This window comes from Coregonus clupeaformis, chromosome 10 (genome assembly GCF_020615455.1).
Source record: "Coregonus clupeaformis isolate EN_2021a chromosome 10, ASM2061545v1, whole genome shotgun sequence".
In the NCBI taxonomy this organism is placed as follows: domain Eukaryota; kingdom Metazoa; phylum Chordata; class Actinopteri; order Salmoniformes; family Salmonidae; genus Coregonus; species Coregonus clupeaformis.
Genome location: NC_059201.1, coordinates 11,879,642 through 11,951,730, shown reverse-complemented (window position 1 = coordinate 11,951,730; position 72,089 = coordinate 11,879,642). Strand labels below are relative to the sequence as shown.

At 42.7% G+C, this 72,089-nt stretch overlaps 3 protein-coding genes across 4 annotated transcripts in view; all 3 read left to right on the top strand.

The window, feature by feature from the left end:
- LOC121574842 (kazrin) overlaps positions 1-4,360 on the top strand; it is a 225,492-nt gene extending 221,132 nt beyond the window's left edge. Inside the window, exons 11-17 of the mRNA XM_041887468.2 lie at positions 1-101; positions 392-510; positions 615-846; positions 2,417-2,518; positions 2,698-2,864; positions 2,997-3,108; positions 3,267-4,360. The exon at positions 1-101 is cut by the window's left edge and continues 105 nt beyond it. Coding sequence (XP_041743402.1) covers positions 1-101; positions 392-510; positions 615-846; positions 2,417-2,518; positions 2,698-2,864; positions 2,997-3,108; positions 3,267-3,425 — 992 coding nt within the window. The 3' untranslated portion in view covers positions 3,426-4,360. The remainder of the gene's footprint in view (positions 102-391; positions 511-614; positions 847-2,416; positions 2,519-2,697; positions 2,865-2,996; positions 3,109-3,266) is intronic.
- A 1,915-nt stretch (positions 4,361-6,275) lies between these two features.
- Positions 6,276-20,598, top strand: LOC121574843 (transmembrane protein 51). 2 transcript variants are annotated; one of them, XM_041887472.1, is made up of 3 exons: positions 6,276-6,520; positions 17,208-17,680; positions 18,781-20,598. In XM_041887472.1, the coding sequence occupies exons 2-3, from the start codon at positions 17,286-17,288 to the stop codon at positions 19,202-19,204; spliced, it is 819 nt and encodes a 272-aa protein (XP_041743406.1). In that variant the 5' UTR covers positions 6,276-6,520; positions 17,208-17,285; the 3' UTR covers positions 19,205-20,598. The 2 variants fall into 2 exon arrangements, with proteins under 2 accessions (XP_041743406.1, XP_041743405.1); XM_041887471.1 differs by having other exon boundaries at positions 6,276-6,525.
- A 5,447-nt stretch (positions 20,599-26,045) lies between these two features.
- Positions 26,046-70,973, top strand: LOC121574844 (ski oncogene-like). Its single transcript, XM_041887473.2, has 7 exons — positions 26,046-27,408; positions 66,017-66,136; positions 66,620-66,723; positions 66,926-67,194; positions 67,926-68,209; positions 68,334-68,564; positions 68,709-70,973. Exons 1-7 carry the CDS (start codon positions 26,509-26,511, stop codon positions 68,901-68,903), a joined length of 2,103 nt encoding a protein of 700 aa, XP_041743407.1. The 5' UTR covers positions 26,046-26,508; the 3' UTR covers positions 68,904-70,973.
- The last annotated feature ends 1,116 nt before the right edge of the window (positions 70,974-72,089 follow it).

The following is a 72,089-nucleotide window of genomic DNA, read 5'->3' as shown; positions in this document are numbered from 1 at the left end:
TGTCACTGTGGAAGGCAGGGGCAGTACAAGCCTGGCTGGAGGTTGTCATGGCAATGCCCATGTACATCCGTGCTTGTTCGGAAAACGTCAAAAGTGGCAAGGTACGGCCTCTACGCTTCAACATGTAACAAGTGCACATCCACTTTAAGCCTGATTTCAGGACTTGTTTTTACAAAGCCTGTAATGATGGTAACATCATTACTAAGAATCCCTCGTCCTCCCAGAAAAACAGGGATTTCAGCATGCGTTCTTTCCTCATAGCATCTGCATTAAATGTAGTATTCCCTCGTCCATGCTTGCATGCGTGTGTGTGCCTTAGTGTGAGAGTGATTTTCAGTGCAGGTGTATATTGATAAGAAGAGTGCTCTGGGTGGGTGTCCCCTGGCTGCAGGTGCTGCTGGGGCTGACAGACGAGGACCTGGAGCTGGGACTGGGTATCAGTAAGCCCATGCACCGCAGGAAGCTACGCCTCGCCATCGAGGACTATAGGGAGGCAGAGGCTGGCCAGGGGTGAGCTGGAACACACACACACACACACACATACAACACACACACACATACAACACACACACACACACACACACATTACTAAGTGTGACTTTCTAATCTTTTAGGCTATCAAAGGCTGCAGAAATGGACCATCATTGGGTTGCCAAATCTTGGTTGAGTGACGTCGGGTTGCCACAGTATTCCCAAGCCTTCCAAAATCAACTGGTGGATGGTCGTGTGCTCAAATCCCTCAGCCGACGAGACCTGGAGAGACTCCTGAACATCACCACCCAGTCCCACCAAACCAGCCTGCTCCTGGCCATCCAGTTCCTGCAAATGATCAACTTCAACAAAGAGGTCAGATCTGTAGTCATATTCCCAATACTGTGACATTAGAGTGACCTCTCAGCCTCTCCTCCCTGTGTGCTTGTGTTGGTGTGGTTACAGTAATAACCATACATTAACAGTACTGTATTGTAACCGTATAGTAACAGTACTGTATTGTAACCGTATAGTAACAGTACTGTATTGTAACCGTATAGTAACAGTACAGTATTGTAACCGTATAGTAACAGTACAGTATTGTAACCGTATAGTAACATTACTGTATTGTAACCGTATAGTAACAGTACTGTATTGTAACCGTATAGTAACAGTACAGTATTGTAACCGTATAGTAACAGTACAGTATTGTAACCGTATAGTAACAGTACAGTATTGTAACCGTATAGTAACAGTACAGTATTGTAACCGTATAGTAACATTACTGTATTGTAACCGTATAGTAACAGTACTGTATTGTAACCGTATAGTAACAGTACAGTATTGTAACCGTATAGTAACAGTACAGTATTGTAACCGTATAGTAACAGTACAGTATTGTAACCGAATAGTAACAGTACAGTATTGTAACCGTATAGTAACAGTACAGTATTGTAACCGTATAGTAACAGTACAGTATTGTAACCGTATAGTAACAGTACAGTATTGTAACCGTATAGTAACAGTACAGTATTGTAACCGTATAGTAACAGTACAGTATTGTAACCGTATAGTAACAGTACAGTATTGTAACCGTATAGTAACAGTACTGTATTGTAACCGTATAGTAACAGTACTGTATTGTAACCGTATAGTAACAGTACTGTATTGTAACCATATAGTAACAGTACAGTATTGTAACCGTATAGTAACAGTACAGTATTGTAACCGTATAGTAACAGTACAGTATTGTAACCGAATAGTAACAGTACAGTATTGTAACCGTATAGTAACAGTACAGTATTGTAACCGTATAGTAACAGTACAGTATTGTAACCGTATAGTAACAGTACAGTATTGTAACCGAATAGTAACAGTACAGTATTGTAACCGTATAGTAACAGTACAGTATTGTAACCGTATAGTAACAGTACAGGATTGTAACCGAATAGTAACAGTACAGTATTGTAACCGTATAGTAACAGTACAGTATTGTAACCGAATAGTAACAGTACAGTATTGTAACCGTATAGTAACAGTACAGTATTGTAACCGTATAGTAACAGTACAGTATTGTCACCGAATAGTAACAGTACAGTATTGTAACCGTATAGTAACAGTACAGTATTGTCACCGAATAGTAACAGTACAGTATTGTAACCGTATAGTAACAGTACAGTATTGTAACCGTATAGTAACAGTACAGTATTGTCACCGAATAGTAACAGTACAGTATTGTAACCGTATAGTAACAGTACAGTATTGTAACCGAATAGTAACAGTACAGTATTGTAACCGTATAGTAACAGTACAGTATTGTAACCGTATAGTAACAGTACAGTATTGTAACCGAATAGTAACAGTACAGTATTGTAACCGTATAGTAACAGTACAGTATTGTAACCGTATAGTAACAGTACAGTATGTGTGTGTTGTTGGTGTGCAGGTGCTGCAGGCTCGCCGGGCCCAGTGTGAGCACCAGAACCAGGACCCCGTGGTTTGGACCTGCCACAGAGTCATGAAGTGGATCAGAGACATAGACCTAAAAGTGTGTCCTTCTCCTAGAACAGAAACATCAGAATAGGATTCCGTTCTGACTGTCTCCATTTTGGGCCAATAGACTGGTGTATACTCTGTTTACATCCTGATAGTGGAGAATGAGTAAAATTGAGACAAGTTGTTTGTTTGCCTCCTCTGTCTAACTAAACATTATGTCCCTATGTCCAGGAGTATGCTGACAGTCTCCATGGCAGGGGAGTCCATGGTGCTGTGCTGGCTCTGGACCCCTCCTTTGATGCAGATGCCATGGGCAGGGCCCTGGGAATCCCCAGCCACAAACACATGCTCCATCGGCACCTATATGAGGAGATGAAGGCTCTCGCCATCCCTGCCAGGTGATTAGTCTTCCTCTATCATTTATGGTTTTAAGCTCTTTAGCAATAGTAATAAGTGGAATGTTTTGTTGATGAAGTGTTTACAGCAGTGAGGTCAATTAAATATTCCGTCCTTCCTACTACTCCTTGCAGGCAAAGTAGTGTGGAGCAGGATTGTGACGCATCGGGAACACCTCCACAATCACCTTCTGCTGTTAGCCGCTATAACGAGGAGAGTGTGTCCATGAGACGAAGACCAGTTAAGGTAGGAAGAAGCTACTTTAATAACTATTTTATTCAAGAAGACTCATAAATGGCAGTTATTCTAAATTGTACTGCAGATATTCAAACTGAGGCTGTACTTTTCCACTGGGTATAAGCTCTGTTTTGCTTTGTGATTCATTCTTCCTTTCATTTTCCCAGAGTCCTCTAAAGTTCAGCCCAAAGACCGCCATTGGACGGGGCCTTGGTTACCATGGCAGCTGTGGATCTCTGCCCAGAGAGGCGCGGGTGCAGGCTGTGCCCAGGACGAAGGGCAGTCCCATGCACACATACAACAGTGTTGAGATCACCAATGTCTAAGCTATGCAGAGCCACCAAGGATTTCAATGCAGTTTCCATTTAGCCTGAGGTGGATACTGGTGGTTGGACTCAGAACCAACAGAATTGCTGTTTGTTGACAGTCTAAGTTTTCATCTTAATTTTTGGAATTGAAAATCTTTTTCAATTTTAGAGACATTTTCTTTCTTGTTCTACAGTAGATGTCAATAGATCAGTGGACTTAATGCCTTATGTTTGAATAGGCAAAACTATGAACATTTTGTAACATTCTAAATTCCACATTGCAGCACTGGTGGCATGTTTCCTTTCTAAGAATGAACATCACAACATTTCTTTATCTAGACATCTCTTGTAACATATATCAAGGAACATTACGCTAATAATGAGTTTCCGCATATCAAACAAAAAATATTGACTGTGTAAAGGACAAAGTAACTTCTGGGCATTAAATCAAACCATCCCAAGTCCATGGAGGCTGAAAGTGGTCTGTTCCTGATGTTGATGAAAATGTTGCCATGCGAGGAGGACGCATGGAGGGAGGACCTACACCTGATGTCCTGGTTCTTTGATGTCCATGCCCTGTTTCCTGTATCTCACTGCCTGGCCTGCCTCCCCCTGCAGGGGAGTGATGTTGGCCTGGCCTGCCTGGGTTTCCTGGCTCAAAAGTTGCAGGTGTCTACTAGGAACTTGGACCCTATTCATAGCAGAGCTTTCTCTTTGTTCAAATAGCTCAAATGTGGCTAAGAGGTACAGATAAAAATCAAATCAAATGTTATTTGTCACATGCTTCGTAAACAACAGGTGTAGACTAACAGTGAAATGCTGACTTACAGGTCCGTTTCCAACAATGCAGAGTTAAAGATACATTTATTTAATAAAAATACAGACTACAGTATGATATGTTTGTCATAAATATACTTGACTTTACTGAAAGCAATAAAAGCACTTCACTTCCATGTGTCACTGTAAATATGGGGAAAATACTGTATTACAATATTACTAATCAATTGATTAGAAGGTCAAGATTTAGCTATGTCTCTCTGTGTCACAGAGATTACAATATTGTAAATGTTTGTACAGTTTGCATTACAGATAATGAAGGACCTCAAACAAAGGAACAGTTCTATAATACCATGGTTTAGAATGTCTACGTAGGACAGAATGTCAAGGGAAATCGTTGTTTTATTATCAATAACTCGATTATCTTTACCACACATGATTGTAGCAAGAGTGCATGAGCTGTATGCAGTATGCAGTGTCAAACTCATTCCATAGAGGGCCAAGTGTCTGCAGGTTTTTGTTCTTCCCTTGTACTTGATTGATGAATTAAGGTCACTAATTAGTAAAGAACTCCCCTCACCTGGTTGTCTAGGTCTTAATTGAAAGGAAAAAACGAAAACTTGCAGACACTAGGCCCTCCACGGAATGATTTTGACACCCCGACTGTATACTGTACAACAGTATATTTCACCACTGCATTCCACAGCCATGTCTCTATATGCAAACAGCTGGAGGGGGACTCGAACCAGAGGAAGACAGGTCTGTCAGCTATGGGAGTCACCGACAGAAATCAACTCCAGCACCCTAGTGAACACAGTCATATGGAGAAACAAAGCAGCAACATTAGACTAGTTCAAACTAGTTAACTGTGGTTGTTGGTTGTGAGATGTGGTTTGAATATCAATGGCTTATGTGTTACAGAAAACACACACTATACTGTTGACTTTGGTATGGTATCACAATCGACTTTCACACAAGTATATCACATCCATATATAGTCAGACTACTGACAACAGAACAGAGGGGCAATTTCCATTAAATGTGAAAGAGTTTATATTGTATGTTTTCAAATAGATTAAGTAATAATGTATAATGTGCCATTGCTGATTATTATTTTATTTTTTACGGTTGTACATAAATGAACTACAATTCATTCTGGAGCACTTGTGTTTAGTGTACTCAATAATAAAGATATAAATGCTATCTAAAATTCACTTTATTGCAGTTTATTATGAGCACATAAGAAAATCGAGTAGTTATAATTGTTTTACATTTGTATTTAGTCTCCTCAGGCACTTCTCAGACAGGCCTATTTGGGGGAATAGAATTGTCGTTCGAAGTTTATTTGAGTTTTACGGGGAATTTCCAGCATAAGCGACACTCTTTATACAACCTGGACTCATGGGTAGACGTAACATAGTAAACTTAAAACCGGGACACTCCAATTGGTCTGTTATGTTACATTTCATTTGGTATGTATTAATTTGTGAATCTCCATCATTCATTTAATAAGAAATGTTATGAATTGCAATTTGTTGTTAGCTAGGTGGCTAATGTTAGCTAGGCTAGTGGTTAGGGTAAGGGGTACAGGAGGTTGGTGGCACATTAATTGGGGAGGATGGGCTCGTGGTAATGGCTGGAGAGGAATAGGTGGAATGGTAGCAAATACATCAAAAACATGGTTTCTGTGTGTTTGATCCCATTCCATTTGCTCCGTTCCAGACAATATTATGAGCCGGTTAGGAGTTAGGTTAAAGGGTTAAGGTTTAGCTAACATGCTAATAGTTGAATAGTAGCTAAACAGTTGTAAGTAGTTGCAATGTTGGTAATTAGCTAGAATGCTAAAGTTGTCCGTGATCAGATTTGAACACACAACTTTGGGTTGCTAGACATTCACATTATACACTCACCCATCCACCCTGACAACCACATACTTTATTTTTTGCCTTAACTAACCTTCTGTCTCATGTAACCAAACTAAATGTAACATTTACTAATCCCGGATTACTATGTTACGTCTCATCTATGAGACCAGGTTGCGTTATAAAAGTGCGCCTACGTGCTCTATGACCAAGGAGCAAAGAGTTTAAGCTTTACAACCGGGGGGAGTTTTCACTCTGGGTGGAATTTGGACAAAGTTCCTGTCTAACGTATTCCCTGAATTCTATAGACTATCATCGGGGGAAATACACACGTTAATACATATTTCAGATTGTGTAAATAGCAGGATTACATTCTGCATATTAGGGTGGCAATATCATAATCTTGAAAGACACCTGCGAAACATCAGGTATTCGATTGGGAGGGAAGTCATTGGGCGTTCACGGCTGGAAGGGGTAAGGTAAGGCCGTCTCAAATTGCAAATCACCTTGACAGTTTGAGCAGTGTTCAGACTAACTTTATTATAAATCTGTGAAGTATTAGGCCGTGTTATCTGATAACACAAAATCGCAGTTCTGATGGCAAGATCTAATGCCAGAGTTTGTGACATGATTTCAGTTCCTCCTTTTTAAATTCCTTCCCACTACAAACACCTTCGCTCAAATGGGTGGCAGCGAGAGATTGTATCCGGATTCGGGAGGGAGAATTGTAGTCAAATTGATACATTAAGATGGTATTAGTCTGATTAATCATGCTGTAATACACAATTTTGGTATATACAGCCTGAAACGAATGACTGTAAAGTCGTGTAAATGCTGCTTAGAAGCTAGCCCATGATCATGAGTCTGTTACATTACATTTACATAAAGTAAGAGTCATTGGATGAAGGCGGCTTCTGTAAAATTGTGTTTTGTTAGGAGGCGCGACGCTCGGTCTGGACATTAGCATGCGTTGTTTGCGGTACGGTTTTGGAAGCATAAGGACCTTATCTTTCATATCAGCGAGAAATAGTTTTCAAAAAAAAAATATTAAATTTATACACAACTTTTTATAGGGTTAGGTTCCCACAAGGCCATATTTCCATGTTACAGAGCTTGTTTAAGGAAAACGGATGGAAGATGGTGGACTACCTGTGCTAATTAGCTATCTGCGTCTCTGAACACGTGTAAACGGAAGACAGGCACCACAAACGTGTTGTCACTGAAAAATACTGTCAGCTACAACTGCGTTAAAACTGGTTTAAACAGTGAACAGTAAGTGTGTATTTAGCGTTTGTGAAATAATTTTTGATGTGAAATGAAAGTAGAGGGATTTATGTTTCTATAACTGTACCACAATTGAGAATAAATTCATGTTTAGATGGAGTATTTGGCTGTTTTGTCTTCCAGAGCCAATTCAACCTTTAAACAGAACATGCATGGCCTTGGAATAAGGAGTAACGTTATGCTTGGACTCTACAAGGTGTCGAAAGCGTTCCACAGGGATGCTGGACCATGTTGACTCCAATGCTTCCCACAGTTGTCAAGTTGGCTTGATGTCCTTTGGGTCGTGGACCATTCTTGATACACAAAGTCAACTGTTAACTGTCAAACCCAGCAGCGTTGCAGTTCTTGAGACAAACCGGTGTGCCTGGCACCTACTACCATAACCTGTTTAAAGGCACTTAAATATTTTTTCTTGCCCATTCACCCTCTGAATGGCACACATACACAATTCATGTCTCAAGGCTTAAAAATCCTTCTTTAACTTGTCTCCTCCCCTTCATCTACACTGATGGAAGTGGATTTAACAAGTGACATCAATAAGGGATCATAGTTTTCACCTGGATTCACCTGGCCAGTCAATGTTATGGAAAGAGCAGGTGTCCTTAATGTTTTGTATACTCAGTGTATACTGGAGTTGCTTACCAAGACGACATTGAATGTTCCTGAGTGGCCTTGTTACAGTTTTGACTTAAATCGGCTTGAAAATCTATGGCAAGACTTGAAAAGGTTGTCTAGCAATGATCTATCGCCCCGTAGCACTCACTTCTGTCATCATGAAGTGCTTTCAGAGACTAGTCAAGGATCATATCACCTCTACCTTACCTGCCACCCTAGACCCACTTCAATTTGCTTACTGCCACAATATTCAAATTCGACCTCCAGATGTCCCATAGTAATGAACGTGTCGGGAAGAGACAGACAGGTAGGCAGCTTTTCTCAGCCAGTCGAAATCATGAATCTGCATAATTTTCATGGATATATATAAAGAACTATCAATAGAAAATAGGTCAAACGAAATGAAGTGCAGCTAGTTTGAAGTCTTTCCAGCTTCAGTTGGAAGTGATTGTGTTAGCTGTGTTGTTGGCTAGCTCTCGAACAACAGTGTCCTGACGAGAGAGCACATTTTCTATGCCAGGTGAAATCGCGAATCATTAGCTCATTGTTATGGATGTATCCAAATAAATGTCACTGGAAATCAGCTTATGCAAATGCAGCTACTTCGTTGTTGGGGCGGCGCACAATTGGCCCAGTGTCGTCCAGGGTCTGGGAGGGAATGGCCGGCAGGGATGTAGCTCAGTTGGTAGAGCATGGCGTTTGCAACGCCAGGGTTGTGGGTTCGATTCCCACGGGGGGCCAGTATGAAAAAAAGTATAATGTATGCACTCACTACCTGTAAGTCGCTCTGAATAAGAGCGTCTGCTAAATGACTAAAATGTAAATGTAAAAATGTTGTTATTCTGGCTGCACTGTTTGATGTGACTGTAAGTTAGCCGTAGTTGGCTAGCTAGCAAGCAAGGGATAAGAACGTTGCCAGCCAGTATGGCAATGGAACGTTTAGAACTAACAACTGGGTCGCGTCCATAGATATAGAACAAAAAGACTGAAAGACTAGGTCGCGTCTCTGGCAACCGAACCGATAGAATGAACGACCAGCCGGCTTGGGTAGCAACCCTAGATTTGTGTCGGGACTATGTTACATTTCTTGTGGAAGGATGAAATACACTGCTCAAAAAAATAAAGGGAACACTAAAATAACACATCCTAGATCTGAATGAATGAAATAATCTTATTAAATACTTTTTTCTTTACATAGTTGAATGTGCTGACAACAAAATCACACAAAAATTATCAATGGAAATCAAATTTATCAACCCATGGAGGTCTGGATTTTGAGTCACACTCAAAATTAAAGTGGAAAACCACACTACAGGCTGATCCAACTTTGATGTAATGTCCTTAAAACAAGTCAAAATGAGGCTCAGTAGTGTGTGTGGCCTCCACGTGCCTGTATGACCTCCCTACAATGCCTGGGCATGCTCCTGATGAGGTGGCGGATGGTCTCCTGAGGGATCTCCTCCCAGACCTGGACTAAAGCATCCGCCAACTCCTGGGCAGTCTGTGGTGCAACGTGGCGTTGGTGGGTGGAGCGAGACATGATGTCCCAGATGTGCTCAATTGGATTCAGGTCTGGGGAACGGGCGGGCCAGTCCATAGCATCAATGCCTTCCTCTTGCAGGAACTGCTGACACACTCCAGCCACATGAGGTCTAGCATTGTCTTGCATTAGGAGGAACCCAGGGCCAACCGCACCAGCATATGGTCTCACAAGGTGTCTGAGGATCTTATCTCGGTACCTAATGGCAGTCAGGCTACCTCTGGCGAGCACATGGAGGGCTGTGCGGCCCCCCAAAGAAATGCCACCCCACACCATGACTGACCCACCCCCAAACCGGTCATGCTGGAGGATGTTGCAGGCATTAGAACGTTCTCCACGGCGTCTCCAGACTCTGTCACGTCTGTCACATGTGCTCAGTGTGAACCTGCTTTCATCTGTGAAGAGCACAGGGCGCCAGTGGTGAATTTGCCAATCTTGGTGTTCTCTGGCAAATGCCAAACGTCCTGCACAGTGTTGGGCTGTAAGCACAACCCCCACCTGTGGACGTCGGGCCCTCATACCACCCTCATGGAGTCTGTTTCTGACCGTTTGAGCAGACACATGCACATTTGTGGCCTGCTGGAGGTCATTTTGCAGGGCTCTGGCAGTGCTCCTCCTTGCACAAAGGCGGAGGTAGCGGTCCTGCTGCTGGGTTGTTGCCCTCCTACGGCTTCCTCCACGTCTCCTGATGTACTGACCTGTCTCCTGGTAGCGCCTCCATGCTCTGGACACTACGCTGACAGACACAGCAAACCTTCTTGCCACAGCTCGCATTGATGTGCCATCCTGGATGAGCTGCACTACCTGAGCCACTTGTGTGGGCTGTAGACTCCGTCTCATGCTACCACTAGAGTGAAAGCACCGCCAGCATTCAAAAGTGACCAAAACATCAGCCAGGAAGCATAGGAACTGAGAAGTGGTCTGTGGTCACCACCTGCAGAACCACTCCTTTATTGGGGGTGTCTTGCTAATTGCCTATAATTTCCACCTGTTGTCTATTCCATTTGCACAACAGCATGTGAAATGTATTGTCAATCAGTGTTGCTTCCTAAGTGGACAGTTTGATTTCACAGAAGTGTGATTGACTTGGAGTTACATTGTGTTGTTTAAGTGTTCCCTTAATTTTTTTGAGCAGTGTAGTTTGAATAAATTAATCAAAGTAAAGTTTTTAATGAAAATATGTCAATCATTATTTGAATATGTTGGTAACCCGTTGTATAAAAGTGATAATGTCCTCGACGCCGGTGTTTGGAGGATACTATTGGCATGGTTTTCCGGCCCTCGTCTCTGGCATAACAACACCCAGTTGAAGTCGGAAGTTTACATACACTTAGGTTGGTTTTTCAACCCCTCCACAAATGTCTTGTTAACAAACTATAGTTTTGGCAAGTCGGTTAGGACATCTACTTTGTGCATGACACAAGTCATTTTTCCAACAATTGTTTACACACAGATTATTTAACTAATACATTCACTGTATCACAATTCCAGTGGGTCAGAAGTTTACACACTAAGTTGACTGTGCCTTTAAACAGCATGGAAAATTCCAGAAAATGTCATGGCTTTAGAAGCTTCTGATAGGCTAATTTACATCATTTTAGTCAATTGGATGTGTACCTGTGGATGTATTTCAATACCTACCTTCAAACTCGGTGCCTCTTTGCTTGACATCATGGGAAAATCAAAAGAAATCAGGCAAGACCTCAGAAAAATTATTGTATACCTCCACAAGTCTGGTTCATCCTTGGGAGCCATTTCCAAACGCCTGAAGATACCACGTTCATCTGTACAAACAATAGTACGCAAGTATAAACACCATGGGACCATGCAGCCGTCATACCGCTCAGGAAGGAGACGCGTTCTGTCTCCTAGAGATTAACGTACTTTGGTGCGAAAAGTGCAAATCAATCCCAGAACAACAGCAAAGGACCTTGTGAAGATGCTGGAAGAAATAGGTACAAAAGTATCTATATCCACAGTAAAACGAGTCTTATATCGACAACCTGAAAGGCCGCTCAGCAAGGAAGAAGCCATTGCTCCAAAACCGCCATAAAAAAGCCAGACTACGGTTTGCAACTGCACATGGGAACAAAGATCGCACTTTTTGGAGAAATGTCCTCTGGTCTGATGAAACAAAAATGATGATGATATAATGACCATCGTTATGTTTGGAGGAAAAAGGGGGTGGCTTGCAAGCCGAACAACACCATCCCAACCGTGAAGCACGGGGTGGCAGCATCATGCTGTGGGGTGCTTTGCTGCAGGAGGGACTGGTGCACTTCACAAAATAGATGGTGTCAAGAGGAAGGAAAATTATGTGGATATATTGAAGCAACATCTCAAGACAGCAGTCAGGAAGTTAAAGCTTGGTCGCAAATGGGTCTTCCAAATGGACAATGACCCCAAGCATACTTCCAAAGTTGTGGCAAAATGGCTTAAGGACAACAAAGTCAAGGTATTGGAGTGGCCATCACAAAGCCCTGACCTCAATCCTATAGAAAATGTGTGGGCAGAACTGAAAAAGCGTGTGCAAGCAAGGAGGCCTACAAACCTGACTCAGTTACACCAGCTCTGTCAGGAGGAATGGGCCAAAATTCACCCAACTTATTGTGGGAAGCTTGTGGAAGGCTACTCGAAACGTTTGACCCAAGTTAAACAATTTAAAGGCAATGCTACCAAATACTAATTGAGTATATGTAAACTTCTGACCCACTGGGAATGTGATGAAAGAAATAAAAGCTGAAATAAATAATTCTCTCTACTATTATTCTGACATTTCACATTCTTAAAATAAAGTGGTGATACTAACTGACCTAAGACAGGGAACTTTTACTAGGAGTTTAAATGTATTTGGCTAAGGTGTATGTAAACTTCCGACTTCAACTGTATCCTCCAAACACCGGCTTCTTGGGCATTATCACTTAATTGTGACATTACATTCAGTGTTGTGATATCTTATTATAGTCAGTGTTGTGACATTACATTTGTATCAAGGTAGAGGGAGGTTGTGCTCTAAGCATGGGTGTACACTGAGTATACTAAACATATTTTCCCCTCAGAACAGCCTCAATATGTCGGGGCATGGACTCTACAAGGTGTCGAAAGCGTTCCAAAGGGATGCTGGCCCATGTTGACTCCAATGCTTCCCACAGTTGTCAAGTTGGCTGGATATAATCTGTGTGGTGGACTGTTCTTGATACACACAGGAAACTGTTGAGCATGAAAAACCCAGCAGTGTTGCAGTTCTTGACACAACCCGGTTCACCTGGCTAGGGCTGTTACGGTGACCGTATTACTGCCACACCGGCAGTCACGAGTCAAATTCCACGTAACAGTTTAGTCACAGTAATTAGGCTTCTCCAAGCTCTGATGCTGCTGATGGTCATTAGCAGCCTACCAAACTTGCTAACTGCCTGGTACTCGGCACTCTATTTTCCCTCTTATAATTTACATTTAAGCCATTTAGACGCTCTTATTTAAGCCATTTAGACGCTCTTTAAGCCATGCAGACGCTCTTATCCAGAGTGACTTACAAATTCACTCTGATATCAATGCAAATGTAATCAAAAGTCTAATCAAACACTTCATGAGCTCATGTTGCGCAACATTTCTACAGGCTATGCAATTGCGTGAGAAAACAGAGTGATGGCCTCTTAAAAGAGGATCCCATCAGCTTTCAATAGGGTAGGCCTACTATATTTATTTCTCAACTTTCATAATATTAAACACATTGTTTCTCTTTACAACCGGAGTATAGCCTACCTAGCTGGCATGAAAATGAACCACAGGAAAAGTGTCCTCCATTCACTATTTAAGTGCATAGATTACGTATTTTTGTCCGCTGCCCCTGTTTCGAGACCGGTGCATGATTATTTTTCATTTACATTTTAGTCATTTAGCAGACGCTCTTTTCCAGAGCGACTTACAGTTAGTGAATGCATATGTTTTTTTTTTTTTTTTTTTTTCATACTGGCCCCCCGTGGGAAACGAACCCACATCCCTGCCGGCCAAACCCTCCCCTACCTTGGACGACGCTGGACCAATTGTGCGCCACCCATGGGTCTCCCGGTTGCGGCCGGCTGCGACAGAGCCTGGACTCTAACCAGGATCTCTAGTGGCACAGCTAGCACTGCGATGCAGTGCCTTAGACCACTGCGCCACTCGGGAGTCAATTATCCATTCTCAATCAAAATAAGTTTCACACATATTTAGTATATGTAAAGACAAGATTAAATCAAGAATAGTGTGATGGGTGACAATATTAGCCTATCACGTGTGAATGATGCCCAGCTTAAGGCAAGAAACGGTGCATACGTTGTTTTGCGCCTTTTTCAAATCATAGTCGCACACCTCATGTAGCTTAGCCCATAGGCCTATATGTTTTGATAAGGTTTGTATCACAACTAAAGTGGCCAAATAACTTCTTAAAATGAAGCACATTAATCCACTTTACAATGGGTGTAGAGCCTAACTGGCATACGTGCGTGAGTTTCAAGTTTAGGGAAAATAATTTTCACCATAAAAATGCACCTTTATGATAAAAGCATTACATGCATAATCGCATTTGTGGTCACTTTTGAGAATGGTGTTTTCCTGCTAATGGAACATTTGCGCTTATAGCCTACTGCCGTGTGCGCATTGCTGAGCTTAAAATGTGAAGAAATAGCCTAATAGTTTATCAACATTTTAAGCTAAACGTTCTCATCTGTTGCGTCAGGATCATTGCTTAAAACAGGTTTTTTTATGCTAATGGTTGTATTAATTTGGGATCTATCGCATCCCACAACTGTCCCAGACTATGTTTAGAATATTTATTGTTATTATTATCTCGCATAGAATAGGTCAACTTTTGTACTATGGGGGATAGTAGATTGACATACTGTAGGCTAGTGTTTTTGCTGTTCGTTAGGCCTACTCATCTTGTTGGCTGATGAAAAGTAAATGTGGACAGTTCTTCCAATATCTTCCATATGCGCCTCGGAATTGGCTAAGGCGCACAGTTGCGTCCCCGACGTCCGTCTTCACTTGTAGCCTGTGAGAAAGACCCTATCACATGACTGAGAGCTATGTGAGTGAGAGGTGCTTCGGCACGCAGCAGGGAGATGGGAATTATAATTATTATATTCAGCCCAAGGGCACAACGGCCACTGGCTGCGAAAGGTATGGATATTTTTAGGGGGCATTACGGCCACACAAAGGGGATGCAGCCGGGAAATTTGAGGCATTATCAAGTGCTTGTCAAATTGTGAATGAGAGACTGATGAAGTGGTGTACAGCCTGTACAAAAAACAAAGCAGAGCTCATGCCTTTCATGAGACTTTTTTCAAATCATCATTAGTCACATGCAGCCTTAGAATGTATTAAAATCAAAACATATAGCCCAGCATTTCTATCACAACTAAAGTTACATAAATAACTCTAAATTAAGCATATACTGTAGGAGTACCTGTTTCTTTGTTACCGCTCAACACAGAATAGCCGCATGTGCGTACTCCTTCAGTTTGGAGAAAATAGCCTTTCTATTTTATTCAGCTATGTTCAATTGTATTCTTCTATAAAATAATGCCACGGAATTCTAAGCAAATCTTGTCTGATAAATGAACTAGTGTAGCTCACAGCCATATGGCATAGCCAGATCAGGACCTAACATAAGGACAACTCAGAGTATGCTATTCTGTTCTTCTGAAATGGACTACATTTTCTTCATATCATGTTTCTTTAGACCTGTCTAAAATAAATAATGGATTTATTGTGATGGTGTAGGCTATATTACATGGATTTATTAGACTTTTTAAAATGTAGAAGTTCCAAAGGTCTACATCAGTGGCTTGTAGGCTATGCGTAGAAGCCAGGAGATGCTAAATGTATTTGTTAATTAACAGTCAATTACCGTGAGACTGGAAGTTATTTAGTTGACAATCACCGGCTGACAATTTCATGACCGCCACAGCCATACACCTGGCACCTACTACCATACCCCGTTCAAAGGTACTTAAATATTTTGTCTTGCCCATTCACCCTCTGAATGGCACACATACACAATCCATGTCTCAATTGTCTCGAGGCTTAAAAATCCTTATTTAACCTGTCTTCTCCCCTTCATCTACACTGATTTTGAAGTGGATTTAACAAGTGACATCAATAAGGGATCATAGCTTTCACCTGGTCAGTCTGTCATGGAAAGAACATTGTGTACATATCAGTTGTATTACTATGCATACTACCTTCCTGTAATTACTTTTTATTTGTTTTAATTTTGACTTGATTATTATTGACATTGTACTGCAATGTTGAGGGAGCTAGCACGTAAGCATTTCACTGCACCTTTTATACCTGTTGTAAACTGTACGTGAAATTTAATTTGATTTGCAGGACATGCCAACTTACTGTTTAAGTGCCTTGAACCAGGGGTTTCTGGCTTTGTATAATAGAAGATTGTCATTGAGTCTGTTGTACAGAATCTTGCACTACGACTGCTCTTTTTGCAACGTCTGTATTTGTTGTAGAACACCTGACTTGAGTAATGTGTTTGCTTGTCAACTTGAAAGCACACCAAGGCCTAACCGTTGTTGCTATAGGAGGCTTTTTCATGCATTCATGCTTCTGATATTGTCACTGTACCATAACGTTCACGTCAATAATGTATAGGGTATATATTATAATGTTGAATACACTGTTATCACAAAACATTCCATATCAGGAATATGTTTCATACGAAAGTCATGCACACTCTTCATAGGCTGTAGGCTACACTCTTAGGCCAAAGTGGTATTACATTCAGACTCCCTAAACAAGTTGTTTTCATGGTATGGTTGGCCTTTTAGAGATTCATCAGTGTCAGATTTCTGTGTTGTTGTTTAGGGGCCCTTTGCTGCACTAGGAGCTAAAAGGAGTAAGTACTGTCAGTGTTTGCTGAATCCACGTTAAGTGACTCATAGCATAATATGGAGGTATCATTATGAGACAGTCATTTTGCCCATATCCTCCATTTACATTGTGAAATGCTCTTCCTGTAAATTACACTGTGAAATGTTCTAGTTGTAAACTGAAAAGAAACAAGTGGAAGTGCCAGCAGTTTACAATCGTCTGTTGGTTATACTATAGTAATACAACCTGAACACAGCCTGAGCAACGTGTAGTGTTGGTTTAGCATGTTTTAGGAGGGCTAGACCCACAAAAGGGACGTACAGGACATTTTTGGGGTAATATATTGTCACTGGAAATACCAACACATTCACAAAGTGAAGTATTTAAAGACTGTGATACATTACCATGGTATATATTATGTTGCCATGCACACTACCTCCAACAATACATTTTAACGGATTTCAAACCACAGGGCTAGCCTTTAATTTGGACTTTATAGTCTTGAGGAAGATTTCCTAGAACTTCACTACAATAGTATAGACCTACATTATTTCCTGGTGCTTTTTGGTCAATGAATGGCTCATTCACATGATTAATTCAGCTCTCTTTGATTGGAACTATTCCAGCTGCACTTTATCATGTAAAATATGTTCGTGAAGAACTAAAACACAGCTTAATGTAACCCTCCATGAACTTCTCTGGCTTTGGCCCCCTTCCCAGCCACATTGTGTCTATTCCAGGAAGTTGTTCATTGTCATCTGATTTCAGCTAGTCTGGGCCTTTGCCAGTTTTTATTTTGTTGTTACATTCCTGCTCCTTAATGTGAAAACAACTTTACTCTCTCACACATTGCAGGTTAGGTCTACGGTTCTTCCCTTGAGTCTCCTCTCCCCAGTCTGGTGGTGTGGCACTTCTGGTGGGTCCAGGTGGAGGATGTGTTCCAGTGGTGGTCCAGACAGCTCTGGCCATGGGGGCAGCCGGTCAGGCTCCTCGTATGCCCTGTGTGCCCTGGGGGTGGGGCTCATAGCCCTGGGCATCGTCATGATCGTGTGGACTGTGGTGCCCGGCGATGCTTCCCAGACAACCAAGGCTCTGGGCAACTTCAGTGTCACTGTGCCAGTGGACCATGCTGGGTATGACGAGAAGGACAGGGAAACAGCGAAGACCTCATCAATAGCCTATGTGCTGGTGGGGGCGGGGCTGGCCATGCTGCTGCTGTCCATCTACCTGGCGGTGAGGAACAAGCGGAGGGGGTGCCAGAGAGGACAGGAGACACGGGCCGTAGGTGTCCCCTTTGTGGACCATGTGGCTGGGGAGGCAGGAGAGACGTGAGTGCTTCAATCGATTAGATAATCACTGTCTCCCGAGTGGCGCAGTGGTCTAAGGCACTGCATCGCAGTGCTAGCTGTGCCACTAGAGATCCTGGTTCGAATCCTGTCGTAGCCGGCTGCGACCAGGAGACCCATGGGGCGGCGCACAATTGGCCCAGCGTCGTCCAGGGTAGGGGAGGGAATGGCCGGCAGGGATGTAGCTCAGTTGGTAGAGCCAGGGTTGTGGGTTCGATTCCCACGGGGGGGCAGTATGAAAAAATAAAAAATAATGTATGCACTAACTAACTGTAAGTCGCTCTGGATAAGAGCGTCTTCTAAATGACTAAAATGTAAATGTAAATGTAACAGTGACTGATTTTAATCATCCAAGAAGGTGTTCAAAGAGGCTTCGTTTTCACTATTAACCCATATGACTTAGTTTCTAGGATGATGCCTGGAACATTGATTGACAGTTGTTAAAGCACCAGTTAATCTACACTGAGTGTACAAAACATTAAGAACACCTTAATATTGAGTTGTCTTGCCCACTCACCCTCCAAATGGCACACATACACAATCCATGTCTCAATTGTCTCAAGGCTTTAAAATCCTTCTTTAACCTGTCTCCTCACCTTCATCTACACTGATTTGAAGTGGATTTAACAAGTGACATCAATAAGGGATCATAGCTTTCACCTGGTCAGTCTGTCATGGAAAGAGCAGGTGTCCTTAATGTTTTGTACACAAAACTAGCACCAAATGTCAATACCAGTAGTAATTAAGGAATAAAAATCCATGAGAGAAAAAATAGATATATTACGCTGTGCAACACTGCAAAGCTTTTTACCACTATTGGCTGGTGTGGCCAGTTGTGTGTACAACTTCCTGCATTACAAGTGGCTCTCCTTTGTGAGGTTGACAACAATGGCAGAAACATATAATTACAAAAGCTCTTATTGTCCTGGCAATGGATGTTTTGGGGATTATGATCAGTTAAGAAGCAGTACTTAGCTATTTTAGGCGTTTCTAGTATCCTTAAAAAAACCATGAAGAAATATAAATGATAGCTGAAATGTTGCTCTTTTTTTTTACCGCCGTCCCTGTACATTGTTTTGCAGTGCAGAGGAGCCAGCACCAGCCTACGACGTGCCCAGCTATGAGGAGGTGGTCACCAGTGGCCAGTACCCCATACGTCAGAGCAACTTACGCCATAGCACCTCTCAGCTGCCTTCGTACGAAGACCTCATCAGTGCTGTGGAAAAAGAGGGGGAGGGCCCAAGAGCAGTCATTTCAGAGGATGTTCTTCCCACCACTCCGGCCCTGGCGCCCCAGCCCGCCCCCGCCGCTTCAGCCAACCCCCCCACACGCAGCAGCAGTCGGACCAGCCGGCTACTACGGCCACTAAGGGTACGCAGAATCAAGTCAGAGAAACTCCATCTGAAGGACTTCCGTTTTAAAGTCTGCAACCCTACTGATGTGAAGGTGACCATTGAACCCATCACGCCGCCACCACAGTATGATGATAAGATGCCTGAGTTCTGACAGCGCCCTCGGGCCTAGCAGGACTACAAGCATTGTTTTTCAATGTTGAGTAAAACAACACTATTGCTGGATCAGATGGACTAACAATAATAGTATTTCTGGAGAGCAGTGCCTTTATAACATATGCTTTGTGGATATAGGCCCTGAACTCACACATACCATCTCAGAGTGGGAGTGCTGATCTAGGATCTGTCCATACAATCTCATTAATTATGAACTGAAAGGCAAAACTGATCCTACATCAGCACTCCCACTGAGACGCTTCGTGGATACGGGCCCTGAGTCCAGAGGCCTGGCTGGGAGTCTTCTTCCTTCACACTGAGACAGACCGAGACACTTACATTGTTGCTTTGAATTAAGGTGTTTCTCTGCTCCATCTTGACTCGTTTATTGAAATCTGCTTAATTACCTATTTATTCCAGGGCTTATTTTTTATATGTGCACTATGCTGTCTGTTTAGAACACTGTGGCTGTTTTTTTTTAAAGATGATTAGCTATCTTATTCTTATCTTGTGTACAAATACCTCTTCACATCCAGAAAATGTCCTTAATCTTTTAGATGGAATGCATATAATGGTATCATAATAGTGCCTTGGTAATTGTATTGTATCAGCAGAAACAATCCATGCCATCAGTTTGTCCCACACTGTGATTGCTCATGGACCACTGTAAACAAATGCCCTGTGAAAATTGTAGTTTCATGTCAGTTTATACAAAGAATGGCACAACTTTTTAAAATGTGTTTTATAGTACTACTATGTAGAGGACATGCTGAAGCCAAGGGATCATTAGAATACCTATATGTTGATTGGCCTCTGTGTTGAAGTTTGGTGTTTGGAGAGTATTGAATGTGAATCATGAAAATGGCCACTTTCTATAACTGCAGCAACAATGAAAGGGAATAAGAGTTGTCTCAACAACTTTACCTTCAACGGAATAGCAATTAGAATACCCTCAAGTCCAAATAAACTGTAAGAGCTTTATCTCTGATAATTGATCTAATAATTAACTATGCACATTTTTACAGCGTTAGAGTGTTTTGGTAAGATTGCTTCAAGGATTCTTTGCTTATGTGGACCTTGAATGAATGTAACTTTATAGTGCTGACCCATTTCACCTGAATAGAGCCATGTTTGGGAGGATCATTGGAGAAGCATAATGTTCTTAGAATTTAACAGCAGTTATATTTATTCAAGATTTTTGGTCATCTGACACTGTAGGAGAAAATATTGAACAATTGTTCTCATGAGGGGGCGGTGTACTGTATATGTACCTAGCGTAGTTAACCAAACTAAATCGATAGTACTGTATGAATGACCTCTGGTCTGTAGGATTGGTTTGCGTGTATGTGCTGGTTTCTCTATTGACACATTTAAATAATAAGTAATGAAAGGTATTGGGGTAATTGTGTCTGTTTTTAAAAAGGTTAAATATCAATGTATTTGTTAAAAACATGTACAAAGCAAATTATTTTGGGATTTATGAGAAAATAAAACTGAATGACTAAATTGTGTTGTATGGATTACAATCTTACACTGAACATTCAATATTTAAAGCTTTACCATCTCACATTAATTCATGTTACATGTGTAAACAAACAATATGTTGCCCAGAATGTTCTTTGGCCTACGGTTATATAATAAGATTGTAATTTTTTATATTGCCATAAAATTCCTATGGCTTCCTATTTTTCCAGCTCTTATTAACTGATATTTTAGCACCCTCTAGTGGTACAAAACTGTCTCAATGAAGCCATGTAAAGTGAAGGACTGGGTGGGAGTTTATTCCTGACCATGCGATCAGACAGGGGAAAACTGGGCCCATGGGTGGATTCATTACGTCTTGCAATGGAAACCGTTTAAGAACCAAACGGAAGCAAACGGAACGAAATGGGGCAGGAACTACCTGAATTTGTCCAGTAGAAACGCTCGTGTTCGATGCAAAACGTTTTCTGTTTGGAGTAAACGTTTTCTGTTGCAAAACATCGACATTATTATTATATTATTGCATATCTGTAACGTTCAACATTTGGCTACTGAACGTGGCCATGGGGTGTATTCACTATGTCTTCCAACGGAAACTGTTTACTGTTCAAGAAATAAACGGAAGCAAACAACCTAACGGAGAGGGACCTACCTGAATTTGTCCATAGAAACGCTAGTTTTTGTTGCAAAACGTTTTCCATTTGGAGTAAAAGGTTTCTGTTGCAAAACGTTTTGCAACAGAATTGGCGTTTTCTGCACCAAAGAGTTCAGCATATGTGGCAGAAATTAAGACTGCTACATAAACCTATAGTATACACTAACTTATTGTACACATTTTTCCAGGCTGTATCACAATCTGGCTGTAATTGGGAGTCTCATAGGGTGGTGGCACAATTGGCATCGGCCGGGCTAGAACATGTATATTTATTTTATATTATATAACATTTCTAAGCATTCATAATGGCGTATTCATGAATGTTATTTTAAAGTGTTAAAGGCTAGGATTTGCTATAATCTTGTAAGCTACTAAAATACCCAATTGAAATAATTTAGCCTAATGTGACTATTAAAAAATAAAATAATAATAGTAATATTTTGTGTGATATATTCATTTGGAGATTAGGGTTTGATAACTAAATGTACTTATTTATGTTTAGCAATGGGGGAAAAAACATTGTTGTAAGGTTATGTTTGGGCTAGGGGAGACCGGGGCTAAATGTAACACTTTTTGCCTTTTGCTTATTTATGTATATACTATTTTAGGGCTCTATTTAATGTGTATCGCGGTATGTCAGTCTTACAGCGTGGATGAAATTTAAAGGCAGTATTCCCACATTAGTGTGTGTTGGAACATTGCTGTGGGGACATGCTTCCATTCAGCCACAAGAGCATTAGTGAGGTCGGGCACTGATGTTGGGCGATTAGGCCTGGCTCGCAGTCGGCATTCCAATTCATCCCAAAGGTGTTCGAAGGGGTTCAGGTCAGGGCTCTGTGCAGGCCAGTCAAGTTCTTCCACACCAATCTCAACAAACCATTTCTGTATGGACCTCACTTTGTGTACAGGTTTCATGCTGAAACAGGAATTGGCCTTCCCCAAACTGTTGCCACAAAGTTGGAAGCACAGAAATGTCTAGAATGTCATTGTGTGCTGTATCGTTTAGATTTCCCTTCACTAGAAATAAGGGGCCTAGCCCGAACCATGAAAAACAGCACCAGACTATTATTCCTCCTCCACCAAACGTTACAGTTGGCACTATGCATTGGGGCAGGTAGCGCTCTCCTGGCATCAGCCAAACCCAGATTTGTCCGTCGGACTGCTAGATGGTGAAGCGTGATTCATCACTGCTCCAGAGTCCAATGGCTCCTAGACGTTTCCACTTCACAATAACAGCACTTACAGTTGACCGAGGCAGCTCTAGCAGGGCAAAAATTTGACGAACTGACTTGTTGGAAAGGTGGCATCCTATGACGGTGCCACGTTGAAAGTCACTGAGCTCTTCAGTAAGGCCGTTCTACTGCCAATTATTGTCTACTGCCAATTATTGTCTATGGAGATTGCATGGCTGTGTGCTCGATTTTATACACCTGTCAGCAACGGGTGTGGCTGAACTAGCTAAAACCACTCATTTGAAGGGATGTCCTCATACTTTTGTATATATAGTGTATATGTCTCAGCTACCATTACACACTGTAACTCAGTTCCTAGGACATACCAGTTGTATATATAGTGTATATGTCTCAGCTACCATTACACACTGTAACTCAGTTCCTAGGACATACCAGTTGTATATATAGTGTATATGTCTCAGCTACCATTACACACTGTAACTCAGTTCCTAGGACATACCAGTTGTATATATAGTGTATATGTCTCAGCTACCATTACCATACCAGTTGTTTACAATTCAAACCGAAAGTGGCGGAGGTGAAATGTTACAATGAACCCCGTAGGCTCTAGCTACCGTAGGCGGGGCTCTAGCTACCGTAGGCGGGGCTCTAGCTACCGTAGGCGGGGCTCTAGCTACCGTAGGCGGGGTTTACTGTAACAGGCTACAGGGTTAAATGTAACAGTCGTCAACGGTAAAAATTAGGGGTAATATAAATATTTTGTGATTTGAAACTGATATTTGGATGGAAATATACTAAATTCACAAAACATATTTTAATTTGATATTTTAGGCATAATAATAATAATAATAATAAGTCATTTAGCAGACGCTTTTATCCAAAGTGACTTACAGTCATGTGTGCATACATTTTTACGTATGGGTGGTCCCGGGGATCGAACCCACTACCCTGGCGTTACTTTTTCCACATTTTGTTACGTTACAGCCTTAGTCTAAAATTTATTAAATTGTTTTTTTCCCTCATCAATCTACACACAATACCCCATAATGACAAAGCAAAAACAGTTCTTTAGAAATTTTAGCAAATGTATTAAAAATATTACATTTACATAAGTATTCAGACTTTGTTGAAGCACCTTTGGCAGCGATTACAGCCTCAAGTCTTCTTGGGTATGACGCTACAAGCTTGGCACACCTGTATTTGGAGAGTTTCTCCCATTCTTCTCTGCAGAGCCAGGTTGGATGGGGAGCATCGCTGCACAGCTATTTTCAGGTCTCTCCAGAGATGTTCAATCGGGTTCAAGTCCAGGCTCTGGCTGGGCCACTCAAAGACATTCAGAGACTTGTCCCGAAGCCACTCCGGTGTTGTCTTGGCTGTGTGCTTAGGGTCGTTGTCCTGTTGGAAGATGAACCTTCACCCCAGTCTGAGGTCCTGAGCGCTCTGGAGCAGGTTTTCATCAAGGATCTCTCTGTACTTTGCTCCATTCATCTTTCCCTCAATCCTGACTAGTCTCCCAGTCCCTGCCACTGAAAAACATCCCCACATCATGATGCTGCCACCACCATGCTTCACCGTAGGGATGGTGCCAGGTTTCCTTCAGATGTGACGCTTGGCATTCAGGCCAAAGAGTTCAATCTTGGTTTCATCAGACCAGAGAATCTTGTTTCTCATGGTCTGAGAGTCTTTAGTTGCCTTTTGGCAAACTCCAAGCGGGCTGTCATGTGCCTTTTACTGAGGAGTGGCTTCCGTCTGGTCACTCTACAATAAAGGCCTGATTGGTGGAGTGCTGCAGAGGTGGTTGTCCTTCTGGAAGGTGTAGTATATGAAGATTAACAGCAATAATTAGCAACATTGACTCGACACTACAAAGGTTCCTCACATCTCCATAGAGGAACTCTGGAGCTCTGTCAGAGTGACCATCGGGTTCTTGGTCACCTCCCTGACCAAGGCCCTTCTCGCCCGATTGCGCAGTTTGGACGGGCGGCCAGCTCTAGGAAGAGTCTTGGTGGTTCCAAACTTCTTCCATTTAAAAATGATGAAGGCTACTGTGTTCTTGGGGACCTTCAATGCTGCAGAAATATTTGGTACCTTTCCCCAGATCTGTGCCTCGACAAAATCCTGTCTCGTAGCCCTACAGACAATTCCTTCAACCTCATGGCTTGGTTTTTGCTCTGACATTTACTACAGGTGGACTCCAATCAAGTTGTAGAAACATCTCAAGGATTATCAATGGGAACAGGAGACACCTGAGCTCAATTTCGTGTCTCATAGCAAAGGGTCTGAATACTTATGTAAATAAGGTATTTATGTTTTTTATTTTTAATACATTTGCTAAAATTTCTAAAAACCCGTTTTCGCTTTGTCATTATGGGGTATTGTGTGTAGATTGATGAGGGGTAAAAAATATTTTATCAATTTTAGAATAAGGCTGTAACGTAACAAAATGTGGAAAAAGTCTAGGGGTCTGAATACTTTCCGAATGCACTGTATTTTATATTAGCATTCAAAAGTATGAATGTGACATTTTTCATTTTTCTAAGTTATTATTTAGTTATTTAGTTGTACTGGGATACTTGATGTAAAGAAGTTAAATTTGATATCATTATGTGAATGTGTCTATATACCATATAAAATACAATATAATTTTAGGTACATTGCGTTACAAATAACCCTGTTACAATGAACCCCCATTACTAATCTGAGTCTAATCTAAGTCTTGTAAGAAAATACAACAATCATTATTGTCATCAGCTATTCCAATCAAAACCCTCTTCTTACTGATCAAAATTATATATAAATGTAGATACATGGAGAATGTTCCACAGGTCAATAATCAAAAAAGAGAGCCAGCAAGAATATTTACTTCAGGCTTTAAAAAAAAAAGTGTGTCCCCCTTTGACCTCAGAACAGCCTCAGTTTATTGGGGCATGGACTCTACATGAAAAACCCAGCAGCGTTGCAGTTCTTAACACAAACCGGTGCGCCTGGCACCTACTACCATACCTCTTCAAAGGCATTTAAATATTTTGTCTTGCCCATTCACCATCTGAATAGCACATATACGCAATCCATATCTCAATTATCTCAAGGCTTAAAAATCCTTCTTTAACCTATATCCTCCCCTTCATCTCTACACTGACTGAAGTGGATTTAACAAGTTACATCAATAAGGGATCATTGCTTTCACCTGGATTCACCTGGTCAGTCTATGTCATGGAAAGAGCAGGTGTTCTTAATGTTTTGTATACTGAGTGTATTTACCACAGACACCAAGACTGTGGTAGCACACAAATATTTATGAATTTATCCACGGCCATGGATACATTCATGCATTATAAAGGCTCCTTGGAACTAGTTTTAATAGTTTCAATTGAGATTAATGTATTTTTCCCATTGAGGTCAGACTCCACCCTTACTCTCGAGTCTACTAGGTTTTTGTGGCTGCTGCTGCAGCTGCCATGGTATGAGGGGGAGGGACAACTCGTTCAGCGAACAGCCAGCCCGGGGAGTCAGTCACATTCCTGGCCGGGATTCAATGACTGAACCAGACACAAACAAACAGAGAGAGACGGAGAGAGAGAGAGCAAGAGAGAGAGAGAGAGAGAGAGAGAGAGAGAGACTGCGCAGACTAGGCATATTTGAGGATCACATCGTCAGACTAGACATAGACATTAAAACCAGGGACTTGACTGCTGTGGAGAAGAGAAACATTATATCATTTTGACGCTCTTTTTGTGAGTGGTCCGACATATTTCTCTTTCATATCTGTGGGCTGGTGGGAGTTAACGGTATTTAAACTCAATAGTGTCCTATCCTCATTTTTAAATAGATAACGACCCGGGCCGGTGGTAACCTTGTCTGGTGACATGGAAATGCGCCGCAGTGGACTTACTGAGTTTTTTGGTGGATTTTGAAGACAACTGATTAACATAGATCGCTTAAATTTGAACTCACTTCTCTAGTGGCGAAAACATGGAGGCTCCATCAAGCTTTCAGCCTCATCCAGGACTTCAGCAAACTCTTAAGCAGTTTCATTTGAGTTCCATGAGCTCCCTTGGTGGACCGGCGGCGTTCTCCGCTCGGTGGCACCAGGAAATTCTCTTCAACAAAGATGGAAAAACAGCAGAACTGATGCTGGCCATGCCTGCCCTGACACCCCAGGTTCTGTCGGGGCCGTTGTTCATTCCATCCGACCGCTCCATCGAAAGGTGCGAAACTGTCCTGGAGCGCGAGCCAATTTCTTGTTTCGTGGTCGGCGGCGAAAAACGGCTGTGTCTGCCGCAGATTCTCAACAGTGTCCTGCGAGATTTCTCGCTTCAGCAGATCAACTCGGTGTGCGACGACCTGCATATCTACTGCTCCCGGTGCACCGCGGACCAGCTGGAGATCCTCAAAGTCGTGGGTATCCTGCCCTTCTCTGCCCCATCATGCGGACTGATCACCCAGACGGATGCTGAGCGCCTCTGCAATGCCCTCATTTACGGTGGTATCTACCCTCCTAACTGCAACAAGGAGCTGTCTGGCTCCCTGGATTTGGAAAGGACAGAAAAAAGCTTCAAAGTATACCACGAATGTTTTGGTAGGTGTAAGGGGTTATTTGTCCCAGAACTGTATACCAGTCACAATGCCGCCTGTATCCAATGCATGGACTGCAGACTCATGTACCCCACTCACAAGTTTGTGGTCCATAGTCACAAAAGACTAGAGAACCGGACAGTTCACTGGGGATTCGATTCGGCTAACTGGCGGGTCTATGTTCTCCTGGACCCGGACTATACAGGGAAAGAAGAGAAGGCTGTCCTGGAGCAGAACCTCAAAGAAATGAAAGGCAAATTTGACTTCGTGAACAAGTTCTCAAACAAATCATGCCGTGTAAGTCTGTTCAAGTTTTTTTATTAAAGTTTGTGTTAAAAATAGTTTTTAACGTCTTTGATGACGAACATTGACATTTAATTAAGTGATAATGCCCGAGAAGCAACCAATCAGCATTCAGGATTAGACCCAACCGTTGAATAATTTGTGATAACCTATTGGTGTTGTTATTCATTTATTAATGGTAGTGTTTCTGTCATTTAAATAATGGCCCTATTATACAGTTGCGTGTTAAGAACAACTAAGGATATCTGAATATTATATGTTATTGCATGCCATTTAGCCTACACTATTCAGTCATTCCATCACTGTTACATTTGCAACTGACAATGTACAGTAAGGATGACCAACCTGTATATGATGGCCCCTTCCCCTGCTCTGTTCTATTGGTCTCTCTCTCTCTCTCTCTCTCTCTCTCTCTCTCTCTCTCTCTCTCTCTCTCTCTCTCTCTCTCTCTCTCTCTCTCTCTCTCTCTCACTCACTCACTCACTCACTCACTCACTCACTCACTCACTCACTCACTCACTCACTCACTCACTCACTCACTCACTCACTCACTCACTCACTCACTCACACACATTCACACACACACCATTTCGTTTTCCTCTATGCCTTTTGGCCCTGCAGGTACATTGGTTTAAATTCAAATTGACATTAAAAAGGTTGTTTTAAAATGTTGCTTTAAAAAACAAAAGAACCTCAAACTATCACACCCCTGAGTGGTCCTCCAGTCTACTCTCCTTGGGGGAGGGGGGGGGGGTGTGTCACCGGTCCAGAACCCCCTAGGGTAACTCAAGGGCATCTGCATATGACAGATTTTATTAGTGTCAGAATGGGGAGGGGGAATGGCCACAAGGTGGGTTAGGGGATAAGAGTTTAATGAGCTATGGGTTATCAAGATGTGTGTTAGATCAGAATAGGTTGTGTGTGCGAGCTTGTGGTGGTGGAAGGTTTTCAGGGTGACCACCTGCCTGAGGTCTATGGCTTTGCTGCCTGGCTCCACGGGAGGTTCACAGATGTTCAGAGTGGACAAAGGACAGGGAGACATGGTGGCTGTTTCCCTCAGCTCACAACAGCTGTTGAGTGGGACTTTGCTAATGACTGGACACTATGTTTCACCAAGATGTAACAACTACACTCTTAACAGGAGACAGGCTATGTCTCTTCAATATCCCTCTCAGTGACTTTACATTTCATTATCATTCGTACACAGGAAATTGTGGAATTTGTATGTGCAATTAGAAATGAATGGAGGTCTACCTCGAACAAGAGAGGCTTGGTTGAATATTAGTGCTGAGCGATTAACCGAAATGTCGGTTATTTTTCAGTTTCTAAACAACTAATTGACTGACTTCAGTTAAAATATTTAAAATCCAAATTTTTAAAGTTTTTTTTTTTTTAGCTCAATGCGCATATTGCACAGTTTCTTTAGAGATAAATCACGTCCAGCCTGAACTTGGCGATGTAGTAGGGAGATTTAGTTTCCTACAGGCCAATATTCTACATAGTTTAGCACATAAAACGTGGTAATTAACTGCAATGACCATAATCCATTACGCATCTATTTGTCCGGTCTGTGTTTCTTTTACTCCTGCTATGGAAGAGACCAGAATGCATGATCTTGAGGGGATATAGAGAGCAGCAGTTTCTTCGCGAGGGATCTCTACCTGAAAATACATGATCAAAGTGATTGATAGTTGGTATTTAGCAGTCATAAAAGTATGCCTTATTTAAAACATTTAGATGTTGTCAGACAACTTAGACAGCATCTCTATAGAGATGAGATGATGACTTGGAATGAAATAATAGTCATCAAATAAAACAACTGAAATATTTTATTAAAGTAAACTAATGTGAATAAATGTTGGTTAATAAGTGATAAGCGGTATGGGCCATCATGGGACTTTTGTTAATGATTTTATTCTGTATTGTTACAGCATTCAACCCAAATAATTGAAACCGAATTCGAAAACCTTGATTATCTTTTAATAATCGAACCGAAACTGAACCGACCTCAAAAAGCACTAATCACTTAGCACTTTTTTAATATTGATGCAGTTCCATTGTGATGGTGGATGTTCAGACGAGGTATCTCAGAGACAGTTTGCAATGTATTATTAATGATTAGCTACAAAGAGATGTAAGGACCTTTTGTGGTGTAGAAAAGAGAAATCCACTATATTCATATGTTCTGTGATGGCTCCGATCAAAAATATCCTGGATTAGATCCTAACAAAGTACATTGCATTGCAGATTCCATGAATACATTGTCCTCCATGTTTAATTCAACATATATTCTTAATTTCTAAGTTGCTTGTAAAACGGCTTCCAAAGTCTCTGTTTTGAGACACAGTAACATTGTGCCCTCTACAGTTTTCAAAATCTCACAGTTAATGCACATTTAATAAACAGTTACATAATCTGTGTCATTTCGATTTAAGATATGGACATACAGAACTACACAGTGGCTCGGACCTAAAGAAAAAATGTCTGTATGTGGCAAAATATCCACCACCTGTGGCTTACTGCTGTTGTCCTAACTGTAGTCATCATTACATTACATCATTACATCATGACATGATATATGGTCAGTGTGTTTGATATTTAAAAAACTGTGAGGTCTCTGCTTCAGGGGGCGTAGGGTGGGGTGGGGGAGTGGTGTGTGCATGTGTGTCTGCCTGCCTGCCTGCCTGCCTGCCATGGTTCACAGTCAGTAGTGTCCCAGTTAGCAGACAGCCAGGCCTGGTCCTTGGGGAACTGCACACCAGTGGTCCCATACATCACTCTGACAGGGGAAGCTGCTGAGAGACTGGACTGACAAGGCCACTAGCAGCCAGCTCTGGCTCGCTTACCCATAAAACAACAACAATGTTATCAACCCGCCTCAGACCCACACTAATGTCAGGGTGTTTTATCAGTCAGACCTCATCCAGGATCATGTCTGTCTGTCTGTTTGGGCCTTCAGTTACACTACTGTACACGGAGCTCTGTAAACTAGGCTCAGTTAAAAATTACCATTTTGCTATTTTTGAGTATTTTCTTTGACTAAAAAGTGAAAGTATAGTGAGATAATAGGTCGTTCAATTATAAAGTTCTGTGGAAAATATTTAACAGGGTTTCTACATAGCTAGAGACAGCATCATAAACTCAGCAAAAAAAGAAACGTCCCTTTTTCAGGACCCTGTCTTTCAAAGATAATTCGTAAAAATCAAAATAACTTCACAGATCTTCATTGTAGAGGATTTAAACACTGTTTCCCATGCTTGTTCAATGAACCATAAACAATTAATGAACATGCACCTGTGGAACGGTCGTTAAGACACTAACAGCTTACAGACGGTAGGCAATTAAGGTCACAGTTATGAAAGAGGCCTTTCTACTGACTGAAAAACACCAAAAGAAAGATGCCCAGGGTCCCTGCTCATCTGCATGAACGTGCCTTTGGCATGCTGCAAGGAGGCATAAGGACTGCAGATGTGGCCAGGCAATAAATTGCAATGTCCGTACTGTGAGACGCCTAAGACAGCGCTACAGGGAGACAGGACGGACATCTGATCGTCCTCGCAGTGGCAGACCACGTGTAACAACACCTGCACAGGATCGGTACATCCGAACATCACACCTGCAGGACAAGTACAGGATGGCAACAACAACTGCCCGAGTTACACCAGGAACGCACAATCCCTCCATCAGTGCTCAGACTGTCCGCAATAGGCTAAGAGAGGCTGGACTGAGGGCTTGTAGGCCTGTTGTAAGGCAGGTCCTCACCAGACATCACCGGTAACAACGTCGCCTGTGGGCACAAACCCACCGTCGCTGGACCAGACAGAACTGGCAAAAAGTGGTCTTCACTGACGAGTCGCGGTTTTGTCTCACCAGGGGTGATGGTCGGAGTCGCGTTTAATGTCGAAGGAATGAGCGTTACACCGAGGCCTGTACTCTGGAGCGGGATCGATTTGAAGGTGGCGGACTGAGCTTGTTGTCATTGCAGGAAATCTCAACGCTGTGCGTTACAGGGAAGACATCCTTCTCCCTCATGTGGTACCCTTCCTGCAGGCTCATCCTGACATGACCCTCCAGCATGACAATGCCATCAGCCATACTGCTCGTTCTGTGCGTGATTTCCTGCAAGACAGGAATGTAAGTGTTCTGCCATGGCCAGCGAAGAGACCGGATCTCAATCCCATTGAGCACGTCTGGGACCTGTTGGATCGGATGGTGAGGGCTAGGACCATTCCCCCCAGAAATGTCTGGGAACTTGCAGGTGCCTTGGTGGAAGAGTGGGGTAACATCTCACAGCAAGAACTGGCAAATCTGGTGCAGTCCATGAGGAGGAGATGCACAGCAGTACTTAATGCAGCTGGTGGCCACACCAGATACTGACTGTTACTTTTGATTTTGACCCCCCCTTTGTTCAGGGACACATTATTCAATTTCTGTTAGTCACATGTCTGTGGAACTTGTTCAGTTTATGTCTCAGTTGAATCTTGTTATGTTCATACAACTATTTACACGTTCAGTTTCTTTTTTTGCTGAGTTTAGTTGAATTTCATTGTTCGGGTACAGAGCAGACAGGGAACAGAGGGGGATGACACCAGAGTTCAGGGGTGGACTGGGACCAGAAATCGGCCCTGGCATTTCTAACACAGCGGCCCATTTTTCCCCCTCTTAAGGCCCCCACACTGGCCCACTTTTTTCCTTGAGTCCCCAAAACCGTTCCATTCTTTGCTTGAGTCCCCCACACCGGCCCATTCTTTCCTTGAGGCCCCCAGTATTAGCCAGATAATGATCATTCTGCACTAAAAACCCAAGTTAGACAGGCCCACTGGGCTAAAAATGGACCAGCCCATCTGGCATTTGCCCGAAATGCTTGATGGCCAGTCCGCTCCTGTCAGAAGTCCATTGTGTCTGTTTTAAATCGAATCCTGCATTTGGTCATTTAGCCGTTGCCTAATGTACAGATGGGGGCAGATTGGAAGAAAACAGGCTGTAGACTCTCATTGAGGAGATGCGGGCCCAGTGGGGCAGGGCCTTAACATGTGTTGTCAAAGAGCTGTGACACCTGACCTCTATCCACAGAGACTGACCCCACTCTCCCCCACTCTTTTTACAGCATCCAATCAGATGTCCTTATGTCCAGTCCACTGGCCAGATGGCTGTCTGATTAAAGACCGAGAAACACAGCAAATAAATAAATACAAATAACAAACATTATTCCCAACTAGCCTAGCAACCACGCAAATACAAAAACACATAGTGCACCAGTATCTATCATACAGGAAACAAGTACACCAGTATCTATTATATAGGAAACACCAGTATCTATCAAACAGGAAATAAGTAAACCAGCATACAACGCAAACAAATTATCTTATGAAACCCCACAATTCAAATAAATAACCAAATATCAAAGGTACAAAATAATGATATTGATTGCTTTTCTGAAATATGAATTCCGCCTGTTCTTCTATTTAGGGAAAGTACATAAAATATGATTTTGTGATAAACAACGAAAATATATATATATATATTTTTATCATTATCCAATATTTCTTAGTATAAGCTTAAGAAGTTAGAGCAATAACATCAATCTTGTGTATGAATGTAGAGAAGAAGCGGACTCTGGAGACCCATGTAGTCCTTCCTTAATGGAATGGATATTAAACCTGTTCATGCGAGGCCAATTTATGCCATTTCTCATCCCATTGTTCTGTTCACTCCATCAAATTAGCCTCAAACCTGGGACCAAACCAATCGACTGAGTAGTCTACTCTGAGGTGGAGAGGGACGGTGTGTGTGAAGTCCTACATCTGTGTGCTTATGTATTGCTGTGTGTAACTTATGTCTATCAAGACAAATCACATTTTATTTGTCACATGCGCCGAATACAACAGGTGTAGACTTTACCGAATGCTTACTTACGAGCCCTTTCCCAACAATGCAGAGTAAAAATAAATAAAAAATAAGCTTTAAAAAAGAGGAAATATTAACACAATAAAATAATAATGCTATATACAAGGAGCACCAGTACCGAGTCAATGTGTAGGGGTACAAGGTAGTTGAGGTAATTGAGGTAATATGTACATGTAGGTAGGGGTAAAAGACAGTGTGCCCGTGTGTGTCTGTGTTTACATGTGTGTGTATGTGTATTCCTGTGTGTGTGATGGGGTATATATGCGTGTGTGTGTGCAGTACGTGCATGTGAGTGAGCATGTATTATGCCTGGATCAGCTGGGCTGGGTGATTAAAATGAGCTCCCATTACCGCTCCAATCTGTCTGCTGACCTCTGGGAAGCCCTGAGAGCACACATGGTTCATCCCCCCTGCCCCTGGTCCTCAGTCACCCCTGTCTGACCACCACTGACCCAACACACACTTCCTCACTGACCAGCACCACCCCTAAACGGACCAGCCAAGCCAGACCCAGCATCTCCAACCCCTGCCTCCAGTTCAACCTAAACCATAGCCTAGTCCCTAAACAAACATATATTTCAGTGGATAATGCATCCAGTCCAGAGTGTTGTTGGGAGGATTCAATATAAGGAGCTCTGAGTCTGTTCAATTTCCTCTTCTCTAAACCCTTTTGAAAACATGGCCCACTAGAGAAGTGCATCATCCCATCTTCTATGTGATTGAAGGACAGTGGGGGCAGTGTGTCAGAAAGAGTGGTGTGAGGGGCTCACAGGGGTCTCGCCCTCCATTCTCCAAAGGCTGACCCCCTGTTAAAAGGATGTCAGCTGGAGCTCTGTCATGGGTGATGTGTGCTAAAGACCTGCCGCCTCCTTTGTTCCAGAGCCCTGCCTTTCAGAGGTTGTTAAGTGCAGCCATTCCTTTTTGTTAATGTCTTGTTTCTTTGGGGGGTGCGTGGGTAAATGGTCTCTAACTCACAGGCTCTCCCAGGGTGGGAAACCAATGACTGAGCACTTTGCTGTGTCTGTCTGTATCAATGGCATCCTGTTCCATGTAGGGCAGCCAGTCGCCACTGACTGGTCACTGTCTATCTGCTTCAAAAGCATGCACACTAATCTGAAAGGACAGCGCCAAGTAGACCTCATACCATTATTCCCACTTCATAACCTATGACAAATAGATGGTACAAGGTTTGTTGATGCGGTGTACATTCTTTAAAGGTGGTGTGCAACAGTAGTCAGTCAGAGAAGAAGGAGATTATTGAGGAGAAGGAGGTGTAGAGGAGGAGGAGCTTAGCTGTGGCTGTGACTGTAGTCTTGCTGAGAACAGATGCCTGGATGGGGTTTGGTGTTATTTTATGATCATCAATTCATCTGCGATAGCCTCGTGATTATGAGATACATGATTAAGACTCTGCTCCATCTGCTGTGGATAGCGAAAATCCTGGAGCCTGCGCCTGCTGCTGGGAGGATAGGAGGACTAAACTGCTGCTGGGTAGGAGGTTTTAATCCTGGTAATCCTGGAACACTCCTGGAATGCACTGACTCGGTTTGGATCTAAATAAACATCTGGACGTCTCGTTGGGGGTCTGAGTGATGGGTCTGAGTCTAGTGTCTAAGTTTGACCTCTTCAGACTGGGAAACTTTACTGTTCCACTTCCCTCATGTCTGGCCTTGATCCACTCACATGATCTTGTAGAGTTACTGCTAACTTTGTCTGGAATTTTCATTATTTGATTATTAGAGAACAGGAATTAGAAATATGAGAATATGTCTTCCAGACTGGCTTGCTGCAGCAACACACAAGGCTTAGTAATATTAGGATGATTCTGATGAAAGTTTCTTTCTAACGTTATGTTTTTTGAAGCCACAGACAGTAGAAAATATTTTGGTTGGTTTGCCTTTGAACTGACCTGCAGTACTAGTCTGTGTTTTGGATCTTTCAGACCACATTGGAGCAGTGCTACAGTAATGTAGCTCCAGCCAGAACAGAACAGAGCAGGGCCTGCTGGTGCCATATGACAAATCGGCATGCTGCTCTCGCCTACGTTCTGCCCACCAACCACCCCCAAAGCTATCAGGAGGATTAGCTCACGTAGCTAAACCAAACAGACTGCTCAATGTTCAGACAGCATTTGTTCCAAATCTTTCCTCTGGTTTGATGGATAATAGCTCACAAATCATGCAATCATTTCAGTTGTAGCTGGTACAAATTGTAGGCTACGCTACAATAACTGAATTCTAAAAGGAAAAGTAGTGAATGTTTTAAGGATTTACTACTTCCTTGCTCTCCAGGATATACATCATTAATTTTAGGATTAATTGGTACAGATTAACGTTGAACTCACTGCAGGGTTCAGTTCAGAATTCAAACAAACCAAGACGCAGAGGAAAGCGTCTGTTAGCAACCAACATTATTCTGTAATAGAAATCACTAGGTTAGAAAGCCTGGTTTGCATGAAATATGGTTTTTAACTGAGTGTGTGTCCCAGGCAGCATTCAGAGTTCTCTCAAAGACTACACACACACACACACACACACATACACACACACACACACACACACACACACACACAGTCAGTGAGGACTCACCCTCCACACACACACACATACACACACACACACACACACACAGTCAGTGAGGACTCACCCTCCACACACACATACACACACACACACACAGGCTGGAGTCTCCTCCATACAGTAGGCCTGTGATTGGAGGGCCGATGTGGTTGCTAAGCAGAGCTGCTCTTCCTCTGCTAAATAAGAACTTGATGCTCTCTCTCTGAGAGGAGTGTGCCAGAGCTGAGCAGCACAGCAAACACAGTCAGACAGGCAGGCAGGCAGGCAGGCCTCCCAACTAAGACTTACTCACAGCAGAGCAGAGAGACTGTAGGCTCCCCTTCTCCACCCTCCTCCACCGTGCACCACAGAGACATCCTCCTCCTCCTCCCTATAGAATACACACCTCCTCCTCCTTCTCCTACTACACCACATACAGCGGACCTCCTTAAACGGACCTCCCACCTCCTCCTCATCCTCCTCCTCCTGCTACACCACATACAGTGGACCTCCTTACACGGACCTCCCACCTCCTCCTCCTCCTACTACACCACATACAGCGGACCTCCTTACACAGACCTCCCACCACCTCCTCCTCCTACTACACCACATACAGCGGACCTCCTTACACGGACCTCCCACCTCCTCCTCCTCCTACTACACCACATACAGCGGACCTCCTTACACGGACCTCCCACCACCTCCTCCTTCTCCTCCTCCTACTACACCACATACAGTGGACCTCCTTACACAGACCTCCCACCTCCTCCTCTTCCTCCTCCTCCTCCTACTACACCACATACAGTGGACCTCCTTACACAGACCTCCCACCTCCTCATCCTCCTCCTCCTACTACACCACATACAGTGGACCTCCCACCTCCTCCTCCTCCTCCTCCTCCTCCTCCTACTACACCACATACAGTGGACCTCCTTACACAGACCTCCCACCTCCTCCTACTACACCACATACAGTGGACCTCCTTACACGGACCTCCCACCTCCTCCTCATCCTCCTCCTCCTACTTCACCACATACAGTGGACCTCCTTACACGGACCTCCCACCTCCTCCTCATCCTCCTCCTCCTACTACACCACATACAGTGGACCTCCCACCTCCTCCTCATCCTCCTCCTCCTACTACACCACATACAGTGGACCTCCTTACACGGACCTCCCACCTCCTCCTCATCCTCCTCCTCCTACTACACCACATACAGTGGACCTCCTTACACAGACCTCCCACCTCCTCCTCATCCTCCTCCTCCTACTACACCACATACAGTGGACCTCCTTACACAGACCTCCCACCTCCTCCTCCCTACAGCACAGAGCTCCTCCTCCTCCCTACAACTCCTATTTATTCTACAGAACATAGAAAGCACCTCGGTCCTACTGCCCAGAAGGCTGTCATTCATCTGAAGTCATCCTGTCCTGCCTGTCCCTCTGCAAATTAAGAGAGGGGGTGATGACAGGATGACCCGACAGCCAGCTGAATGAAGGAGGGGGAGACTCCTTTCTCTGCCTTTCTGCTCTGTTATATCCTATCAAGACAGGCTACCATCTTGTTTTATCTGCTCTGCCTTGAAGGCAGTGCATTTGATATCTCATACTGCAGCTCTCATACTGCGGTCCTCATACTGCGGCTTTCATATTGCGTCTCTCATACTGCGGCTCTCATACTGCGGCGTCTTTGCTCATCCAGCCCCTGCAAACTAATAGACAACCAGTCCTATTAACCACCTCACCACATGGCTAGGCTATTTCCTTCTGTGCTAGTTTTGTCTGGTAAAAGCTTTGGGATCCGCAGAGCAGCTATTGTCTATTGGTGAAAAGCTGGGAGCCCCTGTGTGCTCTTAAAATCAGCTCTACATGCTCAGTTACAGTGCAGTTGGCAGGCATACAGACATACAGGCAGGCTCCCATATCAAATGAATTCAGCACAGGTGTCTGTATTCTACTGGTCTGTACTGGGCTGAGTTAGACTTGTTTATTCAGTATTACAGGCCCTCTTGGGCACCCCCATTACTTTGTCCTTCTTTACCTCAAAGCATCTGCCTAGTCCGTCCTTTCGCTCTCGTTTGTTCTTCCTGTTTCTGACAGGAAGTGTCCTCATTCAAAAGCCATGATGTGTCTTTGCAGACGTGTCACTCCTAATTACTCACCAGAGCAGGGCTCTGTCTCTCTCCTTTAATCCCTCACTCCCTCCATCCCTGACATGGCGGCGCTCGCATTTAGAGAGACAGGCGCACCGATGAGGGATGCTATAGGCTCGGAGAGAGAGAGAGAGAGCGTCTTCCCTCTGCAGGGGCCTTAGATGATGAGATGGCCTCATTCTGTGGTGCTGCCAGGGTGGGGCCCTTAACTGGAGCTACCGTCCTCTGTCTGGTCTGCCCAGTGGGGCTGTGTGAACCGGTGGCATTGACGGGCGTCTGGCTGGCTTTATTTCCAGCCAGTCAGCGGGACGGCAGACAGACACAGGCTGGCTCAGCCTGAAATAGAGCTTGGACGGAGCTTTATCCCATAATGAGGAGACTATTATAAGCCCAGTGTCTTAAGGCAGGGAATTGGACGGTGTTAGGGCAGAGGTTAGCTTTTACATCACCTTAAAAAACTCCAAGCTGCTAATCATTTGGCACCAACAGCTTAATCTGCTGCATAGTGAAGAGAAGAGACAGAGTATCCAACTTCTATTGAGGCTGCAGTGACCTGACCTTTCTGGATGTAATGTGCTCTTTGGCAATGGAGAAGATGAAGGAAGGTCTCCTGAGAGGGAGAAAGTGAATATGGAGATGAATTAGGGGTTAAGAGATAGGTAACCTTTACGTTAAGAGATAGGTTCACCAACTACTTCTCAGATAGAGTTCAATGTGTCAAATCGAAGGACCTGTTGTCTGGACCTTTGGCAGTCTCTATGGGGGTGCCACAGGGTTCAATTCTCGGGCCGACTCTATTCTCTGTGTATATCAATGATGTCGCTCTTGCTGCTGGTGACTCTCAGATCCACCTCTACGCAGATGACACCATTTTGTATACATCTGGCCCTTCATTGGACACCTTGTTAACAACGAGCTTCAATGCCATACAACACTCCTTCCGTGGCTTCCAACTGCTCTTAAACGCTAGTAAAACTAAATGCATGCTCTTCAATCGAACGCTGCTTGCACCCGCCCGCCCGACTAGAATCACTACTCTCGGCGGGTCTGACTTAGAATATGTGGACAACTACAAATACCTAGGTGTCTGGTTAGACCGTAAACTCTCCTTCCAGACTCACATTAAGCATCTCCAATCCAAAGTTAAATCTAGAATCGGCTTCCTATTTCGCAACAAAGCCTCCTTCACTCATGCTGCTAAACATGCTGTCGTAAAACTGACTATCCTACCGATCCTTGACTTCGGCGATGTCATTTACAAAATAGCTTCCAACACTCTACTCAGCAAATTGGATGTAGTCTATCACAGTGCCATCCGTTTTGTCACCAAAGCCCCATATACTACCCACCATTGTGACCTGTGCGCTCTCGTTGGCTGGCCCTCACTACATATTCGTCGCCAAACCCACTGGCTCCAGGTCATCTATAAATCACTTCTAGGCAAATCCCCGCCTTATCTTAGCTCATTGGTCACCATAGCAACACCCACCCGTAGTATGCGTTCCAGCAGGTATATCTCACTGGTCATCCCCAAAGCCAACACCTCCTTTGGCCGCCATTCCTTCCAGTTCTCTGCTGCAAATGACTGGAACGAACTGCAAAAATCTCTGAAGCTGGAGACTCTTATCTCCCTCATTAACTTTAAGCATCAGTTGTCAGAGCAGCTTACCGATCACTGCACCTGTACACAGCCCATCTGTAATTAGCCCACCCAACTACCTCACCCCCATATTGTTATTTACATTGTTATTTATTTTGCTCATTTACACCCCAGTATCTCTATTTGCACATCATCTTCTGCACATCTATCACTCCAGTGTTAATACTAAATTGTAATTATTTTGCACTATGGCCTATTTATTTCCTTACCTCCATAACTTACTACATTTGCACACACTGTATATAGATTTTCTATTGTGTTATTGTCTGTACGTTTTGTTTATTCCATATGTAACTCTGCGTTGTTGTTGTTTTTATCGCACTGCTTTGCTTTATCTTGGCCAGGTCACAGTTGTAAATGAGAACTTGTTCTCAACTGGTTTACCTGGTTAAATAAAGGTGAAATAAAATTTCTAAAAATAAAATAAAATAAAAAACGTTGTGGAATGTTCCGATTTCACTATTGAAAGATTGGGAAAATTGCTAGTACAATGATATACAGTTAACAGCAGTGAAATGTCAGATGAACCCATGACAGACACAACAATAGATGAAGTCAGGCTGAATTATTCCAGGGCTATGACAGGGCAATGTTGGAGCTCATCTCCACAAAGACTCCCATCTCTGCATGTCCATATTTAATTCAGGCCTTTCAGCTGCTGAACTGTACAGGCTGATGATAGAATGAGCCTCTCCAAAGGGATTAGTCGCCCTCTCATCAGCCGGTACCCTAATTTATTTTCCTTTGTTGGGGTGCAGGCTGTACTAAATAGGATAAAGGACCTTGGCTGGACACAGTGGGAGGAAGTGGATTTTGTGTGGCTGGCAGGTGCAGTGGAGTGCGGACGGAGTGATAGTGGGGTTTTGGGTTGGTGTCTGTGTGTGTGTGTCTGGGTGTGTTTCTGTGAGTGTGTGTGTCTTTCTGAGAGAGAGAGAGAGAGAGAGAGAGAGAGAGAGGTGTGTGTGTGTGTGTGTGTGTGTGTGTGTGTGTGTGTGTGTGTGTGTGTGTGTGTGTGTGCGCGCCTCAGCAGGCCTGCAGGATACGTCTTCCCTAGGGCTGAGTGCTGCTGAGATAGACCAGGAACCTCTGGAACTGGACTTGAACCCTCCTCAGGGGTTTGCAGTAAAGGCTTCAGGCGAATGGTTTTCTTTCTCCTTCCTCCTCTCTTTCTCCTCACATCTGGGGAGCAGTGCTAGCGCCCCTGTCATCTTTTACTGCGCTGAGGTCATTTCCACCCTATCTGTAAAGTGAAAACACATGATGTACTGGGTTGGGCCTTGATGAAGCGGGGCTGGCATGGACCAAGACGGACACAGGCACACATTCAGCCTACCAACATTTTCCCAAACCTGCCTTTCTAACTAAGGCAAGTCTCAACGTAAGTTGTCTAAATTATTATGAAAAATATACCTATATGTTTCATCAAGTGAATGCTTTATTTGGCTTTAGTGCCAATATAATTATGTTCAAGGTAATTTGCAGTATCAGAAAAAAAGTATGTGAAAATTCCAAGCATGCTGCGGTTTTCTTTTTAGCTTGTTGAAAAAAAGAGCTGCACTGCAAAAATAAAACGTAAGCGGTCAGCTCCAGCAAATACAGATATAGGATCTTAATTTGATCACCCTGTTGCAGGAGAACTTTCCTGCATTGCAGGAAATGTAAAACTTGTAGTTTATTTGAGGTTTAAAAAGGCTTCTGAAGTTTGTAATTTCCACTTTTAAATGTGAGACTTGATTTTCCCTTAGAAAAATGTACCCCTACAAAAATGGGCATTAATTATAATCTACATAATAATTCACATTTGCTGTTGCTGCAGGATTATCTTCCTGCTTAAGCAAACTTGCTCAAATTAAGATCGTACATCTGCACTGTGGGCAGCCAGCGTCTTACTGGAAAACGGATGCATGCCCACTAAGCATTTACCAACGGCGACGTCTTTTGGAAGTTTTTTTTTTTTTTTTTCTGGTGCAGTCCGGACCGGCCTTGATTTCAATTTCCAAGGATGTAGATTTTTGGACCGGACCAAATCTGAACCAATCATAGATGTCTATGTTTGGTTCAGATTTTGTCCAATCTGGACCAGCCTTGATTTGGCCCAAACATAGATGTCTATAATTGGTTCAAATTTGGTCCAGTGCAGACCGTACCAAATCGCTTCTAAAGTTTTTACAGCACAGTACAGCACAATATAGTACAGTAGAGCACCACAGAGTACAGTACATTACAGTACAGTACAGTACAGTACAGTACACAGTACAGTACAGTACAGTACAGTAAAGAAAAGTATAGTACAGTACAGTACAGTACAGTACAGTACAGTACAGTACATTACAGTACAGTACAGTAAAGAAAAGTATAGTATAGTACAGTACAGTACAATACAGTAGAGCACAGTAGAGTACAGTAAAGAAAAGTAAAGTATAGTTTACTGCAGAGGTGGGACCAAGTCTGCAGAGGTGAGTCTCAAGTCGAGTCACAAGTAGAACGGGTCGAGTCTCGAGTCATGTCCAAGTCGTGCATTCTAAGAGCAAGTCAAGTCGAGTCGAGTCACAAGTTTAGTGAAAAAAAATCTATACATGCAATGTCTTGTTCAACTACAAATCGAGACCTTGGGACTATAAGGTTCTATCTGACATTTTTGTCAAAAACGAGTTAGTCACATATAATAGAGCTTTAGCTGGTTCTTCGTACAGTATGTCTGTGAAGTTATATTTTTGAAAAAGTGTCAATGTAAATAGTCCGGGTGGTCAGCAGTCTTATAGCTTGGGGGTAGAAGCTGTTAAGGAGCCTTTTGGACCTAGACTTGGCGCTCCGGTACCGCTTGCCGTGCAGTAGCAGAGAGAACAGTCTATGACTTGGGTGACTGGAGTCTTTGACAATTGTATGGGTCTTCCTCTGATACCGCCTAGTATATAGGTCCTGGATGGCAGGAAGCTTGGCCCCAGTGATGTATTGGGCCGTACGCACTACCCTCTGTAGCGCCTTACGGTCGGATGCCGAGCAGTTGCCATACCAGGCGGTGATGCAACCGGTCAGGATGCTCTCGATGGTGCAGCTGTAGAACTTTGTGAGGATCTGGGGACCCATGCCAAATCTTTTCAGTCTCCTGAGGGGGAATTTTGATGTGTTCTGACTATCTTGCGCAAAGCACTATCTGCGCAAAGCATCGTTCTGAGATATTGAGCATCTAAATTTTCACATCCCAGATTTCAGAACTGTTTAGTAGTGAATTCTTCTTTCATAACCCGTTAAGGTCCTCATCTAAAGTACAGAGTATCAAAATCCTGAGACATTTGTAAATCAGTTTTTGTAGAGGGGTGCAATCGCAGGCTTAAAGTGGTCCTATGGACAGATACTCCAATCCCCGCTGTGGAGCTTTGCAGCTCCTTCAGGGTTATCTTTGGTCTCTTTGTTGCCTCTCTGATTAATGCCCTCCTTGCCTGGTCCGTGAGTTTTGGTGGGCGGCCCTCTCCTGGCAGGTTTGTTGTGGTGCCATATTCTTTCAATTTTTTTATAATGGATTTAATGGTGCTCTGTGGGATTATTATTTTTACAAGTGCGATACTGACTCTGGCTGCGTGGATAGTAGCCTAATCCACTGAGACTCTGTGCCACAAAATGAGTGACAAAACTTTACAAAACCTGGCTAGATCATTTCAAGTCATCAGTCTCAAGTCAATGTCGAGTCCTGAGTCTTGAGGCTCCAAGTTGAAGTCAGGTCTCAATATATATTTTTTTCTATCAAGTCGAGTCTCAAGTCATCAAATGTGTGACTCGAGTCCAGATCTCTGGTGTACTGTATTGTCCCTACTTTACTCTAATGTACTCTACTCTACTGAACTAAACTGTACTCTACTGAATTAAACTCTACTGTACTGCACTGTACTCTACTGAATTATACTATAGTGTACTGCACTGTACTCTACTGAATTAAACTATACTGTACTGTACTCTACTCTACTGAATTAAACTATACTGTACTGCACTGTACTCTAATCTACTGAATTAAACTATACTGTACTGTACTCTACTCTACTGAATTAAACTATACTGTACTGTACTCTACTCTACTGAATTAAACTATACTGTACTGCACTGTACTCTACTGAATTCAACTATAGTGTACTGCACTGTACTCTACTGAATTAAACTATACTGTACTGCACTGTACTCTACTGAATTAAACTATACTGTACTCTATTGAATTAAACTATACTGTACTGCACTCTACTCTACTGAATTAAACTCTACTGTACTGTACTATACTCTACTGAATTAAACTATACTGCACTGCACTGTACTCTACTGAATTAAACTATACTGTACTGCACTGTACTCTACTCTACTGAATTAAACTATACTGTACTGTACTCTACTCTACTGAATTAAACTATACTGCACTGCACTGTACTCTACTGAATTAAACTATACTGTACTGCACTGTACTCTACTCTACTGAATTAAACTATACTGTACTGTACTCTACTCTACTGAATTAAACTATACTGTACTGCACTCTACTCTACTGAATTAAACTGTACTGTACTCTACTCTACTGAATTAAACTATACTGTACTGCACTGTACTCTAATCTACTGAATTAAACTATACTGTACTGTACTCTACTCTACTGAATTAAACTATACTGTACTGTACTCTACTGAATTAAACTATACTGTACTGCACTGTACTCTACTGTATTAAACTATACTGTACTGTACTCTACTGAATTAAACTATACTGTACTGCACTGTACTCTACTGAATTAAACTATACTGTACTGTACTCTACTCTACTGAATTAAACTATACTGCACTGCACTGTACTCTACTGAATTAAACTATACTGTACTGCACTCTACTCTACTGAATTAAACTATACTGTACTCTACTCTACTCTACTGAATTAAACTATACTGTACTCTACTCTACTCTACTGAATTAAACTATACTGCACTGCACTGTACTCTACTGAATTAAACTATACTGTACTGCACTCTACTCTACTGAATTAAACTATACTGTACTCTACTCTACTCTACTGAATTAAACTATACTGTACTGCACTGTACTCTAATCTACTGAATTAAACTATACTGTACTGTACTCTACTCTACTGAATTAAACTATACTGTACTGCACTGTACTCTACTGAATTCAACTATAGTGTACTGCACTGTACTCTACTGTATTAAACTATACTGTACTGTACTCTACTGAATTAAACTATACTGTACTGCACTGTACTCTACTGAATTAAACTATACTGTACTGTACTCTACTCTACTGAATTAAACTATACTGTACTGCACTGTACTCTACTGAATTCAACTATAGTGTACTGCACTGTACTCTACTGTATTAAACTATACTGTACTGTACTCTACTGAATTAAACTATACTGTACTGCACTGTACTCTACTGAATTAAACTATACTGTACTGCACTGTACTCTACTGAAATAAACTATACTGTACTGTACTCTACTGAATTAAACTATACTGTACTGCACTCTACTGTGCTCTACTGTACTAAACTGTGCTGTACTGTACTGTGATGTTCAAACTTGTAAAACATAACCTAGACTTCTATGATTCATTCATTTTTGGGTCTGGTCCGCACCGTCCAAATGTGTACGTGTTTGGGGAGCTCATTCGAATAATACCTAGAGTTTGTTTGTACATTTACATTTTGGTCATTCAGCAGATGCTCTTAACCAGAGCGACTTACAGTCAGTGCATTCAACTAAGGTAGATTAACAACAACATATCACAGTCATAGCAAGAAATGTTTTATTCTGTAACCGTTACTGAAAATGTTATTGTAGTTGAAGTGGTCTGTTGGTTTATTCTGTAGGTTGGACTACTTTGAACATCCTCGCTGCCAGTTTCAAAGCTTTTGAAAATGCTAATATAAGTGCATGTGACCGATAATAAATATTCTGTTGCAATCTTCAGTTGCCTCCTCTTTCCTATATTAAGAGACTTGAAAAGTTATTATTGTGATATAATGCTTACTTCATTGAGTATGTGCAGTTGAAATTTGGCCATATAATCAATGACTGAAAAATACTTATTTTCAATGTCTGTAAATGGCATCTTTTCAACGTCTGGAAAATATGTATTTTTGACATCCAGAAAATACGTATGTCTGTAAATGGCGTCTTTTCAACGTCCGGAAAATATATATTTTAGACATCAGAAAAATGCATATTTTCACCTTTCATTCAGCACCTAAAATGCACCTGAGGTCAACGTCTGGAAAAGACGACAAAAATATGTATTTTCAACGTCAGTTTGCTTGCTGGGTGGGTTTTATTTCCGTTGTCTGAGAGTGAAGAAGAACTGTCATAGACTGACTGCACCAGGCAGCGCTAATTTTTGAGACCATCTTCTGCGCTGTATGCCTCTGTCTGTCTGTCTGTCCTCATTTCCTCTGCAGCAGCTTAGCTCACTGTCTTTGTTCTCTCACATGGCTTGAAACTGGAGAAAATGGAGAGAAGTGCTGAGGCTGCAGTTATATAGCCTAGCTTCCCACAACTCAGACAGTACAGGAGAAACAAAGCACCACAGCACAGACCCCCACCCCCTTTATACATACACAGCTAAACCCAGAGACATTCAAATCACGCTCGAGCCACACCCACTTATGTTATGTTTCAGTTTTTTACCGCTTTTTAGAAGGTACAGTACTTGAACATTTGTGACCCTGATGCAGTGAAAACAATCAGCGTAATTCTTTGTTTTGAAATTAGCACAATTGTACTTATTTAAAGCATGTGTGTCTATTGACCAAATGCACCCAAACAAACTAGCTATCTGGATGTCTTTGGGCTAGTAGTGTGAGAGAGAGGTCCCATATACTACAGTTGTAGGATCTTAATTTGAGCCAGTTTGCTACAGCCGGAAAATAATCCTGCAGCAACAGGAAATGTGAATTATTATGTGGATTATAATTAATGGACATTTTTGTAGGGGTTGATCAAGTCTGAAATTTCAAAGTGGAAATTACAAACTTCAGAAGCCTTTTTAAAACTCAAATATCCTACAAGTTTTACAATTTCTGCATTTAAGGAAAGTTCTCTTGAAACAGGACGATCAAATGAAGATCCTGCATCTGTAGTTGCAGGCATTTTAACAGCAGCCTTGTAGAGTGGCTGGAGTGACAGTAAACTTTTATCACACTAATAGCCTGAAGTCACAGCTAACCCTAATGGCTTAGGCAGCGATGGCAGGGGTAGGGCCAGGGGTTGCCTGGAGGTCAGGTTGAATTACAGGACATACATGTTAGTTTCCAACTAGTAGAACAAATAAAGGAGAGAGGAGGGGCATCTGAGGTGAGGAAGGGGGAAACCGTTGTTATTGGAAGAGCAGATAATCACGTCAATTGATTAGCATTAAAAAGAAGCCTTAGGTTGAACCTGCTCTTTTATATAGAGTAATCATGTGCCCTTTAACCTTCTCAGACTACACTAAACTCAGTACAACCACTATCCTGGGATTGGAATCAGCTCTTGTATTTGGTTTCTGGTCAACTTGTTAAGTTTACAATTTTTTATTTTACTTGTGATTCAATCAAACTTTGACCAAAACTTTACTTTTATGAAATGAATTGCTTATAAAACAATGTTAAGAGAGCTGAAATGTGCGCTACAATAATATACAGATTGCTCATTTAAATCCCTCTAGCCCAGGAGGATGGGAATGAAGTTTGTTTGTTAGAGAGGTGATCTCAACACTGGAACAGAATGTAGTGAAACATGAGCCAGACTGTGGGTTTTCATCTCTAACCTGAATATAGACCACTGCATTTGTTTTGTTTATCCGTTTCTCAGGGAGAACTTTAGAGCCTGCCAAGGTCTTGTATTCACAACTAAGGCACGCAAATCAAATCCTTCACATATAAAGCTGTACCTGCCTCTACATCTGGTGGAAAACATATGCAGTTTTCTCCTCTGTTATTGTGCCTCTTTCAGGGAGACTAAATGGCGTTGATTGTTTCAGTGGCAGGATGTTTGTGTGTTTTGTTCCAAGACCTTTTCATAAATGCCAGTTTTTATGTTGCCAAGGTCAACTGGTTTTTACTAGACTGGAGAGGCAAGTCCAGAGGCAAGATGGCCTCCCTACCATCTGGCAGCCATAAAATGGGGAGCAGGAGGTTTTTAGTGGGGTTTTATAGGACGGCAGGGTGAGAGAGACAGAGTGTGGATGGCGGACTCTAGTTGCCCCCAAGCTTCAGAGCATCCTCCATAGTCTGTATGACAGGTCAGAAGTTCATTGCCTTTTCTCTTCCTTTCCTAAGTTCCTGGTGGAAAGGTGAAGGGAGGTGGCAACTGGTTCAGCAGTCAGTTGGAGTTTACATGTAAATGAACGGAAAGTATTTTGTTGTTGCTGTGAATGTTTTAGCCAAATGTTGTTGTACCTGAGAGACTTTGTTTTGTGAGTGCTGTAGTGCTTAATGTTGTAGCTGTATATGTTGTTTGTCGTTGTTCTGTTACTATTAGCTTGTAATATCAGGCACAGAACCATCCCTCAGTCAGTCTCACAGATGGTGCAGAATTATATGGATGTGTAAACACCGATGATTCAATGGCTTAGTGTTGTTTGGGTATGTGTCAGCTTCGCAAAGCACTCTGTACTCCATTGAGTAATGAACAGACAGCTTCGTTTCAATGGCCTCCCGGTCTAGTCATCTTTATCATAGAGGCAATCTAATAGAAGTCCAGCTGTTTTCTTTACACATCGGACCAAGATGAAATCACAGCATTGTTGCACGTGAAAATGGGTTTGTGAGATTCTCTCATAGATATTTTTCTGAGATGCGGACACTCCTGAGATTCTCAGTTATGTGCTCCTCCTGGATGTCTCTTTCCCTGCTTTAAGAGCCTGAAGTGGAACTGTTTGGCCCGTCCGTAGCTGGATACTTTGCTTATTGGTTTTCCAGATTGGGGTTACTGCTGACTCTGGTACTGATGCCTCCCATAGAGCTTAGATATGTTAACCCCTTACCCCTTACCCCTTACCGCTTAGCCCTTAGCCCTTAGCCCTTAGCCCTTAGCCCTTAGCCCTTAGCCCTTAGCCCTTAGCCCTTAGCCCTTAGCCCTTAGCCCTTAGCCCTTAGCCCCTCCAAGACATTTGTCTTATATCGAAGCACAGCATATTCAGTTCACATCAGGATGTTTGTTATTTATGCTATGCGAGGAAAAAGCCCTAAACCCTGTTTATGGTGATGGATTTTTTTCTGTATTTCCAGATTTCTGTCTCAATGCAAATTCAGAGAAGTCCTCCAGTCAGTCCTCCTAACAGGAAAGTTAAAAAAATGAAACTCAACATGGATGTTATTTGAATTAGCTTGGAGGCAGCTTGACCTTTTTCCCTTGTCTGTTGGTTTGAGTTTCCAGACCCTTGGCTTCCCACACAGTTTGCGTTATCCAGAGAAGAAAAGGGCTGACAGTGTGTTTAGCAGGGCACACCCTTGTAGGTTTCTGTGTCACCCAACCCCATTAAATGCTTTATCGTTTCCTCGCTGTTGTATACAGCCCACGATGTCGCACAGTTTACACAACACATGTAGTGTTGTGGTTTACATGGTTAGCTTATAAAAAATCATTTGGTTAGTTTTTAACTCGTGCGAACCAAAGTTCAACCATACCTATTTGCAGGCATGGGGTGTGTGTTGGATGTGTGGGGTGTGTCTGTGTCTCCTCTTCGTACTCCAGTGATGCATTTCCTGGGAGGTCTGTGGTGTGGTGGCCAGACCACCACATCACTTTGGATGCAGAGTGCAACTTTATCTGTTGGATTGATGTAACTGCACTTTATATGAGATACATTCTGTTCATCCTGTATAGCCGGCAGCAGTAATGTAATATGTGTTGATTCATGAGAGGGCAGAGCTACATCTTATAGCCAACCCCAGGGTGGCAACAGTTGCTTTTTGAGATCGTCTGATAAAGTTTATTGGATTGTCCCTAATGATTATCATAATAATGGCATCAAATACACTTTCATGGCCAAGACTGCTGATTGCACTCGACAAGCCCCTTCTCCTGCTTTTTAAAGAAAAGCATCAAAGGCCCCCTCAAAAGCAGCTGCAGTGAAATAATTCTGCCTGAGATCCACTGAGAGACTCTTAACATATTTCAGTCTGTTTCTCCCTCACTTTTCATGTCTTGTTGGGATCTCTTGAGTTCCAAGAAAAATATTTAGAGAAAAGAAAAGAGCCGGTCCTCTAGTGAGAGGCTGGGAATAATGGTTGCTGCTCTGAGTTAGTGGGTGCATCCACTGCAGTGATTCAGGGGAGAAAAATGTGGCCTGTGTCTCTTTAAGAGTGCTGGCCTGTCTGCAGAATGCATCAGTCCTGTGGAGCAGACACAGGCCAGGAGGAGGAGGGGTGGAAGGAGGAGCGTGGGGCCCAGCGAAGGGAGGGAGAGGAGCAGGAGGTAACAGCCGCAGTCTGGGCCTCCTGCCTCCTGGCTAGACTGCTGAAAGTTATTATTAAGTTCCTGTGCCGGGCCTCCCCTCCCTGTGACATACTCCTCTCTGCTCGCTAGGAGAGAGGTAGAAACATACAGAGACAGAAAGAGAAAGCTGGCAGCTTAACATGCCCTTTCGCAATAACCTTTCACACAACAAATAAAGTATAATTATGTTTGATTCTATGTTTTGTTAAGTCTTTAAAAGGTGAGTGATCCACACTCCACACAGTAAGTGAACTGCCTCACAGCTGCTCCTACAGCCCAGCAAGCAGCTGAAAACCAAAGCCCAGCATACTACCCAGCTAGCATATTTGGTTCCTTGGAAATTGTGGGAACATACTTTTTTTTTTTACTCATACAAAGCTGTTCATTTTAGTATATTCAAACATACCCCATTTTAAATGAAAAAAGCACTCATTAAGATCAGGTGTGGCCAATTAGTGGGTGTGGCCAACACACCTGAACACGCTTAACAAGATAGAGGATAAAGAGAGTTTTGTTGACGCTGAGAACGGAATGTATACTGAACAACAATATAAACGCAACATGCAACAATTCATTGTTACAGTTCATATGAGGAAATCAGTCAATTGAAATAAATTTATTAGGCCCTCATTTATGGATTTCACATGAATGGGAATACAGATGTGCATCTGTTGGTCACAGATACCTTAAATAAAATGGGCCTCACAATGGGCCTCAGGATCTCATCACTGTATTTTTGTGCATTCAAATTGCCATCGATAAAATGCAGTTGTGCTCTTTGTCTGTAGCTTATGCCTGCCCATACCATAACCCGATCTCCACCATGGGGCACTCTGTTCACAACGTTGACATCAGCAAACTGCTTGCCCACACGATGCCATACACATGGTTTGTGGTTGTGAGGCCGGTTGGACGTACTGCCAAATTCTCTAAAATGACGTTGGAGGGGGCTTATGGTAGCGAAATGAACATTCAATTCTCTGGCAACAGCTCTGGTGGACATTCCTGCAGTCAGCATGCCAATTTGTGTGAAACAAACAAGAAATAAGACAAAAAAACAGAAAACTTGAGCGTGCATAACTATTCACCCCCCCAAAGTCAATACTTTGTAGAGCCACCTTTTGCAGCAATTACAGCTGCAAGTCTCTTGGGGTATGTCTCTATAAGCTTGGCACATCTAGCCACTGGGATTTTTGCCCATCCTTCAAGGCAAAACTGCTCTAGCTCCTTCAAGTTGGATGGGTTCCGCTGGTGTACAGCAATCTTTAAGTCATACCACAGATTCTCAATTGGATTGAGGTCTGGGATTTGACTAGGCCATTCCAAGACATTTAAATGTTTCCCCTTAAACCACTCAAGTGTTGCTTTAGCAGTATGCTTAGGGTCATTGTCCTGCTGGAAGGTGAACCTCCGTCCCAGTCTCAAATCTCTGGAAGACTGAAACAGGTTTCCCTCAAGAATTTTCCTGTATTTAGCGCCATCCGTCATTCCTTCAATTCTGACCAGTTTCCCAGTCCCTGCCGATGAAAAATATCCCCAAAGCATGATGCTGCCACCACCATGCTTCACTTTGGGGATGGTGTTCTCGGGGTGATGAGAGGTGTTGGGTTTGCTCCAGACATAGCGTTTTCCTTGATGGCCAAAAAGCTCAATTTTTGTCTCATCTGACCAGAGTACCTTCTTCCATATGTTTGGGGAGTCTCCCACATGCCTTTCGGCGAACACCAAACGTGTTTGCTTATTTTTTTCTTTAAGCAATGGCTTTTTTATGGCCACGCTTCCATAAAGCCCAGCTCTGTGGAGTGTACGGCTTAAAGTGGTCCTATGGACATATACTCCAATCTCCACTGTGGAGCTTTGCAGCTCCTTCGGGGTTATCTTTGTTCTCTTTGTTGCCTCTCTGATTAATGCCCTCCTTGCCTGGTCCGTGAGTTTTGGTGGGCGGCCCTCTCTTGGCAGGTTTGTTGTGGTGCCATATTCTTTCAATTTTTTATAATGGATTTAATGGTGCTCCGTGTGATGTTCAAAGTTTCTGATATTTTTTTATAACCCAACCCTGATCTGTACTCCACAACTTTGTCCCTGACCTGTTTGGAGAGCTCCTTGTTCTTCATGGAGCCGCTTGCTTGATGGTGCCCCTTGCTTAGTGGTGTTGCAGACTGTGGGGCCTTTCAGAACATGGTGTATATATACTGAGATCATGTGACAGATCATGTGACATTTAGATTGCACAGGTGGACTTTATTTAACTAATTATGTGACTTCTGAAGGTAATTGGTTCCACCAGATCTTATTTAGGGGCTTCATAGCAAAGGGGGTGAATATATATGCATGCATCACTTTTCCGTTGTTTATTTATTAGAATTTTTTGAAACAAGTAATTTTTTTCATTTCACTTCACCAATTTGGACTATTTTGTGTATGTCCACTACATTAAATCTAAATAAAAATCAATTTAAGTTACAGGTTGTAATGCAGCAAAATAGGAAAAACGCCAAGGGGGATGAATACTTTTGCAAGGCACTATACATGATTCCATATGTGTTATTTCATGGTTTTGATGTCTTCACTATTATTCTACAATGTAAAAAATAGTAAAAATAAAGAAAAACCCTGGAATGAGTAGGTGTGTCCAAACCTTTGACTGGTACTGTATATGTTTTTAAATAACATTCTTAGAATGTTCTCTCTAAGAAACGGTTCTCAGAACGTTACTAAAGTTTTCTTGTGGTTTTTATGGAAAGTTTTCTTAACGTTCTGAGAACGGAATGTATGTTGTTAAATAGCATTCTTGTAACATTCTCAGAAAGTTACAAAAATTTTATTTAGGTTTTTATGGAAAGTTTTCTTAACGGTCTCGGAACAATTTGAGAACGTGACTTTAAATAGAACCATGACGAAACTTGTAGGAAACGTTATGCTGAAGTACTGAAATTCCCACAGAAGAACGTTGTTTCTTAACGTTCTCTGAACTATTTGAGAACATTCCCAATGTCAAACCAGTTGGAGAACGTTCCTAGAACATTACCAAAATTGAAATTAAATATAACCATGTTTAAACTTTTAGGGAACATTCTGTTAAAGTAATGAAACACCAGTAATGTAAGTTCGTTAAATGTGCTCAGAATGTTCCAAAGCCAAGCACCTATCCTGCACCATTCCCAGGAAGTTGTGGGAAGGTTGTATGCAAAATAACCATAGGACAACCACACTCTCACCAAGCTCTAAGAAACATATGGTTCTCAGAACATTATGTGCTAGCTGGGTACAGTTGGGTTACAGTGTAGTAGACCTGTCCTGTTGTCATAGGGAACCGCCTTAACTAGTCAAGACAAGAAGAGCACAGAGGCTGACTGCTCTCCAATCAGCATTCAGCGCTCTAAATCCTCTGCTGGCTGGCTGGCTGGCTTGCTAAATGATGAGTATGATTCATGGCTGAGTAGGTGGAGGAATACTGTACTGACGGCACAGAAACACACTTATCTTTTACAGCAGTTTTTAAAAATGGCTCGAATACAGTGCATAATAGCCCTATAGGAGAATTGAAAAGGTAGGTTTAAATTAAGAGTAAAAATTGTCTAGATCATATACTGGGTTTTTTAGACTCACCAACAGAGTAAACCTATCAGTCTCTCTCCCTCTACCTTGAACATAACACCATTGAGTGCTCTAGTCTGCTAAATGACTAAAATGTAAAATGTAAATGTAGTAGCTGAGTCTGCAGACGCTTAGCAGCCGTCCATGGTTACTGGTCAGAGCTCAACCACCAGGTCAGAGTGGATCTGCTGGGAGAGAGTCAGTAGCCAGGGCCCAGGGAGGCTGTGGAGGGATTATATACTTACACCATGCCCTCTCTTCAGGCCTGTGCCTTCCTGGCTGCCTGTAATCCCCGGCTGGATCGCAGGCAGCACAGACTGCATTAAACCATAAAGCACCTGTGTCTGTACGGCTCAGGGCTGAGCTGAGACAGGAGACAATTATGTAATACTGTGCTGGCCTGTCTGCCTGTTCTCCTGCGGGCCGGCTACAGCTAGCCTGTCTGAATGTCCAAGTTCCCCAGGGTCAGCTGTAGTGACCAGATGCTGCCTCCCTCCCCTTCCAGACCTACGGTTTAGTCCTGTTGGCCTCAATAGAGGAATACAGACTGAATACAGACTGAATACAGACTGAATACAGACTGCACCACATCACTCCAAGCATCCCACCCCCCACCCCCATCTCATACAGTACCAGTGTTTATTTCAACATGTGTCTCCATTCATGGTTCCTGCAATCATACAGTTCGTGTTTTAAAGCTGTTTGGAGTCAGGTTCTGGGAGTGCTTGCTGCTCTGCTCTGCTTGGGGAAAACCCTGGCGTTTAAATTTGTATTTTGTAGAGTTCTTTTGGTTGAGTCAGAGCTTAGCTGTGCTCCACTGTTTTGTGGTTGCTATGTAGAAAAACACTGGCCCCAGATTCAGAAGAGTGCAATAAAATCATCCAGGAAAAATACATATCCAAGTATTTTCAGGGTCATGAAGCAGACGGAGCATTGCTATGAATTGAGCGATGCTGTGGTCCGTCCAATCCCTACCCACTCCCCTAGCTTTCCATTTTAGAACACTCGTATTTATTTTATGGAGGCTTCGAGACCGGGCCCTCTCACCCACATTTCTTGTAAGCAGATCTTGCCTTCCAGTTAACGGGGGGAGGAGGGAGAAAAGCCAAATGTTTAAGTATGGAATGTGCCATCTGAGGAAGTTGTGGCTGTTTTTATCCCCAATTCCTTGAGCAAGTGGAAACAAGTGAAATGCTATTTGATCTCTGTCGAATGTTACTACACACCCAAAGCAGCGCTGTGTTCACCCTGTTACATTTGAGTCATCTTGCAATTCAAGCGTAAATGAGCAGGATATACATAGACTATAAACCTTAACCCTTTACACTCGTGGGAATTGGCCAATATGGATAAGGCTAAATTGAAATGTTTCTTACAGAAGAAATATGGAAAGCATATGCATAAGCATGGTAGTAATTGAAAGGGAACAGTTTGGAGATTATGGGAAAATTATAATACCAAAGATGAGGATACAACAGCTCACCTGACACAAGACTGAATCCAAACATTACACTGTTGATTGTATATGCATTTTACATTTACTGTACTTTCCATTGCATTTGTTGATAACGAAATCTGAAAATACTCTGGATACATTCAGTAACATAATTTGGGGTAGGTGCAACACAAGACAAATGACAAGGGTTTGAGTGAGAGGACTAACTGGTGTCTCCAAGTGGCCACACACCTTTCCAAAGTGTGCACAGTTCCTAAGCCATTTCAATGCACTTTTATGACTCAAAGAAGAGTGTTCAACTATAAGGTGTTTTTTAAGCTCTCCTAGCTGTGCTGTTGAGGAACCAGAGCAGCACACGTTGTTTTACTGGAACACAACCCTGCATCAAATGTATGCACGCATGACTGTAAGTCTCTTTGGATAAAAGTGTCTGCTAAATGGCATATTATTATATATTATCACACAATTACTGTTGTTGTTTACGCAATCCAAAAACGGCCCATTATAAATCACAATCTGAGTCAGGTGGGCATCATTTGTAAGCTTGTTATATTGCCAACATGGCTAGCTAAGTTATAAAATACAATCTTAGAGGCAATTCAGAGAAACAGATCGTAATTTTGGTGTGCATTGAAAGGAGTCATGAGTGCATTCAGGTGCGTGTTCTGCGACAAATTTTCTTCACAATAGACAAACATAGGCTCATTCTGTTCAGAACAACCCAGGGTATGACGTCATGTCATCTTGTAGTTGTACATCAAACATAGTGATCATAAACGTTGAATATAACATGGGTTTTATGATACGGAAATGTGAAGTGCACATTTGAATCGGTGTTTGGCTTGCTTGTATGACATCAAAGCAGTATTTATTATAAACCTCAATGTCTCATCGTTCAAAATACATTGATTCCGCTTAAATTACAGCATTTCCCTCACTCAGATAACAAAACATTTGAAAAGTTTGCTCAATTACCGGGAGGGATGGGGGAAACTTCTTGTCGCGTGCAGTGCTCAAGTTGAGAACCGCTGTCAGTCAAAACCCATACAGCGCTGTGAAGTGCTCAGCCTGAGCTCTGACGTCATGCATAGCATGTTACTGTATAACCTTTGCGTTCCTTTTTATGTGCTTATCATTGCCCAAATCTGCCATTTTCAACACAAGTGTAAAGGGCTTCTGTATTTTGGAAAATTGGTCAGCAGTTACTTGGTAACACACATATTATGGTTTTTGGAGTAGTATTTTTTTCCTGGCACTCTAATTTCCCCTCAGCCTCACAGCCACATGCTAGGGCTCCTTAGTGCTCTGAGTGGAGAGCTTCACATTTAGAATGTTTCCTGTCATTCTGCATGGAGCCATTAGGAGTGTTTGTTTTGTCGAAACACACTAGAGAAACACTATGTTTAAGAGGTTGTACTCAAAATAATAAACCAATTCCAATCCTGTTTTCCAAGTCCCCCCTCACCCACCACATATCTATCTCCAATCACACAAATCCAGCTACAGCCACGTCTTTTACAGCCTCAACATCAGAGGCTGACCTAATAACTAATTGGAGTGCATTTCATGTAGCCTATCAGGAATAGTGCATTTTTGTTGTGTTGTAGCTTTAGCCACATGTTTGATGTATTTGGACCCAGTGGGGAGCCTGCACTGAAACAGAACAGCCTGAATGGCGTCTATAAATTTCACTAGGATTTATCACCTTCGTTCAGGCAATTACCTCAAGCCCAGTTCCCAGGGCAGACACTGTGTCCGTGAAATGACATCATATGGGACCCTGGGCAGTGACCCTAACTTCACCCCACCCTCTCGCACAGTTTTTATGACCCCCTCTACCCCATCCCCCCGCCCAGTCCCCTCACACCTCTTAACCTCTCCCTGGCATTCATCCTCTTTTTCCTCCTCCCAAATAAACCTGCCACCTGCCCTCCTCCCCATTGGCCTGCCAGGGACCATGTGGTGATAGGGCTCAGCTTACCAGCTCAGGCCAAATCTCAGGTCAGCTTCCAAGTACTGCTCTTTCACTCTCGGTTTACCTTCTCATGTTTGATCACGGTTTACTATTTGTATTTTGTTGATTTCATTTGTTGGTCATTTCTAAACCAGGTATTTGATGAATTTTAGATGACACTCACTACAATGATGATTTACTATAAAATGGTATAGCACATTTTGGACGAACTGAAATAGATGGCACCAGCAGCCAGCTGGCCAATTGCAGGACCTATATGTGCAGAGTGCTCTAGAGTCTATGCTAGACTGACCAATTGGCGGCTGTGTTGGGAGACACAGACTATGACAGGATAAATAGAGACTGAGGGGAATGGCACAAGCAATCCTTAAGACTCCTTCAGACACAATGGTTTCTGGGAAGCAAGTTGCTTCTCATGTTGACTTTCTCCTCACATAATGTTCACGTAGCGGGGACTTGACACAAGAGTGATGAAGAATTCTGCAAGAAAAGTGAAATATAAGAGGAGGCATGCTAGTCACTCACAATATAGTGTTTCCATCCCTTTTCACTGTCATTTTAGTTCATTGTGAATGTGAGCATATGTGAACCCAGCACTTCAGTCCAACAGCCAGTTGGTGACACACAGGGGTGTCATTCTCACACTTAACTCTGTTACGTGACTGACCATTTGGCCTGTCAGTCACTCAGATGCCAGAGGGCCAGGGTTAACCCCAACTTCACTAAGTAGCAGTCTCACCATCATCAATCTGCCAGCCGCTCCACCTGACACACTGTATTGTCATGTAGCCACAATGTAGCTCCTCTGTTTGGGGGAGTCCTCACACCCTAATGGAATCGCCTGGAACCTGGTATGTGATATAATGGTCTGTGTATTTGGAGCTGTAACTGTTTGGGTTGCTGAGAGAGGTTATCCAGGGACATTTTAATCGTCTTTCTGCCTTCTTTGCCTTGGCATTAGTGCTAATCTGTGGGATTAAAACTCAGGCAGTCCGACACTGGATGTACTGTCTCGTGGTGGTGGTTGTGTGCTTATTGCTGCTACAGCAGAGCAGGCAGTCTTTCATGTTGAAGGGTCAGATTGACTGTGGAAACTCAGGTTCTCAGGCAGTAGACGTTAGGGCGGTGGTATTCAAACTTTTTCAGCGGGGATTGTATTTTTCAAATTATCTTTCTCAATAACGTTTGTATATTGCCCTATAAAATAATCTGTACTCTTCATTTATGGTTCCCCACTGCAATTCCCCCGACTTTGAGTACCACTGTGTTAGGGGATGGTAGGGATGATGGGCTCTTAATATGCATAATGTAGCCTAGTTTCTCACTGCAACTGGGTGGAATTATTCTCACTAATCTATACTGTGCATCATATGCATTAAATTGAATTTGATTTATTGGACTGATATGATCTGTTTGTGTCATTTCTAAAAAGTAGGTGTAATCTGTACTGTATATCCTATTGTATACATATACATGTATTACTTTGCATACCTGCTTCTAATTACTTTAATTTTTTTTAAATGTGTTATTATTCATATTGATTATTGTACTGCAATATTGAGGGAGCTAGCACACAATAATTTCACTGCACATTTTATACCTGCTGTAAACTGTGTATGTGACGAATACAATTTGATTTGATTTTATCTGAAATGTGTCAGTGGCTCTTTAATAACCTTTTACTGCAGTGGGCTAAATCAGGGTCACACAGTGTTTCTTGGTAGTCTTAAACAAATCTGCTTTGAAACCAAAGTATACACCTCACACACATGGTAATGGGTTTAAAAAAAGAAGACGGCTGTACCATGTCAGATATAGAGTTGAAATTTATTCAATTTGGAGTTTGCATCCTAATATTACACTATATATACATCACAGAAGACTGAAATAAACAAAACTGTTTGACATAGAAATACCAGATTTCCGGCTGTTAAAAAAATAAATATGTTTATTAATTATGAAATAATGAAAAATATTAATAACATTCCACCCATGAGGCCACTAGTCATTTGACTGCAGGAAAGGCTATGAAATTGTTGTTTGTGTATAGTATAGATTGAATCCTTACTTGAGGCTTGTAACTCACATTTTCACCCAAATCTCCCCTAACATCAATGCATGATTTTCAGTAGGTTTGCATTGACTGTCTGTGTGCATTTTGCCCTATGAGAACATGAATAGATGTTATAAAGGGATGTTACGTTATTTTTCTCTCTCTCGTTAACCAGCCATCATCCCCTCTGGCTTCCTGATTAGCACTGCAGCTGTTCCTACATTGTAAGTGTGCTAAATGTGAATAGAAGCATAAAAACATTGTGTGTGTGTGTGTGTGTGTGTGTGTGTGTGTGTGTGTGTGTGTGTGTGTGTGTGTGTGTGTGTGTGCCCTCATTGGCACTCAAACACAGTAGTGTATGTTCCACAGTACTACAGTACATGTTCTAGCACTGTTTAATTTTCACATAGAACCAATGATGCACTGTTTAATTTTCACATAGAACCAATGATGCACTGTTTAATTTTCACATAGAACCAATGATGCACTGTTTAATTTTCACATAGAACCAATGATGCACTGTTTAATTTTACAATGGGACAGACACAGTCCATACGGGCTGCTCCGACAGGCATTCTGTGAATTTGACGTCTGTCTAAAATATACACCACTCACAGAACACTTTTCATGTCCAAAGATATCTGTGACTTAGAACCATACCAAACATCCTCATACTAATAACATGTCATCTGTGATGATATCTTTGTCATGTCATTTTTAGCCACGTTCTGATTAAGCCTACAGCTCTTGGAAGAACAAATCACCCCTCTTCCTGTAGTGAAATTCCTTCCTCAGTTCTTTCTAGGGGGTCAGCTGTTTTAGCCATAATGAGAAAGCGAGTATGGATACATGTGATGTTGTTTTGGTTGCTATATTTGATCTGAATTGGATTTGCTTCCTCTTAGTTACCCAGGTCTTTGTCTGCTCGGGACATGAGAGGAGTCTACTGTTGTGCTGGTCATGTAGGGATATTAAAGTCTGCCTGGTTCCTCTGTTTATAGACCTGGACACCCTGCAGTGTTGATGGGTCAACTACAGCTCATTTAGGGAGTGTGGAAAGTCTGGGGATATATTGATAGAACCTTTCCTCCTCCCACTTGGCTATATGTGTTACACATGCTGCTGTTGGATACTGTAGGTCAGATATGATCATTTACTTGGTAATGAACAGACAAGTTCTTAGTTTTTCCAGTCTTCAGCTCAGACCTCTCTCGATTCCCAAAGACAATTAGGACAATCCAATCAAGGTTGCTTTGCTTCAAGGCTGTTCTCTTCTCACGACATCCCTCCCCTCTCTGTGTGTCATATGGTACGGTGACGGTGTGGCCGTGTTGTACAGAATGTCACAGTGTTGTCATGCTGTTTCAGCTCAACTCACCTCCCAGGATCCACTATTGTTGTCACCCTGACACACTTTAGCTCAGATAATGTGAATTAGAATGGGAAGCAGACAGTGCTGAATGATGAGGGAGGATTTTGAAGTCTAGACACTCAGAAGTTAGTTGGGCACTCAGAAGTTTTGGTAGCATGGTGCATGCACATGTAAGTCTGACACCAGTCAGCTAAGCCCAGCCTAGCTGTAAGTCTGACACCAGTCAGCTAAGCCCAGCCGAGCTGTAAGTCTGACACCAGTCAGCTAAGCCCAGCCGAGCTGTAAGTCTGACACCAGTCAGCTAAGCCCAGCCGAGCTGTAAGTCTGACACCAGTCAGCTAAGCCCAGCCTAGCTGTAAGTCTGACACCAGTCAGCTAAGCCCAGCCGAGCTGTAAGTCTGACACCAGTCAGCTAAGCCCAGCCGAGCTGTAAGTCTGACACCAGTCAGCTAAGCCCAGACGAGCTGTAAGTCTGACACCAGTCAGCTAAGCCCAGCCGAGCTGTAAGTGTGACACCAGTCAGCTAAGCCCAGCCTAGCTGTAAATCTGACACCAGTCAGCTAAGCCCAGCCGAGCTGTAAGTCTGACACCAGTCAGCTAAGCCCAGCCGAGCTGTAAGTCTGACACCAGTCAGCTAAGCCCAGCCTAGCTGTAAGTCTGACACCAGTCAGCTAAGCCCAGCCTAGCTGTAAGTCTGACACCAGTCAGCTAAGCCCAGCCTAGCTGTAAGTCTGACACCAGTCAGCTAAGCCCAGCCCAGCTGTCAGTTAGGAGGTAACCACATACCATGAGCACTGAATAAAGCACTGAATAGAGCCCCATAGGCTTCCCCAGGACCACCCACTCACACCCCATCCACCCCAACCCAGCCCTGGCTCAGACCTCTGCCCACTCATTCACTGCCCACTAAGGCTGTTTCCCGGGTGAGCTGTGCCAGTTGGTGTGCCCTTGAATGAGACAGCGCCCTGCTAAGCACACTCAGATCCCGGGATTACAGTGAGGGGTTTAGTAGGGGGAGGAGTCTGAAATGTGAAACTGTTGTGTGTTGTTGCTGTGTACATAATGCCATGCTATCATGCAGCATGCTGTGGTTTTGTGTGACGGAAGCCCAGGGAAGTTCAGCTGTGGAAACTATTTCTGGTCGCGCGGCCGTGCTGAGTGCACTCCCGTTTCTTGTTTTTAGATAATTCCAATTGAAATTCTAGCTTGTGCTTCAGCAAATAACTAAATGATTAAACATTTTATCACCGCTTTCACAGCCAATAGCGTGACAGACATGAAACATTTAAACAACGAGCAGCCGGGATTGATGAAATGGAATTAATCGTACCCAGATTGTACTTTAAATTGAACCTAGATATTTTTGAGTTGTTGCAGCGTTCTAAAGTTCTCAACCAGCAGTTTGTATTTTACTATGATACTTCAAGCTAAAGTAATTTGTTGATTGGGACTGTAGTTGGATTAATAAACCAAGTCCATCATGTCAAATTAACTAAAACAACATTCTCCTATCAGCTCCGATATATTTGTGATATACTATTCTAACGGTCAGATAGTCCACTTGGAATACATGTTGTTTATGTGTCTGTTGACAGTTATATTGCTGTAAGGAGGATTTGCCCATGTGGACGTTTTCTCAGCGAGAGCTTATCACTGTATTACCACACCATTATATGACTGTAATTTCCAGATAAAGCATGTCTGCTTTGCCCTGGGCACTGTTAGGCCCTGTTTAGTCTCTCATTATGGTTCGTCAAATAAATATCCTACAATAGCCAGTTGAAAAGGGCAATGCTTGAATGGACTCTTTAAGAGGAGGCTGTACTTGGCCTTCAAGTATACATTCCTCCAGCTCAGTGCTCCCTCTGTGGTCCTGCTCCCCTCCCCTCCCCTCCCCTAGCCCTCCCCCTCCCTCGTACTCACCACTTCGTTCCCACAGGGGCCCTCGCCAAAGCAAACTCCTGAGAGGAAGTCTCCCCCTCCCTTTTTCTCCCCCTCCCTCTTTCCCTCTTTCACTCTTTCACTCGCTCCCTTCTAAGAGGGGCCATGTTGGGTAGTTTAGGCTAGGATTGCATTGGAGCCCAGTGAGGGTAATGTATTCATGGCATGTGGTGTGTAGCCAGGCTAGGAGGACGTATGAGGAAAGTGTTATGGCTGTGATGCTGTGTCTGTGTGGCCTGGTTATGGCTGTGATGCTGTGTCTGTGTGGCCTGGTTATGGCTGTGATGCTGTGTCTGTGTGGCATGGTTATGGCTGTGATGCTGTGTCTGTGTGGCCTGGTTATGGCTGTGATGCTGTGTCTGTGTGGCCTGGTTATGGCTGTGATGCTGTGTCTGTGTGGCCTGGTTATGGCTGTGATGCTGTGTCTGTGTGGCCTGGTTATGGCTGTGATGCTGTGTCTGTGTGGCCTGGTTATGGCTGTGATGCTGTGTCTGTGTGGCCTGGTTATGGCTGTGATGCTGTGTCTGTGTGGCCTGGTTATGGCTGTGATGTGGTGGTGTTAAATAAAGACAGTATGGCTCCTCTCCTGTGAGATCAGTGTCAGACTTAGCCAGCAGGTCTCTTGTGGTGTCTGGGAGGGTCTGTTTTCTGACTCTGTGATGTCTAAGGCTCCACGTCTTCCTGGAGCTGCAAACCTCAGGGTAGAAATAGTACCAGACAGAAAGCTTTTGTTGGGAAAACAACAGCAATGGCAGTAATTACAGACTCCGGTTTCGCCACTCCTCGCATCTTAGAAAACCACAAGCAGGTGAAGGGTCGAGTCATCGAGTCATCGTGGGGTCAGCTAGAGGTCTGGGTTAAATGCCCCTGAGCATTAACCTCAATGTCTGCTGCTTCTGATTGCGTGCGTGTGTGTGTGTGTGTGTGTGTGTGTGTGTGTGTGTGTGTGTGTGTGTGTGTGTGTGTGTGTGTGTGTGTGTGTGTGTGTGTGTGTGTGTGTGTGTGTGCGCGCCTGCGTGCGCCTGCGTGTGTGTGGTTAGACACTTAGAGAGGAAACAGATATGTGTGAGTCAGGGAGGGAGACATGAGATGCGTGTCCAGACAACCACAGTTATGCCCTATGCACTTGGGCCTTGTGATAACACAACTGCTTTATGATTATAGCTTTATGGGCCAGAGGCACAGCTAGAAATGACAAGGTTGTGTGGCGTGTTTTAGTCTGAGTGCCATCGTACGGTAGACTGAGGCAGGCAGTGCAGTGTGAGACCTGACTGACAACTACTTCCTCCCCCTCAGTGGAGGCTGGTGACGGGAGGACGGCTCATAATAATGTCTGGAACGGAGCGAATGGAATGGATTCAAACACATGTTTGATATATTTGATACCATTCCACTGATTCCGCTCCAGTCACTACTACGAGCCCGTCCTCCCCAATTAAGGTGCTACCAACCTCCTGTGCTCCCCCTTGTGTTACACTTGAATTTAGTGGATTCTGCTATTTCAGCCACTCCCGTTGCTGACAGGTGTATAAAATCGAGCATACCGCCATGCAATCTCCATAGACAAACATTGGCAATAAAATGGCCTTACTGAAGAGCTCAGTGACTTTCAGTAACTGCCCTGGTCAACTGTAAGTTGTGTTATGTGAAATGGAAACGTCTAGGAGCAACAACGGCTCAGCCTTGAAGTGGTAGGCCACAGAAGCTCAGAGAACGAGACCGCCGAGTGCTGAAGCGCGTAAAGATCGCCTGTCCTCGGTTGCAACACTCACTACTGAGTTCCAAACTTCCTCTGGAAGCAACGTCAGCACAATAACTGTTTGTTGGGAGCTTTCTGAAATGGGTCTCCGTGGCCGAGCAGCCACACAAGCCTAAGATTGCCAAGCGTCGGCTGGAGTGGTGTAAAGTTCGCCGCCGTTGGACTTTGGAACAGTGGAAACGTGTTCTCTGGAGTGATAAATCACGCTTCACCATCTGGCAGTCCGACGGACTAATCTGGGTTTGGCTGAATGGAAGCAAGTCCCCGCAACAATGTTCCAACATCTAGTGGAAAGCCTTACCAGAAGAGTGGAGGCTGTTACAGCAGCAAAGGGGGGACCAAATCCATATAAATACCCATGATTTTGGAATTAGATGTTTAATGAGCAGGTGTCCACAAACTTTTGATCATGTTCATGTAGTGTATTTTCCATTCATACCTATGTAGTATATACTTTTATGATACATCCCCTGTATATTTAAGGAATAAGGCCAGAGGAGGTGTGGTATATGGCCAATATACCACGGCTAAGGGCTATTCTTATGCATGACACAACACGGAGGTAAACATATCGTCATCCTGACACAGACCTCTCACACTGCCTAGGTAAACATATCGTCATCCTGACACAGACCTTTCACACTGCCTAGGTAAACATATCGTCATCCTGACACAGACCTCTCACACTGCCTAGGTAAACATATCCTCATCCTGACAAGTGCAGACCTGAGGGCAAGGGCTAGATTACTCCATCTCACCACAGGAGCCAGGGTCCCAGAGCTGCACACAACCTGTTTCAACACTGCCTCTTCCTGGATCAATGTCACATGGCCAAACATGCCGCTATGTGTGGCCCCTTTGCTCAGTGAGAAAGAGAGAGAGAAAGAAAAGGGGAGAGAGAGAGAGAGAGAGAGACAAGGAGAGAGAGAGAGATGAGAGAGAGAGAGAGAGAGAGAGAGAGAGAGAGAGAGACAAGGAGAGAGACGTTATGTTAGGTAGTCCCTCCTAACAGTACCATCATCTTGCTCAGCAGGAAACTTTGCGTGACTCTACGATCCGTGCCGAGGTGTAGCAGCACTGGCAAAACATTTTACTCTAGTTGTCCATCAGATTCCAGCGCCATTACTCTGCTCTTTATAGTTCTCTCAGCCCTCTCTCCCACACAGAGCAGAGAGCAGCTCCACTGCACCTAATGGTGCGGTGCGGTATGGTGTAGCTCTGCTGGCTGCCATCCAGACCAGCCTTGTTGTCTGCTACTCCCAGCCTAGACACACACAGAACAGAGCCTCCAGCTCTTATAGACACATCTACTGCTGCCCTCACACACTGGCATAGGTCCACTAGCTGATGTTGTATGGATGAGAGTATTTGGACACATGGATGTTTTCTCTGGAATACACCATCAAGTTAGATGATGAACAGTATCAAACACCTCTGAAGGGGATGTTGTGTAAAGAGTGTTGGGTCAGTAACCGAAAGGATGCTTGGTTCGAATCCCCGGGCCGACTTGGTGAATAATCTGTTGATGTGCCGTTGAGCAAGGCACTTAACCCTAATTTCTCCTGTAAGTCGCTCTGGATAAGAGTGTCTGCTAAATGACGTGAATGTATGGAGGACTTGTACAGTATAAGGAAGTGTATTGCAGACCACTCCAGTAGATTCCTGTGGATGTTGATAATGAATGGTCTCTTTCTCTTTTCTATATAGTCTCACAGCCCAGTTCCAGTTCCAGCCAAGAAGTCCAAACTGGAGAAACTACACTCTCCATCACCTGACAAAGAGAAGCAATCTGATTGGTTACAATCTCTATCAAAGTCAGCGAACAAGGTTAGTAGCTCATGATTTTCTTCAAGGTCAGGGGGATCCTACAGATGTAGGGTCTTAATTTGAGCCAGTTTGCTGAAAATAATCCTGCAGCTACAGGAAATGTGAATTATTATGTGGATTATAATTAACATACATTTTTGGTAGGGGTTGATACATTTTTCATTAGGACAAATCAAGTCTGACATTTTGAAGTGGAAATTACAAACTTTAGAAGCCTTTTTAAACCTTTAATACACAACACGTTTGCATTTCCTGCTGTGTAGGAAAGTTCTCAGCAACAAAAGAGTGATCAAATTAAGATCCTACATCTGTATACAGAGTCCGTGTCTAATTGATTGTGTTACCTTACCTTATACAGTTGTCAATTGTCTTTTTACAAACCAGTCTGCCTTATGAAATATGATTTCACTGTACCTTTCCAGGGATGTTTTTCAAATTCCCCATTTCACTGTATTATATTGTATGAATTCTATATTTTTTCAGGATCTGAAACCGGTCCAGCTCAAACAGAGACTGTCAGCCTTCCGCCCGTGGTCCCCCAGAAGTCCATCTGCTGAGAAGGAGAAGTCTACTAGTCACAATAAGAGGTCAGTCAGAGACAGACAGTCATGTTGTCATAGTTTCACTCATCCATTTCACCACACCACACTAAAGGAGTGTTTGGCTGTAACATTCCTATGGGATTAATGTAATGATGGCCAATAACTACATTGTCCATTGCTATGATCCCTTACTTCATATTGTTGAAATACAGTAAATAAGGTAACTTGCATTTTCTTGTCATAACAGATTAGTCCACAAAAACGTAGACACGTCTGTAGTGCCGAATGTGGCCCCAGCTCCATTGGCCTACCAGAGAGAGGAGCAGGCCCCAGTGGGCCACAGCCAGGCTCCAGGCAGGGAAGACCAGCACATCAGCTCCAGACCAGCACCACAGTGTGGAGACTCACAGCCTGGGCCCAGACCTGTCCACATCAACACCAACACTAATAACACAGCCAACGGTGTGGAGGACATGGAGACTGACGGGGAGATTGAGGTGGACAACTGTGATGACTGTGAGTATGACACACTGTTGTGCAGACATTCTGTAGGAAAAATAGGGCACCATGACACAAATTACTCCAACTCTCAAGGACAGGCAACCTAACCCGAGCTAATACGATTGGAAGAAGGCTATGGTTAGATGGCCTGATCCCTGTGAGAGACTACCATCTAGTGGTTGGTCTGTGCAGCACAGAGCACAGAGCACAGTCTCAACTCACTGTCACTGCTGTTCCAAAACTTTTTTAGGCTTCCCTCTATTAAAGGCCTGGTGCAGTCAAAAATTTGATTTTCCTCAGTTTTATATATATTTCCACAATATGAGGTTGGAATACTGTGAAATTGTAAAAGTTATGTTAATACCATTTTAGTGTAAGAGCTGTTTGAAAAGACCCGCCTGAAATTTCAGCCTGTTTTGGTGGGATGGAGTTTTGACCTGCCTGGTGACGTCACCAGGCAGTAAATTAGTTAATAGACCAATAAGAAAGAGAGTTCCAAACCTCTCTGCCAATAACAGCTAGTTTTCAGTTTTCCCCTCCCCACTCAGACCACTCTGAGACAGCCCTAGCAAAATTATTGCTTGAGAAATTGTTCTTTGCTAAGAAGCTATCTTGTTTTCTTTTGACCATGTTAATTGAATGCAATCACAGTAAGATACTTAATTATTACCCAGAAATGATTTGATATTGAGATAAAATGGCTGCATTGGATCTTTAACATAATGTTTTATTTTTCTGTCTTTCAGACCCACCATCGGTCCCCTCCTTGGCATCTCCTCCCTCTGCCTGCTCCAGTGTGTCCCAGACCCTGACCACCCAGAGCACCGTGAGGCCCCTGGAGGGCCCAGTCCAGCTGTTATTACCAGGGGCCCCGTCATGCCCAGAGCTGGACACATTGAGACAGACCCTGTATGGATGCCTGGACTCCAAGGAGGCCAGGGAGAAGTTCCTACAGGAGATTGTTAAGATGAGAGTGAAGCAGGAAGAGAAACTGGGGGTGGCGCTGCAGGCCAAACGCAGTCTTCAGCAGGTAAACCTCCCACTCAAGATCCAAAATGTCCGACCTTTGGCACAAAAATGAAAACAGTTTATTTATTGGTAGAGACATCATCTTTAGGACACAACAGAATATAGATTTTTTAATTACCCCACAGGAGCTGGAGTTTGTGAGGATGTCCAAGAAGGGGCGTCTTCGAGAGGCCATCGAGGCCAAGCGCAACCTGAGGAAAGAGATAGAACACCTGCACATGGAGTGGGACAGGAAGATGAGGGAAGCTGATGAGACCCGTGACCATCTGAAAAGAGAGCTGGAGAGAGAGATACAGATACGAGTCTGCGACAAAGGCTGTGAGGCTGAACGCCTGCGAGCCAAGTACTCCACACAGGTGAGAAAGAACCAAGATCCTAATAATATAGCCTACATACTTAGGATATCATACAGAAAGAATCACACACACACACACATACATAATTAACTGTAGTTGAGTCAATGTATATGCTCCCTGACTGATGTGTATGTTCCTTTCCAGATTGAGGAGCTGCAGGTTCAGCTGCAGCAGGCAGAGGCGGACCGGGAGCAGCTGAGAGAGGAGCTGCAGCAGGAGAGGGAGGCAAGGCACAGCCTGGAGAGGGTGGTCAAGGACTTGCAGGCTCAGCTGGGAGGCCCACAGGACACCCCCATGACCCCCCAACACACTAACACAGAGACATACAGACAGACATAACACCCCAACGGATCCTAAAGGCGCATGCAGTGGACTGGACCCAGAGACTTAATGCAAGAGGGTGGATACAGACTGGATTGTGCCTCTTGTTAAGGGAAAGAAATTCAGCAAATTAAAGATGTTTGTGGGAGCAAAGTCAAGATGTTTTCATAGTATGAAAAGTACATCTTATGGTTACTGATATGGTTACTGATATGATAGAAATTGACATTATTATAATAATATATGAACTTCATAAGATGAACTGGATAGAAGCATGAATACGCATGATGTACAGCCTACAGATGATAAGAAATAAACTCCATAGAAGACACCTCACAAGTGACTTTAGAGCCCTCAGTCAGATTCCTGAAGCTGTTCAAGGATTTCCTTTTGGTATAAGCTATTTAAAAATGTAGAAATATAGCTACATAATGTTACTTGAATATAAAAGAGGAGTGATTGTTTTCATGAAATGACAGCAGCAGATGCAACTCTTGCTAGTGCCACACAATCTCGGTACACTTTAAGGTATTACAAACCACTGAAAACAATGGACACCAGTTGACCACTATTTACTTCATTCAATCGATCAGTTTGCTTAATTCTAATGTTTTCATTTTGAGGTTGTACAGGAAATGTTGCATGAGCAGCACTGCTATTCTACAGGCAATGCTCACATACATACATATTTACACATTCACATACGAACATATGGGCCTATGTATACCAGCTTCTCTACCGTGTGTATTTGTGTTCTTGTATTTAAAGCCTGAAGTATTTGGGATTGTGTGGTCTGGAATCAGTTCCACACACCTTTTGTTCTCATCTTAAATATTTTATGAAAGTGTTACTTTTTACAATCCTTACACAACTTAATTTGTTTTGTTTTTAAATTGTTTTGAGATACAGTATATTGTGTATGACACCAAACATTGTGACAAATGTTTAAATGTGCTTGCCCATGCTAGAATGGAGTTCCGCCCGGTAAATATGTTACCCACATAAAACAACTTTGATAAAACTTTCTCTTTGGTGAATTGAGGTATTTCCAGTTTTGTATCGAGTACTGTCAAATAATTTATATTCCGAAATATTTTCATGCTTGTCAATTATATGCAGCATTCGTTTTTAGTCACTGGTTTTAGGGCTCTTTGAAAAAGCAACATGTGCTGTTTATATGAACGACATTTCTACATATATACAAAATATGGATCTATTTTTTTACTTTACAAAAAGGAATTGCACTTTTTAAAAATACAATTGCATTGATACAGACACACGCATTTAACTCCCTCTTATGTTTTTCAACTCACAAATTAACATGAACATAGAATTGAACAACATCATTTAATGACCTCTTGTGTAAATACAACGTTTAAGGATGATATTGTAAATACGATTTTTGTCGATAAGTTTGCTTGCTTCACACCTAAATTGCATATGAATATCATTTAGACTCTTACTTGAAACCAATAGAAACTCTATATTTGAAATGTTTATATTTTAGTTTCATTATTGTTCCCCTTCGATATCATCTGAAATCAATGGGCATTTATTAGAATGGATTATGGATAGAGAACATAAGCTTAAATATTGGTAATTGACCAATCAGTGGTCTTTGTGAGATGTAGACAAAAACAGAGAGAGAACATTTCAAATGTGCTCTTTATTTTCTTTCATCAAGGAGCATTTTCAGAAAATATATCTTATTTGATGTATCGTTAAGTGTCTACCAAAACCCTTACCAAAATCGATACCTGAAGACGATATCTCAGCATCAATTCCTTTATCAGGTTTCCCAATGCTAAAGCTCCTATTAGGATAAATATTACACCTTCTCTTGGTTTCATTCCTAGGTGCTCTCTGATGTATTGTAGAAGAAAATACTTTTATGTCTTATATACCAGCTACTATTATTATCTCCCCACTGAATACCTGTTGGGTACAATGTAATGACATTATACATTGTGTTTATGCTCTTGTTGTAGTTTTGTTTTGGAAGTGGGGTTTGTTTTTGCCGCTTGTTTCAGTGTATATTTTTTCTTTGGAAAACCTGTATAATACTCATTAAAAATCAAATCAACCATATTCACTATTGTGTTTTATATTTTATTACAGTCAGTGAGTGAGTTACACAAAGTGTAACACTGTTATGTATTCATATCTAAGAAACAGGGATAATTTTAAGGCGCAATTTGTAACTTCTTCATCCTCTGTGGATATGGGATAAAATGCAAAATAATTGATGCTCAGACAAAAACACACACACATACAGTATACAAAAACAAACATAAGCCAATCAGTGTGCAGAACATTCACAAAGACCATCCTCATTAGTCCTGTCGAGTCAATACATTTTTTTTTTTACCATAGATTATATTGTAGATTGCACCTGTTAATTAAAGACTTTGTTATCACTGATAGGTAAGTGTGTGTTTTTCATAATACAGACACCTAAAATACACAGCACAGAAAGATCCCTTTCATGTTAGTGTTATTACCTGCTGATTGCGTGGTAGTAATTGTTTATTGAGGGAAGTGCCCACAGTCTGCTGAGAAGGGGAGAGTTAGGCCTAGATTAAATCCGATCAAGCGTTAACCAGCAATAGCAGACACCCGATAGCAGGCACCCGCATAGCGGATGTTTTGGCGGCGTTGGAGGTGGAACTGCGTTGGAGCCGTCAAATTGGTGAGCAGCTGCCATTGCGATAATTTTCACGAAGCCACACCCACCCCACTGGAATTAGAAGTTCAGAACGAGAAAGTAAGTGTAGGTTATATAGAAATAATAAAATAATAAACTAAATGAGGATTTCTATAATCTTAATCGAGGTGTAGATTACATCTCACATTCCAGTGTTCGTACTTGCTGCATGGGATTTCTCTTAACGTGACTCCGTGCAGCCAATGGCAATGTCCACTTTAGGTATTATGCCAGGAGCCGCTTATGCGGATGTCGGCTAAAGGGGATCTGATTGAATAGAGCCCTTAATCTCATTTGTTTGACTGCAGCCTACACTCATAGTCATGCAACAAAAACTAACATCACATTCTTATCTGGGAGTGTCTTGGATATTCTGCATTCATCTACTCTATTGGACTCCCATTTTTTTGCCACTGAGTGAACATTCCTTTCCCATCACAACTCTTTCCCTTTCTTTAAGAGCATATTGTTAGTGTGAAAATCCCTCTTGGAAGGCAAGG

Bases quoted from the DNA above. Each gene is read 5' to 3' on its own strand.
- LOC121574844 (XM_041887473.2), top strand. From the start codon at position 26,509: ATGGAGGCTCCATCAAGCTTTCAGCCTCATCCAGGACTTCAGCAAACT. The intron at 27,409-66,016 runs GTAAGTCTGTTC...TTTTCTATATAG, and splicing joins TCTCAAACAAATCATGCCGT to TCTCACAGCCCAGTTCCAGT. The intron at 68,210-68,333 runs GTAAACCTCCCA...ATTACCCCACAG, and splicing joins CCAAACGCAGTCTTCAGCAG to GAGCTGGAGTTTGTGAGGAT.
- LOC121574843 (XM_041887472.1), top strand. From the start codon at position 17,286: ATGTGTTCCAGTGGTGGTCCAGACAGCTCTGGCCATGGGGGCAGCCGG. The intron at 17,681-18,780 runs GTGAGTGCTTCA...ATTGTTTTGCAG, and splicing joins GCTGGGGAGGCAGGAGAGAC to TGCAGAGGAGCCAGCACCAG.